The sequence below is a fragment of the Chenopodium quinoa genome, unplaced genomic scaffold (genome assembly GCF_001683475.1).
Source record: "Chenopodium quinoa cultivar QQ74 unplaced genomic scaffold, ASM168347v1, whole genome shotgun sequence".
In the NCBI taxonomy this organism is placed as follows: domain Eukaryota; kingdom Viridiplantae; phylum Streptophyta; class Magnoliopsida; order Caryophyllales; family Amaranthaceae; genus Chenopodium; species Chenopodium quinoa.
Genome location: NW_018745410.1, coordinates 1,382,097 through 1,454,185, shown reverse-complemented (window position 1 = coordinate 1,454,185; position 72,089 = coordinate 1,382,097). Strand labels below are relative to the sequence as shown.

At 36.2% G+C, this 72,089-nt stretch overlaps 2 protein-coding genes and 1 long non-coding RNA gene across 4 annotated transcripts; 2 read left to right on the top strand and 1 right to left on the bottom strand.

Moving 5' to 3' along the window:
• The first annotated feature begins 30,930 nt into the window (after window positions 1-30,930).
• LOC110713222 lies at window positions 30,931-33,282 on the top strand. Its single transcript, XR_002509820.1, has 4 exons — window positions 30,931-31,137; window positions 32,221-32,285; window positions 32,388-32,883; window positions 32,998-33,282. It is a non-coding gene; the product is annotated as an uncharacterized LOC110713222 (long non-coding RNA).
• A 5,831-nt stretch (window positions 33,283-39,113) lies between these two features.
• LOC110713112 (probable folate-biopterin transporter 3) lies at window positions 39,114-47,169 on the top strand. 2 transcript variants are annotated; one of them, XM_021891573.1, is made up of 5 exons: window positions 39,114-41,019; window positions 42,644-42,903; window positions 44,168-44,263; window positions 44,368-44,538; window positions 46,147-47,169. In XM_021891573.1, the coding sequence occupies exons 1-5, from the start codon at window positions 40,551-40,553 to the stop codon at window positions 46,621-46,623; spliced, it is 1,473 nt and encodes a 490-aa protein (XP_021747265.1). In that variant the 5' UTR covers window positions 39,114-40,550; the 3' UTR covers window positions 46,624-47,169. The 2 variants fall into 2 exon arrangements, with proteins under 2 accessions (XP_021747265.1, XP_021747264.1); XM_021891572.1 differs by having other exon boundaries at window positions 39,116-41,019; window positions 46,033-47,169.
• A 2,755-nt stretch (window positions 47,170-49,924) lies between these two features.
• On the bottom strand, window positions 49,925-51,547 carry LOC110713243 (putative F-box protein At5g62660). Its single transcript, XM_021891705.1, has 2 exons — window positions 50,372-51,547; window positions 49,925-50,215 (listed from the first exon to the last, which is right to left on the bottom strand). Exon 1 carries the CDS (start codon window positions 51,532-51,534, stop codon window positions 50,791-50,793), a length of 744 nt encoding a protein of 247 aa, XP_021747397.1. The 5' UTR covers window positions 51,535-51,547; the 3' UTR covers window positions 49,925-50,215; window positions 50,372-50,790.
• Window positions 51,548-72,089: the final 20,542 nt, after the last annotated feature.

Below are 72,089 nucleotides of genomic sequence, written 5' to 3'. Positions count from 1 at the left end.
GGACTATCAAAAGGGGACGGAGGGAGTACCAAGTAGTATTGTATCAACAACTCGAGATGAGTAATTATTTTAGAGAATATACTCCCTCCGTCCCATAATATAGCTGTTGTTTGTGTTTTTTCACGGTATTTAAGAAATAGATGGAGAAAGTAGATCAATTACATTATTAAAAGTGAAAAGTACCATCATTAACAAAAGTTAGCGAGAGAAAGTGAAAAAAAGTACTCCGTACCAAGCATGTGCAAAGTACAAGGGTAAATTAGGAAGCACAATGACTCTCTAACCCTTTAAAAAGAGGGAAGTTGCCCAACAGAAAAGGAATAGTGATATAAGTGTGAAGTCAATGAAATTCACTATTCATAACTTGCAAAATTGTGAGAGTTTGACAATTTTGCATTTGGGTGCAATTAGGGATGGCAGGTGGGTATAAAAATGCGAGCCCCGTGCAACACCTGCTTTAGTTGGTGCGTGTATGGGTACAAGCTTGGTGGGTATGTAGGCGGGTATGGGTATAAAAGTCATACCCGACGTGGATAGTGGGTAGGTAGTGGATTTTGAGCAATACCCGCCCAACACCCTCTTGACCCGCCCAATACCCGCCTACTCGCTTAATTAGCCGTATACCTGCCTAATACCCACCAACGTAAGACCTAACCAATTATTATTATTTTAATTTTAGTTTTTATTTTTAGGAAATAAGACTATAAGAGCCAAGTCAGCCAACCACTTATAATTATTATCAAAACCCTAATTCATATTTATTTCCTCCTTAGCCGTCTTCTATAGTTCTACTCATCTCACCCATTTTTGGTTTTTCACTACTCATTCCACTCTTTTCCACTCATAATTCACTAACAAAGTTATTGAATCTAACAACAACGAAGTTGAATTGGACAAACAATTCAAAAGCATCGAAGTTCTCTCTAGATTTTGAGGTAATTCATACTAATTTTTCACTTTTGCTTTAAATCTTGACGAATTTTTATTAATTCCAGTAGAATTTATTAATTCGTACTTAGATCATTTTGTAATGCATGTAATGAATTATCTTGGCATGATTACTACTAGTTTAGATAATATTCTGCCTTGGTTGTTTAATCTTTTGTGGAGCCTGCTGTGTCACTACTGTGAGCTTGGTTTACTTTGTGTATTTGGATTATCACTTAATATAATTTAGTTTTATCTTCTCCTTATAAAAAACTCCATTGCAATTATTTGTATATGTGTATAATTAATTGTATATCTGTATAATTGCATATAGGAAAAAAATGGAGAACAAAGGTGAAAAAACAAATGGTAATACCAAGTCTTCTTCCAAACCATCGACTACTGCAAGTTGTACACCAAATACAATAGACAATGCAAAAGATAATGCTTAAGGAATGGAAGAGAATCAAGAGCAAACTAATTCGGCGGATCCTTACTAGTAAACATACTTCAAAAGCTTGGGATACTTTTACAAGAAAATGAGTCGGGGATGTAATAAAAGCATAGTGCAACTATTGTTTTAAGCAACTTGCTGGAGGATCAAGGGCGGAACAAGTCATTTGGCAGATCATGAAAGTAAATGTTTGAAGAAAAAATGCAAGGATCTTAAACAAACAAGGTTGTTTGGAACATTAAATAACCTTTTTGATAAGAACGGGACATTGACATTATTCCCATATGAGTTTCGCCAAGAAGATGGGAGACGAGACTTGGCAGAAATGGTATTTTTGCATGAGTACCCCTTGAGTATGGTACATGGTTTTAGGAAGTACTCTAAGACTCTTCAACCACAATTTAAAGTTCCTTGCCGCAACACAACAAAGAAAGACATTTTTCAGAGATATGAAGCTGAAAAAGAGAGTATTAATGCATTGTTAAGGAAGGTCAAAGGAAGGGTTACACTGGCTACTGACATGTGGACAGCAAACCACCAAAAAAAAGGTCACATGGCTGTCACTGCTCACTTTGTCGAAAATACATGGAAACTCCATAGCCGGATCTTGAGGTATTATCTTCTTATGTTCAATTTCTTTCTTGGTTATAGTATTTTTCAACTTCAAATGTGCTTATTGCTTATATATGTTTTTTTAGACAGGGTTTGGGACTTTGGTTTAATTATGCAAGTTCGTGTGTTTTTAATATTTTAATAAGTCTTATGTCTTATGTTGGTGTGGTTATTTGAGTTCATGTAATTTATATATTTTTAGGTTCTTATATGTTCCGGAACCTCACACGACCGATGTGCTTGCTAATTCTTTGAAAGAATGAATTCAATCTTGGAATCTTTATCTTAGATTGTCTTACATTATTGTTAATAACTGCACTACAAATAATGCAATGATGGATATTTTGCTTGGGGAGTTTCCTCATTGCTCATTGATGTTGCATGGACGTTTTCTTCATATGCGTTGTTGTGCACACATACTAAATTTGAATGTGCAAAATGGCTTAGCTTATGTGTTCAAAGAGGGTCTTGTAAGTGTTTCTTTTTAGATTGTCTCTCCTAAGAGAGTTCAAAAATTAGAACAAGTGGCTAAGCAAGTAATTATTAATTGTAAAAAATAATTAGTACTTGATTGTAAAAATCAACGGAATTCAACGTATGAGATGCTTCTAGTTGCTATGAAGTTAAGGGAGGTGTTTGTTGTACTAAGTGCTCGAGATAATTTGTACAAAAATCCACCACTTATGGAAGATTGGGATAAAGTTGTGAAAATATGTGAGATATTACAAGTTTTTATGATATTACACATCAATTCAGCCTCAAAATATCTTACTGCCAACATTTGTTTTCCTAGGATTTATGAGATTATAATTGTTTAACACGTTGGTTGATTTCCCCTACCACTTATATAAGAAATATGGTTGAAGTGATGATGGATAAATACAATAAGTATTGGTTTGATGTTAATGGTCTAATAGGTGTGGCAACTATACATGATCCTAGGTTTAAGATCGATTTTACTTTGCTAAGTTATGATCCTTTTGATGTTAATAATAAGGTCAATAGGATTTATGGTTTTTTGAAGGAATTGGTGGAAGAGTATGATAATAAAAATGAAAGTAGTCAATCTAATAGTCAAATGTATTCATCTAGCTGATATTTCAAGTAATATGGGAAAAGGGTACATGCAAGAGTTTGCACAGTTTGTATCACAAGACAACAGTAAATTTGGATTAAAATCAGATTTGGAGAAATACTTGGAAGTTGAAAATATTCCCCTTGTTGATGATTTTGATATTCTTAATTGGTGGAAGATAAATGGAAATAACTACCCCGTTCTTCAACAAGTAGCAAAGGATATTATGAGCATAACCGTTTTTACTATTCCGTCTGAATCTGCATTCAGCACTAGTGGTCGTGTACTTGATCCTTATCGTAGTCGACTTCTCCCAAAGACCGTAGAGGCATTGATGTGTTCTCAAAATTGGATTTGGGAAAATTATATATAAAGGTAATGTAGTCACTACTCCTATTAAAATTACTTATGTTGTTTTATTAAGATAAAGTTAGAATCTAATCTTTTTTTTACATTAGAATTTAATTTATGTATTTTTCGTTTATGCATGTGCAGGAAGTGCTTAATGTATTATGATGAGTGGAGATAATTGTGATGATGGCTATGATAATGAAATGGATTCGGGACCAAGTGGAGTTGTGCTTATAGATTGAGTTTTGCTTTAAACATTTATGGAGAAATATTTATGTAATTTATTTTGTATTTATTATGATGTCGGACTTCTTTAATTGCTTGTATTACAAATTAACTATATATTTGTAGCAATTTTGAGTGTATAATGACAATTTATATAAGAAATTTATATAAAAAAAACTGATATTTCGTTAGCGGGCAAAAGACGGGTAAATGCGGGTGGTGAATATCCACTTGGGTGGTGGAGCAGTTGTGTGTTTAGGTTTCTACCCGCTTAGGCGGGTGTGGGTGTTGAAAAATTACCCGCCCCGGGTGGTGGGTAGGTAGTGGGTATAAAATAGTTTGGCGGGTGCGGGTATGTGGGAGGGGGTACCCGCACCCGCACTGCCCAATTGCCACCCCTAGGTGCGAAATTTCATTTAATTTGTTAAGTCACCAAATTATACTTTCTCCCTAATTTCCTCCCTTCCATTCATTTCCCTTCTTTTACGCTCTTCCTCGACCTCTTTCATTTGAGTATTCTGCTTTTGATTATAAAAAAAAAAAAAAAAAAAAAAAAGCATTCTCTATCTCTCTCCTCCCACTCTCTATTTCTCCACCATTGAAGCTGTATTCCGAGCCTTCTCTACTCCATTGACGCAGCCCTTTAAAAAGAGGGAAGTTGCCCAACATGAAAGGAATAGTGATATGAGTGTGTAGTCAATGAAATTCACTATTCATAACTTGCAAAATTGTCAGAATTCGACAATTTTGCATTTGGATGCAATTTCATTTAATTTGTTGAGTCACCAAATTATACTTTCTCACTAATTTCCTCCCTTCCATTCATTTCCCTTCTTTCACGCTCTTTATCTTCCTATTTCATTTGAGTATTCTGCTTTTGATTAAAAAAAAAAAAAAGCATTCTCTATCTCTCTCCTCCCACTCTCTATTTCTCCACCATTTGAAGATGTACTATGAGGCTTCTCTACTCCATTGACTTAAATTCTGCAGTAAGATGTTTATCAAGTTATGAAATTATAAGTTTAAGCTATTGAAATGCAACTAAATTAAGATTTGCATTGTAGAATTTCAGCTATTTTTTTTTATCAATCACCAAATATCGATTCTACAATAGAGTTCATTCTTAATTGAATTCAGTATCAATTTAGGGAAGAAATAAAATTAAGAGTTCATTCTTCTTTCCTGGTCTAGGTTTCCTTTCGATGCCCCCGCCCCACTCAATTTTTATTTTTTTTTTTTCCGTTGGGTGTTCTTAAGTTATGTTCCTTCTTTTGGTGGATGAAGATTTTGGTCGGCATTGAAGATTAATCAGAGCTTTCCTCCATTGAATCAACTTTTCTTCCAGGTAGCGTTACTTCTATACAATCCTCGTGTATTAATTTGACAATTTAGGGTTTAATTTCATATAGTGTTTAATTTCCTATATAGTTTAATTTATAGTGCTTATAAAACTATATAATTGGGAAGTGGAATGATGGAGCTTGAGATTGATTTAAAGTCGAGAAATAGCAGGAAATATGACAAACTTTCTAATTAATTGTGAGGTATTTTTGTTTCAATTTTTTTAATTTTAATTTCTGTAATCGTTGTGCAATTCTCGGCATATTTCGCACCTTTTTACATAATATCAAGCTAACTAATGCTCTGTGATTAATTTATGGTTGGAAAAGTAGACAATCATATGTTCAACACATCACACTTGATTAGTGTCGAGCTCCTCACTAATTAAATAGGAAGTATTTAATAGTAGTCATACAAAATTCTGGTTTTGTTAAAAAAAAAAAAAACAAAACAAAATTCTGGTCCTTTGTCCCTCACGAGGCATTCTACCTTGAAATGTTGGCAGAGTTTCTTACTGAGCTCCAAGCTATACATCTGCATCTATTTGATATTCTCCTTTGAATTGATGATGTTTGTGAACATTTTCATTTGACTATTATTGCCCTATGTAGGCTCTTTGTCAAGACCATATTGATCCAAACAACATGACATGTGAGGTTGGGCATCTATCTTCCCCCTTTTCTCTTTTTGTGGAATCTTTGTACATTTCATGCATATTTTAGCTGCTGTGATATCCAGAGTAGACAATCGTAGAACGGTTCCTTTCCCCTATATTTTTCTTCTTCACCGTAAGTAACCCTCTTTATCTCTTCTTTCTCACTAATTATCATTATCAATTTAATTCTTTTACTACATTTCCTATATGATTTTTGAAAATAATTTTATCAATTTCTTCTTAAATTTGAAATTAATTCAAAAAAATTTGTATTTTCCGCCGGTATCAATCAGATGGAGTCCCTGGTGTTTCTCCACTGGCATCAATAAGTAGGTCAGATTTTCCCCCCAATTTCGATAATTAGTTTCATTTAGTTATAGTCTTATTCTAAATTGTTAATCATTGGAAATGAAATTTAGTATTAGTTGAGAAATCATCAATATATGACCCGAGTTGAAATTATTTGAGTGAGTTGATGTAGTTCTTTGTGTGTGTGAATTGGTTAGTTGGCCTTTTCAAAGTTGTATTTATTTGTGCAAAATCATTCATATACATTTTAATATGCAAGAATTAAAAAGATGGATTTATATATATTTTGCTATTGGATAGCTTCATAAGGTATCCAGATTTTAATTGTCTAATATGCATATACCTATATTATCATCTCAAATTCTCAATAGCATAGTTAAGACTGACTTATTCACCTTAATTTCTTAGATTATTTGTGCCTTTACTTATTAAGAAAAGTTATGTTATATAGGAATATGGGTATGTACAAAACTTAAAATCACTACCACGTTATCTACAATTATCAAGCTATTAACAATAAAAAATTTTCAAAGTTAATTGTATTTATTTGTGCAAAATCATTCATATACAGTAAGAAACTTGCTTGTTTGGTTGATCAGATTGAGGGGGAAAAGCGAAATTGACTATAATATTTAGAATTGAGATGATTAACTAGGTTTAGATGATGATGAAGATGATGAGAAATTTGAATATGCTGAATTCTTGATACAAACATAATGATAATGATGTTAGTAATAGTGACTTGGTATGTTGGTTTATAAGAGTGTAAATAAGGAGAATACCCGTTGACTGGAAAACATTTTCTTTGTAGTTAGGCTATGTGTAAATATGTGTTAATTGAGGATGTTTAAACTGATCATTTGATGACCAAAAGATATAGGGGTTGTAGAGAAATACGAAAAGGTAATAAAACCACCCTATTTCCTTAGTGTGTGGTCAGTTAGTGGAGTTGAGAGTGGGAACCAAGTGAGAAAAGGAGGGGGTTAGAGCTAAACTATGTTGTTTTTCTTTCGGTAGTTAGGTCATCAATGACATTCTTTCTTATTTGATGTTATAAACTTTTGAGTTTTCTCCTCTATTAGATAGCATATGTCATTCTGTGGTAAATTTGCTCTCCTCTAAAGCAAGATTATCTTCTTTGGATTGTTAGCTCTTTGCTTAATTTCCTTTTTCCAGTTGCATATTTTCTCCAATTATTTGATTATTGAACCTGAATCTTTGAATCAATTTTATGAAATTTTTATCGACTTATAATTAGTCAAATTAAATTATGATGATACTAAGATTATTTCACTCAAGAAAAGACGTCAAATTGGTTTCCTCCATTGAAGCAACTTTAAGGTAATATGTTTTTATTTATTGTCGATTATCAATTTCACTATCTAGGGTTTTTGACTAGATTTGAGTTTTTTTTTCTGCTTTTTTAAGATTGGATGGTGGTTTTTTATATTTAAGAGTAACCAAAATGAATGAAAGAATTTGTCAGACTTGTGAAGGTTTGGAAATGGGGATATCTATGTGAATATTTGCTTGTGGGAGGTTTTTTTTTCTCACCTTTATCAATGTAACACGTTAGATAAATTGAGAAGTTGTCGTATGAGATGGATGAATTTCAGAAAAAGGCTATTGATAACCAAGTTAGAATCTTAGAAGGTAGAATCCTCCTCTCTTATGTTCAAGCCCTTTTCTGACACTAATTTTTGTTGTTTTGTGATTATGTGAGCAGAAATTGTAAAATTAATGGTCCAAAATCAAGTATAACCCATTTCCTCAATTCTTGCCATTTGAAAAACTAATTTTTTTTTGGTATTGAATTGAAGCATTATTTGTTTGATTAATTGAGGTAAAAATGAAATCTGAACTTTGATGAATTTAGTATCAGGGATTTTATTTTGAATTTAGTGTTGAATTGGGTGTTAATATAATATTTGTTTGTATGATAAGTTATAGGAAAGGAAGTTAGCATGAATTGATATGTGCTTATGTATTAGTTATATTCACTTTTATAGGAATTAGATTTTGAATTTCATAGGATTGTGTTCTTAAGAATGTCTTGGATATATTCACTTTAATTATACTTCCTCCGTTTCTTTTTAGTTGACACGTTTCTTTAGTCACGTTTGCCAATGCACTTATTCAATCATTAATATTTTTAATTATCGATAAACAAAAATTATGAAAAGTTGATACTTTTAATGTATATAACGTGACAAATCTAATAGAATCCCACATGACTATATTTTTCATTACGTATAAAGCACTAAACACGGTCAAAGGGAGGTGTGTGAATACTGCTAAAGTCAAAATGTGTCAAATAAATAAAAACGGAGGTAGTAGTTACTTTTGGAGAAAAGCTCACGAGTTCTCATTGTTTGGATTCTTACTAATTGTAGGGAACAACTCATAGGAGAAGTCATTAACGTGAAGAACTTGGAAGAATTTAGGAGTACATGTCAGTGGTGAGGGCGAGCAAGAAGAGGAGAGAATTTGACCAAGCAAAAGGTTAGCAATTGAGGTATGTAATATTTACTCAGTAGTCCGTACAAATTACAAAGCATGAAATTGGGTGGTTGGTAAACTAATACAAATGCTTTAGTGTATAATTTCCATTGTTCTTTGAGTGAAAAAAAGTAATGTGAAATAATGCTTTATTAAGAGTTCCGGAGATACGAATATAATCATAGGATGGTAAATAAAGCATATGACATCAAGAAGCATATTATGTTGTGGTATGAAGTTACGGTCTTTTCTTATAACCATAATCTCTTAATTAAATTTTAGTTAGCTTCCCATAAAAAAAAAAGTTAGTTATTGTGTTTATAAACAACCCTAGGTCTGGAATTTCTGATAAATAGATTATCATCAAAAAAATTTCAATTAGTTTGATGATAATTTTCTCGAAAGCTTGTATATTTAACAAAAAAAATCTGACGTATAGCTATAAATTATGTTATGGTTGATCTATAAGAGGAGTCGTTATGGTGTGGAACGTGGAAGAATATAGGAGTGTTTTGGTCTTTGTTACATGGTATTTATAGCAAACAAGTGAGAAATGGAGCTTCTTTCCTATTTCTCTCTCGTGCTCTAGTAGGAGTATTAGCTAATCAATCTTGAGAATTGAAACTACTTTTGAGCAAAAAAGCAACAAAATGTGAGAATTTTATCCTATGGGGTCAGTTAATGTTTGTGTTTTTTCCTCATAAGTGATAATATTGACTCTGTAGTTTTTCTATGAGATTTAATTTTTATGACTTTGGATGAAGGAATAAACATGGCTAATCTTTGCGTGTTTGTCAAACGATATTATTGATGCTTTAATGGATGCATTGTGTCTTTATCAATCATGGTCCAATCCCTATCCATACCCATTAAAAAGAGGGAACTTGTCAAAAATGAAGGTTGGAGGAAATAAAAAAGTAGTGTATTTTAGCAGAAGTTTATGCTTTGTCGAATGTGTCGCCTTAGTATAAGTAATTTTCGGATGTTTGGAAAAAAACAATGCTAAGAAATGTGTTTAATTTTAAACTGGGTTTTTCTACAAAATTACAGGGATGCGGTTTTGTTTTGGGTGTTTTTGTCCCTCGGGAGAGTTACAGCTCGAGGACTAATCCGACTACGCATGTACCTGCAAAAGAACGAAGACTTTAGGTGTTTGGAGCTCCACCTCCGACGATCAAGTTAGTACTTAAATATGAGTAGGAGAAGGTGCGAAAAATGAATTGAGATCTTCTCGGATTCCGAGATCAGGTGCTCTCTGATTTGAGAGATTGTAGGGTAGGTGTAATAAATGATTGAATGTGTCCCAAAAATGGGGGATATCTCCCTATTTATAGGGTCATTAGGGAGTGTGCCCCTCTTTTAGGTCATTTGACCTAGATCTGGTGGGTTGTGCCGTTACGCGGCATTCTTGGGAATTGGGCCTTGAAGGCCGCAATTATGGAAAGCATCTGAAGTTGACACTTGTCAACTGGCAATTAGCCCAAATGGTCCTGCCTATGCTTGACACGTGGCCCACTCTAATTTGTCCACATGAACAGGCTATTTTTACCCAAAACATTTTCCCCTCACAGGTGGCACGTGGCTGGCCACGTGGCGCTTGTGACATGCGGCATTCAGGGAATGGTGAACAGTAAAAACTATTCACCTTCTAGGGTATGACTGGGATGCCCCCATTTTTACCCTTCTATAAATAGAAGGTTTTACCCCCTCTCTCCCCTCATTTTACACCAAAGCATTTAACTTTTTAGAGAGAGAAAGAGGTTCCGCTGCCTGAGGCAACGATTGCCTGGGAGGATGATATTGATAATGCCGACAACTATTTCGGCTGCTATGAAGTCGTGATCAAAGCTGGCCTCCACCTTCCCCTTCTCAAAGGGATTAAGAAGATTTTGAAGGGGTATAACTTGGGTGTTTGGAAGCTTACCCCCAATTCGTGGATAAACATTCTAACTTATATCGCCGCCTGCAAGTTTCAGGACATAGAGCCTAGTTGCTCGACGTTTGCTCATATGCATTATGTGAGCCGCACCCCAGGCGGGTATTGGAGAATTTATGTCTTCGTTGTGTGCAATTATTAGATAAATAAATGGATCAAATTATTGAGATGATTAAGTTCGTACATTTAGGTCGTCGTTTTATCATAGCTAGAGGTACTAATGATCTTTGGACTAGTAAAAAATCCTAAAGCCCAATTGGACGGATCCTATAAGGTCACACAAAGGGTCTAGATCGGGCACGAGAGGACGAGGCCCATGATGGGCCTCGTCCCCTAGTATGGCCAGCCATGAGGAGTAAGGTTGAAGGTTTTGGGCTTCCTAACCCTAGTCTAATTATAATGTGATTATAAATAGACTAGGTGCCTAGGATTTGCAGTATGCATTTAACTGATCAGTTTGATCAAACCCTAATTAGCAAACACGATACCAAGCCCTCTCAAACTCTCCTCTCTCTCACGGCTCTCTCCTCCTCCCTTGCACCAGTGTGGTGGTTCGTGGTGGTCGACTTAGTCCAAGAAAGGTGGTGATCGCGGTTTTCCTCAATCACTCGACCAATCTAGTATTGGTGGACGGCTCGTTCAAAGCTTGTGGACTAAGTTGAGGAGCAACTCTTAGGGCTCTATTCTCTCCTTGATTCGTCAATAAATTGCTATGTGGAATTTACGCTTCAAAAGGTATGATTACGTGTCTTGTGTGTTATGCATGTGATCTTGGGATTAGGTACTTGATTGAATATGATTCATGATTTTTCGCCGCGTAGTACCCGCAAACTCCTACAGTGGTGTAGGCGTCGCTCGAAGTGCACCTACGTTAAAGCATGTGTGAATATGCTTGGCACTCATAGGAAGTGGGAATTGACATATACGATTAGGGACAAGGGAAGTAGGGAGCCGCCAACAAGTTTTTAAGGAACTTGTAAACCGTTCACGGATCATTTAAGGCAACCATGAATAAAGGGACAACGATAGGCGACAACGATTGACCCGTGAAGGTTACACCCCATTCATAATCCATGAGATTACTAACTCCATATGGTTCAGAACCACGAAAGGAGGATCGGGGATGATGATACGAAGTGAGTCATGGAGTCACATTCGCCCGTATTGGCCTCTATTCGATTCTTATAGTGAAAAGTGATTCCTGCGATCTCAAAGGCATACAAACAAAGATTCAATATGTTACAAACTATTATTAAGCTAAATTGGTTGAATATTAATGCAACACATAATTCTAAAATATCGTGACCACTTGATTAAACAATAAGATTAAAAAGGAACCTAAACCTGTTGTCCAAATTATCTTATTAGGCGTGATTTTCAATTACATATTCCCTTTAAACATGCAATATGGTGATAAAAAAAATAATAATAGAATAAACATTAATATTGGAAGCAATTTAACAATAATAGCGTTAGTCAAATCAAATATAAATAAACCTAATCATGATACTAGAAATAAGAAAATAATAAGAGTAATTAAGTGAATCAATTACTCACTTTCCGCGTTTCCTTGAATTGCTACATCATGAATAAACCGTTAGTAACTTCAATAAAAATATAAATCAAATGAAAATTAAATTAAATTAAAATTAGAATTGATTTTGTCCAAACCCTCAGTTATTTGTACCTTTCACACCTTGGTTTAAGGACAAAGCCCCGGTTAAGTATGGACTCCTTGGAGTGCTTAAAGGAAGGAATAGTGAAAGAATGGGGAGGCTAGTGTTTAGGATAAACAGGGAGAAGAGAATTATTTTATGATCAAGCTTGTTGATGAATCAAAAAGGGGAGATATGATCTCTATTTATAGAGAAAAAGGAAGGGTTGAAAAAACAAGATAAGATCCGAATTAAATCGGAATAAAACTCGATAGACTACAGTTTTTGCGGTTTTGTTTTTATCATATATTTTGATCCAAAAATTGGAATAAGATAAATAATATATCGTTGAAAATATCTTGAAGTCTACTTTTAACCCAATTAGAATCAGATTAAAATATTTTGTAAAATAAAATCTATGGCCGAAATAGTGAGACGGTGTCAGTTTTGGATAGAGTTTGACATTTTATTCATTTCTTTTCCGTTATAGCTCGGAATTGATATTATAATATATCATTGGAAAGATAATTTCAAGGCCTATACAACCATATGAAATTTGGATAAAAACATATGAGGAAAAAAAATCATATCTGACTATCTTTGCACGTCTTTCAATTCGGATAGAAATAGGATTTTCAAAAAGAAAAGTTTTATTCATTTCAAACTCTTTAATCTTATCTTTTCAAAAATTATAATTAAGATATTTTAGAAACTTATATAAGCTTATAATTAATCCTAATTGTTTTAGGAATGAAATTATATAATTTGGACCCTCCACATGATCATTGGGTCGTAGGTAAGGTGGGCTTAGGTTCAATTTGGGCTCAGTTTAATATTTTTGTCATAACTTATTCGTTATAACTCGGATTTGGGCTTATAATATATCATTGGAAAGTTCTTTTCAAACCCCATCCAACTATTCAATCATTGAACCTATATAATGGACCAAAATAAACTTGATTAAACGTTTTTATAAAAACGACACGAAATGAATGATTTTAAAGGACAGGAAATGAATTATTTTGGGTTTAAAGGCACGAAAAGAGGAAAATAAGTTATGGTTTGGGGAAATGGGCTAGGAATTGGGTTGGTATATATATGGATTTAAGCACTCCAAAGATTAAATACACAACCCGACCAATAATGGTGGTGAAAGGTTGTTCATCATCGGGTTTGGTTTTGGGGAGACATTTTTAGATGTCTACAAGTGGTATCAGTTATCCTATTGCATGAACGCGCTTGATCATATTAATATGATTAATTTAAAATCCATGTTAATTTTATAATCAATTAAGAGGGAGAAAATAATTTAATTATGGCCAATTGTTATATTTAATGTGATTAAAATTTTGAAATTGATTAAATGTGATTTAATTATGCTCAAAATGGCCATGAAGAGGACTGAATTAAGCCCTAGATCATAAAAAAATATTTTGAACCATAGAACCGTAGTTTCGATTTTTCGAAAAACCCTAACCCTTATTTCAAATTATTTCGAAGATTCATAGCCCTAAAATATGATTTTATGCTTGATCTCGATTTAATTCGAATTTTTTGATGATTCATAATTTTAATCGGATTGATTTATGCATATAAATGTTTTGTGTATGATCATAGATTTAATTTTAAGAGTTAGAATAAAACTGGGATTAATTTTATTATGAACCCTAATTTTAAACTTGAATGTTGATTTAATAAATTATGGACTGATTTGTTTTAATTTTTTATAAAAGTTATTTTAATTAAATTGAAAACCAAAAATAAATAAATATAGTTTTAAGGTCAGCAGCCGCGGCTTGGTGGCGCAGCCATGGTGGCTGCCGACCTGGTGGCAGTCCAAGATGGAGGGGAGGGCGCGGTGGCTGGGGCAGCAGTTGTGTAAGCGTTGCGCGTTGTTACCGTTGCTACCACTGCTACGGGGTGCTGCTGCCTTGCGGCAATGGCTAGCCTCAGCTACCACTGCCGTACGATTGAAAAAAAAATTATGTTATTTTGGATAAAATCGGTTTTATTTTGGATAAAATATTTTTTTTTAGGATAAAATCAAATATTCAAAAGTTGTTATATTTGATATTATCCATATATAAAGTTGTTAAATTGGTAATTATCCATAATTAAAGTGGTTAATTTTGGATAAGATTGATTAGGATATTATGAGCATATTGCAAAAGGATAATAATTGATTTAAATAATGTGATTATCCATTAATATATTAGGATATAATAATTAGGATAGAATCTCCTAAAGTTTTTAGGATAATCATAGAAGATTAAATATGATTTTTCACTAGTACAAAAATTGAATTAGACACCCCTAATTTGCCACCTGTTCAACCTAAACCAGGGGGAATAAAAATGGGCGGGGTTTGGGTGAAGGTAATTGGCACTGGTTCAAGCCAATATGGCACCGGTTTAAACCAGTGGCAATTGAATCGGTGCAATTAAAAAAAAGGCCATATCTCTCCCCTTCCTTTCTTCCTTCTTTTTCCTTTTCATTTCTCATCCTTCCCTCCTCTTTCGAAAATGCAAAACCCTCCACGTACTGTGCATTCCCCTTTTACCTTCACCACAGCCTCCACCTTCAACGCCGACCACGTGCATTGCCAGAGGTTCGAAAACCCTCCACTGGTGTCGCATTCTCTTTCCCCTGTCCTTCTTTTTCCCCTTTCTTTCTCTTTCATTTTTGGACAACTCCACCACAGCCGCCTCCACCACTCCACCACTGAGGTTTTGCTGTCCAGCTTCAAGCCACCGCGCTACCACCGAGGGCCATCCTCTGCCCTCAATCTCTCCTCCCCTTCCACCTCCAACTAGGATAAGTTTTAATTGTTTTGTTAAAATTTGAACAATTATTTTAAAATATGTACTTATATTATTTTCAATTGCATTTTGAATAATTTTTAAGAAAATTAAAGTTAAGGTTTAAATATAATTTTACTCTAATTTTTCTGAATTTTTGGTTGTTTTTTGGGAAATTTTGAATAAATTATAAATTCATGCTTTGTTCATTGTAAATTTTAAATGTAGATGCTCATGTATTGGAGGGTGTTGGTGTGAGTTTCGGGGCTGTTGTAAGAGATGCTTTAGGGACCCTGCTGCTGGCTGCTATGAAGAGAATCAAGGCAAGGTGGTATCCAGAGATGGTAGAGCTAATGCCTATGGTGTGTCTTAGGTGAGAAGGTTCTGTTACTCCGATGTGGTTTTAGAATGTGATGCGCTGAGCGTTGTGAATGCAATCACAGACAATTGTGAAGGGCTGCTCCTATTTTCTTGCATTATGATGAAGTAGTGTTGGCTAGTTCTTGTTTTGGTTCTTTTAACTGTATGCATGTTAAGCGTAGTGGGAATGTTCTTGCTCATAGTGTTGCTCGATGGGATACTAATATCTCTTGGAGCGCATTTGTATGTCTCCTTTCCCCAAAGCCTTGTAATTTTGGCGGAGATTGATTTGTGCTAATATAATCCCTCTTTCCTTGTTTTCAAAAAAAAAAAAAAAAAAAAAAAAATGTTAGTAACCTTGTTCCTTTGTTGAAATTTTGTATGTTTTAATGGGTAATTTTAGGTTGATTTAATGAGTAATTTTGAATATATTAGAGATTAGTAAAAGTGTTACTTAATTAGTTGAATTTTGTTATGTGTTAATGGGTAAGTTTAGGTTGTTTTAATGGGTAATTGTGAATATATTAGAGAATTAGTGACCTTACTACTTAGTTGTGAATAAATTAGAGAATTGTGAATACATTAGAGAATTGTGAATAATTTAGAGAATTGTGAATAAATTAGAGAATTGTGAATATATTAGAAATTTAGTGACCTTGCTACTTAGTTGTGAATAAATTAGTGAATTGTGAATACATTAGAGGATTGTGAATAATTTAGAGAATTGTGAATAAATTAGAGAATTAGTGACCTTGCTACTTAGTTGTGAATAAATTAGAGAATTGTGAATACATTAGAGAATTGTGAATAATTTAGAGAATTGTGAATAAATTAGAGAATTGTGAATATATTAAAAATTTAGTGACTTTGTTACTACGGTGGAAGTTCCCCAACAAGAAGGTGTCCATAAGTGTTCTAAATGGAGATCTAGCAAAGAGAAGTGGTAAATTCCCGAGCACTTAGTTAAATCACCTTTATTTTCTTGTTTAAAAGGACTTTAATTGATTAATTAGTGTTGTTTGATCACTTTTAAAATAATTAATTAATCAATTCTACATAGTATCTTGCGTTAAATAAAGACTAGAATTGAATTAAATAATAGTTGGTTGATCACTTAAGCCAAGGCGAATCTTGTTTATTTATTGTTCTTTAACGAATATTATTAAATAAGAATAACGACTTTTGCAATGTAATTCCTACGTGAATTAAGACATGTAAATAAAATCAACTAACATAGTTTTAGGTATCACATTGCATATATTGTTTGGTGATGAAATTGTGAAAAAGGAAGAGCTAGTAGAGGTCGTACTAGGGCTAGGATGACGATTCCCCTCTAAAAAGAACGTTATCTTAGTACCCTCGCTCCCGAACTCATTTCTGGTTTATAGACCAATTTGGGCATGGGTAAACTTATAATTTGTGCTAATTATTCCATGAACTCCACAAGAAAGAAAGGCATGAACGAGGTTTATGAGTTTTTAACCTAAAACTCATTGGCGACTCCTACTTGTTTCTTATAAAAAAAGCGTGATGATAGTTACAATTCTAATTCAAGGTCCCCTAAACAGTCAGGAATTCAAATCCTACTACACCTTAACAAGTGTAAAGTCCTAGGCTTTTAAGTGGCCAAGGGAATTTAAGGAGAGTACCCCTTACGATGGGATCACCCTCTTTACACATACTAAAACTCATAAATTTATAATCTTTTATAATCTAAACATACTATCAAACCATAATAATATAATTTAGAACAAAATTTTAATTAGGTTGAACCTTTACACAATTTAATTGAGATAATAAAGCAATAAAAGAAATAAAGGAAGAGAGAGAGAAGAGGGGCGAACGGCAGCAACAAGGTGGTGTGTCGGGTGGCTGGAGGTGCGGCTGGCGGCAGTAAAGGGGGCATCGGGTTTCGCTGGCAGCAGCTTCAGGTTTCCTCTTTTTTTTGTCGTGTGAATTGAGGGAGGAGAAGGAGTATAAGGGTTTTTATTTTCTTCTGTTTCACGTGACCTTGAAAATGTTAGATGGCTGAGAAGGCTGAGGTAGCTGCCACTGAGCCTCCTGAAACGGCTGAGAAGGTCGAGGCTGCCGCTGAGACTAAGAATGCCGACAAACTCAGGAGATCGTCAGCCGTAACTAGGGTCCCCCTCGTCCTAGCCTTTGTGCCTCGAGCGCGAGCGAGACCTCCGTCACTTCTGAAAAACACAAAACGAAAAGATATCAATAGTGCAAGATAGAAAAAATGGTAAATATGGGGAAAATGATGAATATACCTCGAGAACATCGCCAGAACCGCCCCGAAAACTTGCACCACGTTGAAGCTTGATGATGCAATACTTCAAAGCGTCAACCAGCTTCATGAGTCCCATCATGTCCGAGTGTGTAGCCTGAGAACAAAGCAAAGAAGAATCAGTAACAAGCGGTATTAAAAAGGATGAATAACGTGACAAAGAGCTTACCAGCTCAAACACATCAGGCAGAGACTCCTGTGCCTGTCTGAAACCCTCTGGTGCGTCACCAATATGATCCTCAATAATACCGATCGACCCCGGGTGATGGACAGATTAAGGCGAGACCTCTATCTTCCCCATACGGCGAGCAGTCATCTGAAAATACGATCGAATAATCAGGCTATTTGACGGTTTAAACAGAGCTAGCAACAAAATTCTCAAAAGAAATCATACCTTGGGAAGACGGGGTGGAGGAGCCAAAGAAGGAAGCAAGTCCTGCGAATAATAGCCCTCCATACGCACAAGCTCCTCCAAGGAAAAGTGTAGCGCTCTCCCCTGTTTATCAACTCCCTAAGCAAAAGTGAGTCCAGCATCGACTCCGGCGGAGGAAAAGGCACCACAAAGCGATCAGCGTTGTGCTGACAAACAACGCGCTCCCCAAGATACCAAGCGAAGCGTGTAGTACCAACAAAAACGGTACGGTACGCCGAAAGCTACAAGGCCTCGGGAAGATCAGTCATCCCAGCCCAAGGCCGATACTAGATCTCAACATCAACCTGAAAACCATAAAAAGTTGCAATGAATGCCGAAAAATAACATCAAGGTAGAGAATTTACTGCTGCGAGATCAATTCTTACACCAACAGAAGAGGTGCCTCGGCGCAGCAACCTGCGCAACGTAGAGATGAACTCCACTCGTGACTCGCCTCGGTCACGCCAGCTGGCTCCAACAGGGTAGTCATGGACCGCTCCACGACACCGTCGAGGGGCCAATCCCAGAAAGTACTCATAGAATCACAACTGCGATGAAAGTTAATCTCTAAGCGTATGAGTTAAACTGGTAAAAACAAAACAAGAAGAAGAAAGATCGTCACCTCTACGACTCTCCATAAATCGTAGAGAGTGACAGGGGCCTGGTCATTCAGCTGCCTACAACCATGACGCAGCGACGAGAGTAGATCAACATATCCAAGGCTGGCCCAACTATAGGATCCTATCTCGCTAATCCTAACCAAAGAAGGAAGTAGAAAATGAGCGCACGTGAACTCCTATCAGGTTAAAGAGTCACGAAAATGAGAATCAAAATAAAGATCCGCACTCGCTGCTCACGTGACGTCTCATCCATGTCAAAGCCACAGGTCATAACAGAAGAGAACTTTGAACGCCCGCTCTTAGGACCACCTCAAGGCACCGGCTGAGTCCTGATATGCTGAATGACCAGATCTAATAAATTTGCTACCTCAGTCGCCCCCCAATTGAGGTCGGGAATCTACCGTACGACCCGCTCGGTGAAGCGTAAGCCGCTAATCATGCTAAAATCCAGGGGGGTCACTGTCATCCCCCCCTAAGCAAAGTGAAAAGTGTTGGTAGTATCCCAAAAATACTCCAATCGTCTGGCACTGCACTCTAGTGTGCGGCGAGAGTTATGTTGTTTTGGTGACAGTTCAGTTTATTGCTTGAGTCATCACGGCGAGTCTAATTAAACAGTTTGCTCATAAGTTTTACTGGTTTATTAATGGTAGTATCCATATTTATTCCTTAATTGAGTCTAAGAACTTAGTTCCATGGTCATACATCAGAGTCAAAGCATGTCACTTACACTCACTAATAAAGCACACACTAATATGTATGTACACCATGACCTTCTCTAGGTTCATGCATGAGTTGTTTTCCGTCATTCGAGTGGGGGGTCCAATCTATTCCCATTCTCTTCCACATTCTCTTCCATGTTAAACAGAGCTTGAGTCAAAATAAATTAAAAAAAAAAAAACTTATCCCTAATTTCCCTTTTCACAGTACTTGGTCAAGGAGAGAAAGGCGATTAATCAAGGACAACATTTTTATTCAAGTGCAATTTTTTGAATAATTTTTTGATCTAATAAATTTATCCAAGGTGTTGAAGGCTATAACCCTTCAAATCAATGACCCTGTGATGCAACAACAAATGGACCTCATGCAAGAAAGCTTCAGCAAAATATCTAATGATTATAGATTCCAGGGCAGTATCCCACAAGGGGTCTTAGTGGACAAGGAACTTCTTCCGCAGAAGTTCAATGCCACTGACCTCCCTAAGTTCAAGGCAATAAATAATCCTTACTTCCAGTTAAGGACATTCGAGACCATAATGAACATTAAGGGGATTGATAGGAAAGTCTTTCATTCCTTGTTTTCTTTATCTCTTGAAACCGTTTGTCAACAATGGTTCTTTTCCCTTGACAAAGAGAAAACCTCTACTTGGGATGCCATTGAAAACGCTTTCATTGATAGATATAAGTGTAATATTCAAGTCAAAACCGACTATAGACAACTTGAGATCTTAAGACAAAAAGAGAATGAAGGCTTTACTTCTTTCTTTAACAAGTGGAAGGAAACTTCCGCCAATATGATAGAAGTCCCTATTGAAAAAGAATCGGTGAGGATGTTCATAAAAAATTTACAAGAAAAGTATTAAAAGCACTTAAAATGTTAACATAACTTGAATAATTTCAAGGACGTCTATGACATCATCGAGATCGAAGATGACATCACAAAGAAAAAAGCTACTAACAATAGTAACCACATTCGCTGGAAAGGAAAGAAGAACGACAATCCTTCTTCTTCCAAAAACGCCCACTCTTGTAACAATGTTAGTACCTTTGATCTCATCGAAGTCTTAGCCATGGATAATCAAGGGTCTAAAAAGCAACTAAGGAAAGATTTCACTCCTATTGGGATGAGCTATGATACAGCCATCGATCGACTCCATTCCAAGGGACTCATTACTCCTATTTGACCTATTCAAGATCCCGCATCTGAGAAGAGATTGCCTAGTTGGAACCCAGATGCACATTGCATGTACCATCAAGGTAGGGGCATAACACTGAGAGTTGTTGAAAGCTTAAAGAAGCTGTCCAACATTTGATCGATAATAACAAGCTTCCCATACCTCCAGCTAGCAAGAAGAGCGAGTGATGATAAAGCAAACGATACAAGGCGAGTTTCAACGACAAGATTTCATGACCTCTTTTTCTATTTCTTTTTCATTCTTCCTTTCCCTAATAAGTCTAGCATAGGCACCTTTTATTTCCTTAGATTTACTTTGTAGGACATTTCTTTTTCCCTTTATATAAAATGAGCATTTCTTTCCCTACATATGATCATTGCATTGGAAAAAAAAATAAAAAATAAAAAAAATAATCGTCGACCTGAGTACAAGGTATATCAATGATTTGAGGCACCTCTTGTAGCCATATAATATCTCCTTTCACCTTTCACATATAAATCCTTTCTTGATAAATCACTTTGAGCCTCGTCTAATGATAAACCTCTCTTTCTTTAACCCACATCTATCTAACCTTGGGATGGGATGGTGTGTAATTTATGCAATTTTCAAAGAAACAAAAGCTTGAGTGAATCAAAAGATTAAAATATCAAAAAATAAGTAACAAAAGGGCAAGTGTTCCTATGTCTTTGACATGAACATGTCTTTGATATGAACACGTCTCGGATTGCGTCTCTTATTGAGTGCTCGGTACCGTGCCTGAGAAACATGAATGCCAAGTGAGTGATAGAGCGCATGATCGAGATTGCCCACTCTTATCAAAATAAAAAAAATGCAAAAGCAAAAAAAAAAAAAAAAAAAAAAAGAGAGCAAACTAAAAAAAAAAAAAAAAAGAAAGAGCTCAAAAGTGAGAAACCTCAAGCATAATAATACAAATATTCAAAAATCAAGGTTGCACACCTTGGGGGCTTATCTAGAGTCTTGGGCCTTTATCCCTTTCTTCTCCAACCTTTAGCCTAACCACGTTACAACCCTTCAAAAGACCTTTTTGAAGTATACACACTTGTGCAAGGTTCGGCTAGAGCTACGTTCGGCTTGATTCCTAACGGATACGTAGGCAACCTCACAAAGGGGTGCGGCTGTAATAAACATGCATTCATATTCACATTCACACACTCACACCATGATCTTGTCAAGGGATCCCCTATGCTCATCCCTATTCATTTAAAGCTAGACTTGGTGGCTTGATCCTTACATTATTAGCCAACCCAGCCTAAGAGTCACCACCATTTGACTCTTTTCAATATATTTTTCCACACACTAAGCCCTTGCGGCCTAACCTTAGTGTAATTTTCACACACTGCACAGATACATGACCAAATAGTCCTTCCCTTAGGAACCCTTTGTCATAAAATCTTAACACAACGTTGAAGCATACTTTGTCATATTAAAACCACTCATCACTCATTATTTCATAACAAAGTATGAAGTTCTTAGCCTCCATGCCTAAGTTACCCAAATACTTTCATCATTGAGTCAACAATTGAGATAGCCTAGGATGAATTAATCCTTGCACCTTGAGAGATAGTATCAAAAAACATTTGACTAAGCTCATTCAACATGCACTATCAAAAACTTCTTCCTTTTTGTGTCTTTCTTTTTCAGGAGAAAGTCGGTACGCTAAATTTTTTGCTTTTTTGCATTTTTGAGTCGCACGATCACACTATAATGCACACACTAGTCATGAGCATTGAGCCATGTCATATCATCTTGAATTGAGTCTAACACATGTGTCAAGCACTTTGAGTCGAGTCATGACAAGTCATATAGACACATTAAGTCATAATTGAGCCTTAGGTCAACCCTAAGATAACTAAAAAGATGAGCAAAGTCCTATAGTCCAAAAAATAAATGCAAGTACATCCCAACAAGAAAGAACATTCACGGATTTTTTCAAAAAACCGTAAATATTTACATGGATGAGAGGAGTTTGAGAAAAATTACATGGATCAGTAAATTAGAGATGAAGAGCTTTAATTTTCAAAAGATTTGAGCGGATTTGGTTGAAAGGAAACGACCAAGTTCAAAGTTCGGAGCGAAACCAAGCAACGAACAGCAGTAGTAAGGGAAAAATAGGGAAGACTTGACTCTAGCGCCAGACGACAAGGCTGTCGCCTGGCGACAGAAGCAAAGTGCGGCCACACATTTTCCAGCGGGCGCTGGTACAGCGACACAATGCGTGGCCCCCATATTAAATTATGCGGACCTAGTACAACAATTTCCGGGTTCCTTGGTACGCCAGTTAGCCCCTATAAGCAATTTGACATGATTAAGTAGTCGGCTTGATTACAATCGTAATAAGTGATCGACCTGACAAAAAATCTTCTCACTTAGCTTAAAGCGCCTAAGCATTGGCTCATCGCAAGCACCGAAGTATTGGTTCACAAAGAATTACTAGGATGGGGAGATTTCCACAAATCAATTTGAAACCTTAAAGAATCTTAGATATGGTTCTTAAGTAGGATTTTCCAAAGATAGAAGGGTCGATTTGAAGATACAAGATGAAGAAGTCTTCAACACGGGGACTTTAAGATTAAAGAGTCTCTCGCTTAGCTTTGAGAAGATAGCATGAGATGGGCGGTCTTCGACAGCATTGGCTAAGATTGTGGAGGTTGTCACCAAGATTTGAGAAGATAGCACGAGATGGGCGGTCTTCGACGGCATTTGCTAAGATTGTGGAGGTTGTCACCAAGATTTGAGAAGAGCGGTTCGTGAGGAGGCGGTCTTCGACAACTTTTGCTATGATTGGGAATGTTGTCACAATGATTCAAGAAAAAATCTCGAGATGTAGCAGCAATGATCAACGATGTTCCCTAGGATGTGGAGGATTGTCAAACAACTGGAGATGGCTACAAGCAGAGTTATCTTCGATAGTGTTCCCTAATATGTGGAAGATGGTCACAAGCAGCAGAGGATGACTACAAGCAGAGTTATCTTCGATGGAAATTGGGGGCAGCTATAAGAAGAGCGGTCTTCAAGCGATTGTCACAACAAATGCAGTAAATCGGTTACCTACAGAGACGTGTACTCGACGGTGTAAGATACACATTTTATAACTCTTTTATCTGTTTAAATAACGCTAGTTTGCAGGTATCGGCATTACAAGAATGATTTAGGATTGCAGAACGTTCTGAATCATTCTCCGCCCTATCGCTACTTTGACTTTTGTTATCGAAACATAAGCTTCTCCAAACTCAGTCAAACTGGGGGCTTCTATATACACCCATTTGTGTCTCCCAAAAACCAAACCCATGGATGAATACCTTTCGCGTCGAATCATAATCGGATGAAGTGAAAGTGTGAAAAGTCTAGTGTTGCTGTTAATTTTTATAAAAAATCTTTCTTTCTGTTTTCAAAAACCTGCTCTATTTTATGAAAATAGCCAGTCAATTTCATTTTTTTCCATTACAAGGGTCCAGTAAGTGTGTATTTGTATGGGGTTTGAAAAGAGCTTTCCAACGATATATTATAAGCCCAATTTCGACGTAAAATGAGGAAGTTATGGCCAAAATACTAAAATGGGCCTGATTTGGTTCTTATTTACGGCCCAATGATCTAGAGGAGGGCCTACTATTAATTATCATTCCTAAAACTATTAGGATTGATTATAGTCTTCTAGAATCATCTTGAAAAGAGTTTTACTTGGAATAAAATAAGTGTTGTATATGAAAATACAATTTTACCCCTAACACGGATTTTACGACTCAATTTTATTGAAAAGTGGATTCCGCGTTGATAATGCGTTGAAAAGCACTGCATCGCCTGACAACAGGTTCGTCGCCTGGCTACAAGCCCTGTCGTTGGCGACAGGATGTAGTTTTATTCCTTTTCGAACTCTAACTCTTTTCTCTCAATTCCGGACTATTTTCTTACAAATAGGGTCCTTGGACCTCCGTTTTCAATAACCAGAATTCACTAATTCTTCTCTTACTCTAAGCTAAAGCTTATTCTCTCTCCCTCTTTCTAGCCTAGCCCTTTTACAAACAAAATTTCGCATACAGTAGATCTAGAAACACCTAGCCAAATTCGAAGTTGTCTTCGCCCTAGACTTGAAAGGTTTGATATTTCTGAGGGTTTCACCGTAAATTCTTATTTCAATTATTTAATTTAATTGTTTTGATTTATATTTTCCTTGAAGTTACTGACGCGTGTATTTTGTTATTAGAAAGTGATATGAGGCCTCGAAGTAAGTGCTTTAATTTTTTTTATTGATCTTTTGATATAGAAATCATGTTTAGATTATTATTTTGATTCCTAGTATCATGTTAGGATGTTTTATTGCTTCCTAGTATCATGTTTAGGGTAATAATTAAGTTTCTTATATCAATTATGATTTCTATGATTTTTCCTATTTTCTTTCCTAATATCATGTTAGTATCATGTTAGGACTAAAGCTTTGATATTTGATGTTTAGTGACATGTTAGTATTATGCCTAAGATCTTGCTATGCCTTAACATGATTATTTTAATTATGATTGTTATTTTTATAATTGTTATAATTATTGTCATGATAAATATTATTATGTTGCTTGATATATATTTGTTGTTATTGCTTTATCACACCTTTTATGCATGATTAAAGGGAATTTGTACTTGTAATCACGCTTAATAAGATAATTGATGATTTGGTTTAGGCTAATATGATTATAATTCAAGTGATCGCCAATAATAGTTTTATTTGTGCATTAATATTAAACCAACATAGATTAAACAGGTTTAGGGTTAACCTATTGATTGCATGTTAGTCGGAAAGCGCACATGAATACGAGAAGAATAAAGTAAAGGCCTATTTTTAAAGAGAGTTCTTTCTCTTTTAGATTGGATTCGTACCTTCATCCCCGAACTTCCAGTCATGGTTCCAAACCTATTGGAGTTAACGATCTCCTGGATCGTTAAGGGGTGTAACCTTCATCCTGTGAACGGTTTACAAGTTCCTAAAACTTGTTGGCGACTCTTTTGCTCTTGCTTCTTTCCCTTTTGGACGCCACCATACTTAAGTGTATGATCACAGTGAGGCTCAAGTTTGGGATAATGCTTGAAATATTCCCTACAAAGGTACAAATCCAACCTAAAAGAGATTGAATCTGCCCTAAAAATAGGCCTCTACTTATTCTTCTCGTATTCATGTGCGCTTTCTGACTAACATACAATCAATACATTAACCCTAAACCTGTTTAATATATGTTGGTTGAATATTAATGCTTAAACAAAACTATTATTGGCGATCACTTGAATTATAATCATATTAGCCTAAACAAGATTATTAATTATCTTATTAAGCGTGATTACAAGTACAAATTCCCTTTAAACATGCATAAAAGGTGTGATCAAGCAATAACAACAACAATAGAAATCAAGCAACATAATAATCATCATAACAATCATAATTAAAATAATCATGTTAAAGCATAATATTATTAGCAAGATCCTAGGAATGATACTAACAAGATTAATAACAAACCCTAGAATATCACTAAACAATAAAGACTAATTAGCCCTAACATGATACTAACATGATATTAGGAAAGAAATAGGAAGCATCATAAACATACTTGATATTAGAAATTTTAGTTATTACCCAAAACATGATACTAGGAAGCAATAAAAACATCTTAACATGGCAATAGGAATCAATAAAACAATTAAAGTACTTACTTCGATGCCTCGTACCTCTTTCTAATAACAAAATACACACGTTAGTAACTTCAAGGAAAATAATAAACAATTAGTCAAATTAAAGAATTGAAATAGAGATTTGGGACCAAACCCTCAGAAATATCAAACCTTTCACGTCTAGGGCGAAGAAAACTTCAAACTTGGCTGGTGTGTCTAGGACTAATGAGTGAGGAATTTTGAGAGGGGGAAGGTTTAAAAAAAGAAAAGAGAGAGAGATTTTAGCTTGAGAGAGAGAGAGATGATAGATAATGTAGATTGTAGATGATTTGAAAACAAGGAAGTACGACCCCTATATATAGGAAAATTAGCACGGGATCAAAGAAAATCATATTCGGAATAAAATACCTCTTGTCGCCAACGACTGGAATCAGCGCCATAAGACAAGCTCATCGCCAAACGACGGCTGCAACGCCTGGCGACGACTCTGTCATCTCGCACTGGTTCAAAAGTATAACACGCTTTTACACACGAAATCACCTTTTAAACCGGTTATAGGTGGTTATACGTCCAAGCAGATTTATAATCAGATTTAATATATTTTATTCAAAATAAAACATCTTTTAAAATATAATTATCAATCTTAATCTTATTAGAATTAAAAAGAACCTTCTAGATATTCCTAGAAGATTAAAATCAATCCTAATCACTTTGGAAATAATAATTAATAGGCCCTCCTCTTGATCATTGGGCCAAATTTAAAATCATTGGGTCTAATTTAATTTAATCCATAACTTCCTCATAATTCATCGAAATTGGGCTTATAATATATCATTGAAAAGCTCTTTTCAAGCCCAATCTAACTACACTATTGTTGGACCCTTATCATGGACCAAACCAAATTTGACCGGCTATTTTTGATAAATAAGGTAAGAAAAGAAATATTTTTAAAAACAGAAAGAGAAATAGTTTAATGAAACATCCTCATCACTAGACTTTCCACACTTTCACTTTGTTCGATAATCAAATGACGTGAAAGGTATTCATCACTGGGTTTGGTTTTAGGGAGGCACATTTGGGTGTCTACACTACTTCTCTTTTCTCCAAAATTTTCTAACTCTTTTTCTTCAAACCTATACAAAAACTCAATAAACTCATAAAACTCCCTCCTCTCTCCTTTTACAAAAGAAAGAAAGAAATCTAGACTAAAAATCATGAAAAATAGTACGGGTTGTCTCCCGTAATATGCTGGTTTATCTAGGTTCCACATGACCCTCTTACCACAAGATGAGAAGTCGGGTGGTTCCTCACTCAGTCGAGCAGTTTTTAGACCACGACGTGGCTTCTTGACATGCCCTGTGGGACGCCAATTGAGCTTATCGGGTGAATCCTCCTTCGCGTGAACTGGTGGTTCTTCGCTACTACTCATAAGAAACCCCTTTTGACCTTTGGTTGCCTCAAGTTGACATTAGATTGAGTGATTGCAACTCGATTCGGTGGAACTCTCACTATAGGCTCAGTTTCCGCAGCTTGCTTACCTGTCTCCACCTTCTCATCTTCAAAGCCAAGACCGACACAATAAAGGGTTTTTTATTGCATCAACTTCCTTTTGCCATTTGTCTATTTCTCCTGTAGAAGATGCAACATAAGATACCGCTTCCAATGGATATTTTACAAGAGCTTGGGGCTTATTAGAACAATTATCAACCACATCAATACTAAAACACTTCTCCTCTTTCATGGGGCTTTTAGGGGTATTATTCGAATGAAAAACAATTTTATCATCCCCTACTGATAGTGTCAATTTACCACATTTCACATCTATAATTGCTCCTGCAGTTTTAAGGAATGGTCTACTCAAAATAATTGGAGTTTGCAAATCCTCAGCCATATCAAGAACAACAAAATCAACTGGTATATAAATTTACCTACTCTAACAAGAACATCCTCTAAAATACCTAGGGGCTATTTAAAAGAACGGTTGGCCATTTGCAGAGTAATATTAGTAATTTTTAATTTACCCATATTTAGCTTGGAACACACAGACAACGGCATGACACTAACGCTAGCACCCAGATCACACAATGCATTTTCAATCATCATATTGCCAATATGACAAGGGATAGAAAAACTACCCAGATCTTTCAGTTTAGCTGGAGATTCATTTTGTAGTACGACACTATATTCTGTAGTAAAAGCGACAGTCTCTACCTTACTAATAGACCTTTTTCTAGTCAATATTTACTTCATGAATTTAGCATATACAAGAATTTGTGTAATTAGTTCGGTAAAAGGGACCGTTACATGCAAATCTTTCACCATCTCCGAAAACTTACCAAACTGCTTATCCAAATTTGTTTTTAAATGTCTATTGGGGAATGGAAGTTTGATAATTGGCTTTGGAGTATTACTGCTCTTGTTTGGAGCTGCTACCTTCCCTGGAGTTGTACCCTGCAATGTATTATCAGAAATATTAGTACTACTCTTGAGCCCTATAGGACTATTAGCAACATTGTTTAGTTTAACAGAATCAAGATTAGCATTTTTCATTAAAATATGTTCATCCTCTCTGGGCATAGGGGGCTCATTATAGTGTGAACCACTCCTCAGAGTAATTGCAAAGGATTGAACTGTAGGCCTGCTTGGCTGCGATGGTAGGGCTCCTATTGACGGGATTGTAGAGTAGAGGAAATCTACGCAATTTGATTGTCTACAAATTTATTATGGGCTATGATCGAATCAATTTGAGCATCTCTACTCTCCATGTGCTTTTGCATACTAGCTAGCATCGCTCTAATTTCTATCAAAGTAGGGTCAGAAGATGAGGAAGGTTGTTGTGGTTGGTTTTTCTGGCCAGCATTGGGATGGTAATATTTCTGCTGTGGTTGTTGTGGCGTCTGTGATTATTGTGGAGGTGACGGGTTTTGAACATTGGTGCTCCGGTAGGAAAGATATGGATGATTCCAAAACCCAGGATTATAGGTGTTGGAGTATAGGTCATTCTGCCTATAAGCTTGAAAGGCATTAACTTGCTCCATGGAACTCCTGCAATCTAGTTCCTAATCACCTACAATTCCACTATTTTCACAGAAAGCCTCATTAGAATTATTATTAATTGCAGAAACATTAGCTTTATTTGCAGTGCTAAGATTATCTAATTTCTAACAAATAGAGGTTAATTGAGCTTGCAAAAAGGATACAAAGTTAACATGATGTTTCCCTTTGTTAGCAAAGCCTCTAGGATTCCCATATTGGGAATTATGGATTGCCATATCTTCGATAACTTGACCTGCATCATCAACATTAAGGTTCATAAACCTCCCACTAGCTGCAGAATCTAATATTGTTCTAGATGAATTTCCAATCCCATTATAGAAGGCTTGGATCAACTGCCACTGTGCTAAATTATGGTGGGGACACTCTCTCTACAGATCCTTGAATCTTTCCCAAGCCTCATATAAAGTTTCATTTGGCTCTTGGGCAAAGTTCTGAATTGCGCTTCTTAGCAAAGCTGTCCTCTCTACAGGGTAATATTTATTATAGAAATTCAAAAAAAGAGTCTCTTAGTTAGTTATACCAAGTGCAGTTCTATTCAATCCATTATACCATAATTTAGCTTTTCCACATAAAGAAAAAGGAAAAAGAATCTCCTTGATTTAGTCATACGTGACCCCAGCTTGCCTGATGGTATTACAATATTGACAACACTCTACAATATGAAGATTTTGGGTCTTCACCCTTAGCTCCACTGAATTGCTTCCTTTCTATCATCGTGATAAATTGGGGTTTAATCTCGAATTGCACTCCATCAAAAGCCGGAATGGGAGTGAGATGTGGAAAATCGGTCAGCGACGGCTGCAAATAATCGCTGAGCTTCTTAGGTGCTGTCATCTTTGATTCTAAATCTGAAGGAACTTCTGAATCACTAGAATCAGTTTGAGGGTCTCTGTGATTATCGTTATCCCCAGAACCCGCCAAGATTTGCTTGTAAAGATTCTTTTGTCTATGAAAAGAGCAATCAATCTCGGGATCGAATGGGATATAACCTGATCTGGAACACTTGGCATAAACAAAGAACTAAAAAGCAAATATGAGACTTGCCTCAAAGAACTGATGTTCTCTGAAAAAAGAGGAAATAATCTAGACTATAGGAAACAATCAGAAATAAAAATAAAATTGTTTCCTCGGCAACGACGCCAAATTTTGACAGGCTAAAGTCGTATCACCTAATAAAAAGTAATTCCTAAAACCACTAACTAAAATAAATAGGGAAGTAGGTTCAAATCCACAGGAAAACTGGTCTTTCTATTCCTCGTTAATTAAGGCAATCTAAATTATTAAGTAACAAATTATTATTATCGAAGGGAAACTAAATTACGAAGATTTAGGGGTAAAGAGAAACCAATGAATAAAATACCTAGGGCATAGGTTTACCAATAAATAACATTCCAGGATAAAACATAATAATCAATCACCAATGCAACAATTAACCATATCATAAAGGGCTTTCGCTACGAATTACAATCACAGAAGTAATCTACCGCACTACACCAAAAACTAGATTAGAGATCGCAAAATATAGAACGGTTATCAAAGGTAGGCGTCCTCCGGAAGAATATAGATTGTATTTATATAAGAGACGTTCTGTATGTTAATACATATGAAACGGTTAGGATAGAATCCGTTCTCTATTTCTTTTTGCTCAAATAATTAAAAAATAATAATTATTTATTATAGATGATATACAACGGTGTTCATGACAACCTTTTGTATTATATTAATTAATTTTTTTTAATTTTTTTTTAATTTAGGAGGAAATTATATACATACGGAGTAATAATTTACCCAAATCATCAAAGGCAACTCAGAGGGGACAGTTTCACTCTCAGTAGAATACTTCATCAAATTAAAGTGAAACCTCTTTCTCATTGACTCATTCATGAGCCCAAAAAAAAAATGAAACCTCCATTAAACCTCCATAGCAATACCTTCATCAGCCGCTTACCGTGCCGCTCCACCGTCGCTCCACGTTTTCAGCACTGCACCAGTAAATTAAGGTAGGCTCGATTTTTTTTTTTTTGTTTGTTTGAAATTTTCTTCTCAAAAGAGTAATTGGATTCTGATAATTGTCAATCTAATTGCATGAATCATTCAAATTATGAAGGAAACAGAAGTGAATTCGTAGTCTTCATATATTAAAGTAATTTGCAATTCGAAGTTTAGGTGATTGAAAAAACTTCACAGTTCTAGTTTTAGGGATAAATTTCGAATTATTGCAATAAGTTCAATCAAATTACCCTTAATTTTGTCGAATTTACTTTAATTTTAACTGTAATCAAAATTATTTTAACCAAATTAATCTTATCTAAGTTCAATTTAGAACCCTAATCAAATTTTAAAAAAAATAGGAACAAAGAGAGAGGACTTAAAACAGTGAGATAAACAAACGATTTTTTGGTTTGGTTTAGTGGTGGTAATATATGTTGTTGGTAGAATTGATGAGGATATGGCTGAGCCGGGTTCAGTTAAAAACAAAATGTTTGGGTTTTTGTGTTTACATCTGCTTTTGAATAAGATTTAGAGCCTACATAGACTTGCTATTTTGCCTCTTCTTTGGCTGAATATTCATCTACATTTAAGGTCAGAAAACATTAGATATAGAGTTGATAAAGTGTAATCGAAGGGCCAGCAGCATATGATGTGCTTAAAAACTTTGAGCAGCGATGGAGAAAAGCCACAAAATCGTCTCTTTGACGTAAAATCAAGAGCATCTCTCACTGGCATGATGATGCCTTACTGAAAATAAAGCGTATATCTTGTATACTTAGCCTTGTTAATTGTACATCCCCTAACGACCCGTTACTTTGGGCTTGTGATGAGAATGATCCAGAGGGTTGGCAAGTTCAGATAGCAAATATAACATGTTAGATTATAATCTTAGTGTATGGGTTGCTATAACTCTATCCTAGCTTATTTCTTGTTGTGCTAATAAGTCAAATATGTGTATTGTTAGGCATGATTATTCGATATTTTGCTAATCTTTTTCAAGAAAAATTCAAGTAGGAATATTTAGAAGAATGGATGTAGTACCTAGAAGTGCTACTAATTTTAACTTCTTATCTAAAAATGTGTTGATGCAGTTCGGTCTATAAATTCAGGTTCTGTACAACGATTTCCAAAGGATGTTTAGGAGACTGAGTCTCAGGTTCGTTGACACGATGTTTTGCTTTTGCACTAACTGTACTGTTAGCTATGTATTTTCGATAATGAAGCCAATTTGGACTCAATGTACCTGTATTCATTGCAGAACCTAGTTTGTGCGAAGAATTTGGTGATAGACAAGAGCATCCAAACAACATACATTGAAGCAATCAGATCTGCTCAAAATTTCTTTTTTTTTTTTTGACATGAAACAGTAGCAAAATATTTAGAAAACTCAAAGCATGACAGTGTCATGAGTTACAGAAGAAAGGGCGCAAGGAGTAATTTCTGAAGGCAGGACCTCATTTGCCTTCTCATACTCACCCACGATCCCAACAGCTCTGCAGACAACATCTTCAATCAATATCTCACGTCGCTCAAAGGTGGCTGCGTTGCGCTTGAGCCAAACCTCCCATAGGAGACTCCAAAAAATATCCCACCATCTCTTTTCCTTGAAATTGTTCGCTAGGTAACCCATCCACTCCCACATTGTCATTACGATACATTGCATTTTTTGACATCCTAACGCAGAGGGGAACAAGCCCAAATGATGGCAGCAGCAGGACACTTGAAAAATGCTTGGCCAAATTACAAAAAAGCAGGTATGAAAACTTTTGTTTCCCTTTCTTATAATCTTGTTGTTGAGGTTGTTAAGAAAATGTGAATGTTCCCGTTGGATTCGATAGCTAGTTTGCTTAATGATTTTGTACTGGCAGGTGCTGATCATTTGATACCAATGGAGTTGGCCTTGAAGATTGTTAGCAAAATCCGAGCCAAAGAGAGATTTGTTGTCTAAGTTGTCATCCCTATGTGAATTATAGATCAATATGGTATTGGTATATCTAAGCATTATTTTTTTAAAATCAACATTAACGAGAAAGGTGTTTTGATATTAAACTCAAGTATTTATTTGTATAGAACAAATTTTGTATGGATGATTCAATTTAATTGTGGTTGGATGTTTTAAATTATATATATGAAGTATATTTTGATTGCTTTCATCGTATCTGGAAATATTTTTGTTATTTTTATTATAAAGAAATTTATATTGCACGTATACAGGATCATGGATTTATTTTTACATAGGAAATGTGAAAATTTTCTTACAGGACAAATTTACAAGATAAAAAACAGGAATATAACAAATACAGGTCTAAAATGAAATACAAAAATAATACAGATTATTAAAATACAGGAATAGTACAATATAAAATATGTACAGGGGTAATTCGAAATACATATGGCTGGATATTTTTTTTTTTAAAAAAAAAAAAACCATTAGAGAACTGTTATCTAACTTAACCATTTTCTATTGTAATGCAATATAGAACGGTTAAGTGGCCTAAACCGTTCTTTATTCCTTTCTTAGGGTACGAATTTAAGAAGGGAAAAGAGAACGGTTGTGAGTAACAACCGTTCTCTATATGTGATTATATAAAACGCCTAAACAACCCGTTCTCTATACTTTATACATAGCTTAGCAGAAGAACGCCCCTAAGGCGATCTATAAAGCCTATTATAACAGTTCTCTAAGGCCTCTTTTGTAGTAGTGCAGTATTAAATCTCATCTCACGAATCTCGACTTAACCATTTATAAATTAACTTACCTATCGAAACTAAGCCTAAATATCAATTCTCATCTCTCGAATCTCGAATTAATATTGCTAAACTCATGCATGAAAGATCTGCGCAAATCTAGTTGCATAGCATTAAATCAATCAATAGGAAATTAATCAAGCATTGACAATCAACAACAATAAATTACCCCTTCATATTATTTATGGATCCCCATAAACCCTAGAAAGAAAACTACTAACACATAATTAAATCTAAACCAATCAAAGCAATTAAAGAAGACATGATGAATAAAAGAAATAAAATTACTGAAATTAATAGAGAAGAAATTGTTACCAAAATTAACGTAAACAATGAGTTGAATCAAGAACAAAGTATAGAGTTGTAGAGAGAAAATAAAACTAAGTAGAGAGAGAAAGTATAAGAGAAGAGGCAAAAAGAGATAAAAAGAGATCCTAAACTTGCGTAACGAAATCGTATTTATATTAAGCAAGTTAATCCTAAACTTAGACAAACTAAACAACGTCCAAAATCCTTATCAGAGACATGCGCTCGGTCGGGCGCCACACCACCCGATCGGGCCCGCCTTTTTGCGTCAATAGTCTTCTCTCGCGCCCGGCCGTGCACGAGATCGGGCAAAGGACTCTTTTCTTTTTCTGCCCGCCCGGCCGGGCGCGCCTTTGGGCAGAACCATACTTGGCCGGGCAAGGCCACTTGGGCTATCTTGGACTTCGATTGGGCTCGTAACTTGGCCCAATCTGGATTTCCTCTTCAGTTCTTGAATACTCGGTCCAAATGCCTCGGTATATCCTATGTCGAGCCCTTAATCACCGGTTTTATGACTCTAACCGGCTCTGGGCTACGAAAACTGGTCGTGCTTCTCTAATACTCGTAGTTGCTCCATAAAATCCCGGAAAAATGCTCCAAAAGTGCAATTCCCTACAAAACTCAACCAAAACTACAAAAACACTAGAAAACACAAATTAGTAATAAAGTGGCTCTAAAGAGCCAAAAATAATACCAATTATGACCAAGGGACGGGGGTAAACTACTATATAAAATAGACATATCAATAGTTTCTATTGAATTTGACCCTAATGGTTTTTCTCTGAAGGACCTTCGCACGGGGATGTAATAACAAAATTTAATAGTATCGGGGACCTTTATCCAGCTACCACACCTTCACCAAGCACATGCCTTGCCACATCTCTCACAAGAGTTGCTCCATCTCAATGGCACGACCGGTTGGGTCACCCTATCGTCCTCTCTTTAAAGTTTCCTAGGAAAAACAATTTAATTCATTATAATAAGGAGCTTGACTCTAATTTATGCTATTTTTGTTAATTAGGGAAACATGTCAGACTTCCTTTTTATGATTCAAATACTTATACTTCTTTTGTTTTTGACATTGCTCACGCCGAATTTTGGACTTCCCCTATTAGTAGTAGTGATTGTCATAAATATTATTTGGTGCTTTAAGTTGATTTTACTCACTTGAGGGGCTTCTCTCTGGTCTTGAGACTTTTACCCTTTTTCTTCTATAAACCATCAGGTTAACCACATTACAACCCTTAAAAGACTACTTTGAGGTGTACATACACTTGTGCAAAGTTTAGTTAGAGCTATGTTCGACCTGATTCCTAACGTATACGTACGCAACCATACATCGAGGTGCGGCTACATTCACATTCATTCATACATGATCGTGTCAAAGCATCTTCAATACTCATCCCTATTCATTAAGAGCTAGACTTGGGGGCTTGAACTCACATCACTTAGCTTACCTATCCGAAAGAGTCATCATCTTTGACTCTTCTCACATCTATATCCAACAACATAGCCTTTGCAGCAAGCCTTAGTATCACGTTTACACACTTTATTCGCACATAGTCATACCTTATTCCCTTAGGAACGAACCCCATATCATGAAATCTTGTTCCCACACCACGCATAATTCAAGACAACATCAATCAAAATCATCATCATCATTCGATAAAATTAACACAAATGTACTTAGCTTCCTAACCTAGGTACATTCATCAAGATTTGTTGTTACACTTGCTTATCTCCCTGAACTAAGAAATACTCAACAATCACCATTGTATACGTACTTAGCTTTAAGACCTAAGTAACTTTCAAGTTGTTTTTTTTTTCACACACTATATATGATGCTTAGCTTCCAGACCTAAGCAACATACTTTGTCAACAAACTACCATGCTTACCTTCACAGCCTAAATGCATTCATTGATCTTGTCACATGATGTAATTGTCCTTAGCCTCCTGGCCTACGAACATTCGTCATGCATACAATATTTTAGAGGTGATTTATCTCGCTTTTCTCTTATTTTAGAGGTTATCAAAATTCGGGCCGGGCCAGGCCTTAACACAATTCCTAGTGCTCAAACTCGTAAAAAAGTAGCGGGCTTTTCGGGCTTTTTCGGGGTAGGTTCGGGCTTTTTAACTAAAAATGCGTTTTTAAGCTTGCCCAAACCTGCCCTATTTTCAGGCCGGGCCAATGTTTATGACCTCTATCTGGTTTGTGTTTTATGTTTTTTTTTTTGGAAAAAAATTATAAAAATATGGAAAAGTAATTTTTTTTTGTTAACAAAGATTGATACTTAAATAAAAAGTCATACGACATTTATAAAAAGATTTATATCAAGAAAATACATGATAATTAAATCAAATAAAAAACCCTTTCAGCAAAACTACGATAATTGTCGCAAATCATACATTCTTTATCCCATTCTTCACAACGTTGTGATATACAACCCTCTTCGACGCGGGGCCGAGTCTATTGATTTATTGTATCCTTGATAAAAATTTCCGCCTAATTCATCTAGTTGTAATCGAAATATTAACCTTTATTCAAAGTATTTCGTAGAACAAATCTCGAGTCACATACTCGTACTAATCATTAAAAAAAGTATCAATCAAATCAAAACCTGTGACACACACTAAATTATTAAATGAATTTTTCACCATATACCATTCAGTTTTAACTTAATTCCCCATATACCACCAAAAACTCTCTAACTACAATGTACCACTAAGTTTAACATAAATGTCACAAGATTCCCTTAATGACTAACGCCCGTTAACTCCGTTAGTCATTTAGATTAATTGTGCCATGTGGCTGTCACTTATTGGCTCTTATTAATATTATTTAATTAATTCCTAAAATAAAGAATTAAAAAAAGTTTAAAAATAAATAAAAAAACCACCACTGCCCCCCAACTTAGCCCTGATCGGCGCCCACCCAGTCAGCGACCATCACCCTTCCCCCACCGGCGACAACCCCCGCCCCCAACCCTCTCCTTTCCCCCTATCCTTTCCCCAATTTCCACAACCCACCACTAATTATCCTACTAGCCACCCTCTCACTTACCACTAGCCCCTTCCCCACCCCGACAACCGGCCATACTGGCCCTCCATCGCTGGTCGACCCACCCTCTACCATTAATCCTTACTTTGACCCTCTCCCTTCCCCCGTCGTGCCACCAGCCAAACCCTAATCCACGAAATCTCACTCCCTAGCTCCACAAAAAAACTCGATTTTTTTTAACTTTTCACTCCTCCAACCTGGCCGATTCTTCTCATGGGTGTGTTTCGATGTGGCTGAATGGTTTCGGGGGTTGGCAGTAGATTTTCGGGAGTGGTGGTTAGTTTAAGAGGTTTGTGGGTGGTTTTCAATTGTTGTGGTAGGGGGTTGTGCATGGATTTTCGGGAGTAGTGGTGGTTTTCAAGGGTCGTGGCTAGGGTTGGGGGCGGCGCCGACGCAAGGGAAGGGGAGTTTGGGCGCCGACGACAGGGTGGAAGGCAAGCTGGGGGCGGTTGGGAGGATGGCTGAGTGGTTGGATTGGGGTGGTGGGATTTTTTTTTATTTTATGGTTTTTTATAAATATTTTTAATTAATTTATTAATTTAAATATGAATCACTCAAATGCTACCACATGGCACAATTAACGATAATAACAGAACTAATAGAAAATGGCATGTTGTGAACTTGTGACATTCTCGTTAAACTCAATGGTACATGTTGAATTAGAAAGTTTTTTGTGGTATATGATGAATTAAGTTAAAATATCATTGAAAAATGGTGAAAAGTCCGATTATTAAAATGAAAATTTTGTCAGAAAAAACCATTTATAACAACTATTTTGTCAGGAAAAAACTTATAAAAAATTTTTGGCAAGGAGAAACCAGATTGCAAAATACTTTTTGTTAAAGACAACCAAAGGTGAGAATTCGGCATTGACTGAGTGTTTTCCAGCATTGACCTTACATGTGCCGGTCACATGTCTTATTTTTCTTAATTTTTTACTAATATCACCCAATTTCTTCTAATTGCCCCCACTAATTTCACTCTTAATCTCTCTTTTTGATTTTCTCCCTTTTTCATCTTATTTCCCTTCTTCTCTCTTCTCTATCCTCTCTCTTGATCATTAATCCTTGTAACGCAATCTGCCATGGTGTCACCCCTTAAATTAGAAATCAATCAAACAAATTAATTTCCACCCACCCTAAACAGTAAGTTTACTTAATGCTTTGTATTTAATTCACGTGGGTTTCCTTTTTTTGGGTAAGTTTATTCTGAATAATTTTATTTTTTAATATGCTCTGCAATGGGGAAGAACAAAGCAAGGAAGGAACTGTCAGACTTAGTTGTGTTCGAAGAAGCTAAAAGGAAGGTTAACTTTTTTATTCTGAAATTTTGATTAAGAGAAAAGAAGAAGAAGAAGAAGAAGAAGAAGAAGAAAAGGGGGGGGGGGAATTAAAAGAAATATTAAGAGGGAAATTAGTGGGGGGAATTAGAAGAAATTGGGTGGAATTAGTAAAAATTAAGACATGTGACCGGCACATGTAGTGTCAACATCGGAAAACACCCAGTCAATGCTGGATTCTCACCTTTGGTTGTGTAAAAAAAAAAAAAATTTATAATCTGGTTTCTCCTTACCAAAATTTTTTTATAAGGTTTTTCTTAGCAAAATAGTTGTTATAAATGATTTTTTCTGACAAAATTTCCTATTAAAATTGTGCATTGATGGAAGTGATAAAAGAAAGGAAATTTTAGAAAATAACACCACAAAAATTTCACAATTTTGATAACATCACAAATTTTAAAACTTTTAGGGTTTTTTTAAGTTATGCCCCTAAACTTCCTCGGTTTCTAAGCTGTGCCCATGCTTTTTCAAACGTCTAAGATGTGCCCTCAACCTAACTAATTTTTATTAACAATAAACTGTGACGCTAGCAATAACTTTTTTTTAATTTTATTTTCTGATTTTAAATTTTTTTTTAAAGCGTTAAACCAATAAGAACGGGACACGTGCCAAAGTAATAATGCCACGACACCATTGTTGATAAAATAACTTAACTTTTGTTAACGAAAATGGCGGTCAAAGGGTATTGTTGATAAAATATTATGAGGTGGAGGACACAACTTATAACTTTAAATAAGTTTGGGTACAGCTTAGAAATTCGATAATTTGGGGGGCAAAGCTTAGAAAAACCCAAACTTTTATTATAACACCACCATAAACCAAAAAATTTGATTTCATCACCACTTAACTTTGCCATGCAAAAAAACCGTTAGTGGGCCCACTTTGTACACGTATTAATTATTTATTGGATAAAAAATATGAAAAATTAAAAAAAAAAAAGAGAAATTGTAAAAAAAAAAAAAACTAAATCTAAACCTAGCCACCATCGACGTCGGTTCCCACCACCAGTGCCAGCTCTACTGCCGTCACCCCAACCCAGCCCCCACCTTCCGTTACCCAACCCCAGCAAACCACCGTTGGCCGACGAAACCAACCCACCCAATCTCGTACTCTAACCTCAACCTAAACCAGCCGTCACCCACAAACCAGGCCCAATTTTGGTTTTCGGGGTTGGGTCTAGTTGAGGGTGAGTAGGACGGTTTGTGGGTTTGGGTATGGGTGTGGGTTTGTTGGGGTTTCAGTAGTTCAGCGACAGAGTTAAGGGTAGGGCAGAGGAGTTCGACAAATATTGTGGTCGGCGATGTTACGGTGGTTAGGCGACGGCTGGGGTTTCGGCTGGTTTAGGTTGGGGTTATGATGGTTTGGTGACGGTTTCGGAGGTTCTGGGGCTGGGTATGGGTGACGACGGTGGTTCAACGCAAGGTTTCGGTGGCGGCAGTGGAAAACCACCGGCGGTGGTGGCTGTTGAGCATCTTAGGATTTATTTTTTAATTTTTCTTTTTTTTTTCAAAATTTTTTTTATCCAATATGGTTTTTTTTGGTGTTCTACCCGTTCACCCTTTTTATCCAATATGTGATTGACACGTGTATCATATGAGACTCACTTAATGTTTTTTTTGGATGACAAAGTTATGTGATGGTGAAACCAGTTTTTTGGTTTTTTTTTTTTATTATTTTTTTATGTTATAATAAAAGTTTTAAAATTTGTGGTGTTATAATCAGAATTGTGAGATTTTTGTGGTGTTATTTTATAAAATTTCATATAAGAAAGGCGTGATTGTTTCAAGAGTCAAGACTGTCAACTAAATAACGGAAGAAATAATTTGGAGAGAGTAGTGGGATTAGGTACTTTAGGTAGTGTTTTATACCAAACCCGTTACATACTCAGATTATTCATCTTCCCTTTTGCCTGCAACAATCAACATTACACTTCAATTTAACATCTAATGACAAAATTACTACATACCCAATGCACAAAACTCTAATTCCTCAACTGAGTATCACCTTTCTTCCCCAAATTTCACCCTCAAAAATCGAAGATCAATCAATTCAATTCAATCCTATGGAAGAAGGAGAAGAAGGGGTGAGTTACCCACTTGAAAACGAACAAACCCAGAAAAATAAGAGCAAAGAAAGAGGAATTTGGGGCATAATCATGTCAGCTATAAATTGGGTGATCATGTTATGTGATGAATTACACTGGAGTTTTGTGATGGGTGTGATTGCAGTTTATGGAATTAGTCAAGGGTTAAGTATGGGTTTAAGCCGTGTTACTATGCAGTATTATATGAAAGATGAACAAAAGATTCAACCCTCTGAAGCTCAGATTTCAATGGGGGTTATTAGATTTCCTTGGGTTGTTAAGCCTTTGTGGGGTCTTCTTACCGATGTTGTTCCTCTTTCTGGGTATAGAAGAAGGCCATACTTTATATTTGCTGGTATGATCCCCTCTTTTATTTTATTTATTTATTTTTTCATTTTCGGTTTTAATTTTCGCAAAATGGTGCTTCGTGTTATAATTTAGGAACGTATGACAAAATCATGTGTTGATACTTGATAAGTGTTATTGGTGTTTTGTTAATTGTCGTAAAGTTGCATACATGGAGTATCATTTTTGTTTATTTGGTGGGTCAGTGGGTGTGCAATTCTTGTAAGTTCATAGTAATGTAATCTCAACTCAATCATGTTTGACTGTGTTGAATGTCTAGTTATGACAACTGCTGTTGTGAAAAAATTAAGAGGAGATTATTAGACTAGCTTATTCAATTGCTGAATTGGAATATGTTAACTCAGTATAGTAATTAAATGAAGCAAATCAACTTTATTGATGAACAAGATGATAAATTTGTTTAAAGTTATTTGTTGAGAAAATTTATGTATGATTTTGATTACTGAAATGGGATTTTTGAGTTGTATGAGTTGTCAGCAAGCAAGGATTATTGTCGATGATCCATTAGCTGCTCCATCAACATAGAAATGGATAAAATTTTGCATGGTCTTTTTGGTAAAACATTGTAAGTACAAAGTACAAATTCTTGTGACATATGAAGTAGGAATATTGTGAGCGCTATTATGTATGATTTTATTACTGAAATGGGATTTTTGAGTTGTATGAGCTGTCAGCAATCAAGGATTATTGTCGATGATCCATTAGATGCTCCATAAACATAAAAATGGATAAATTTTGCATGGTCTTTTTGGTAAACAATGCAAGTACAAAGTTCAAACTCTTGTGAAATACGAAGTAGAATATTGTAAGCTCTATTAACAACTTACTACAAAATGTAGGAGTATCTTTCTTAACCCCACATAAACCTAGTAATAACATTATTTTGATAGGAAGTTCAATTTCCTGTAGTGAAGATCTCAAGAGAACAAGTTTAATGATTTCTTGGATGTGCAATTATCCACAGTGGTCAATTCTGACGAAAACAGATGAATAGTGTAAAGTGTAATCGAGAGATGGTGAAAGAGAGGGGTTTGGGGTGGGTGGGTGAAGTGCTAAAAAAGCTAATATATTCTTTGTCTTTAACCGTGAAAATATACATAAAGAAGTAAAGGAGTATATGCATTCTTGGGGGTCTCAGAGGTAAGTACCTGTTAAATATTGGGGAAAATATTTCTCTGTGTTTTCTCATTGTATTTTCCAATTCATCATTGGCCACATTACATTATGTATAGACAATAAAAATATCTAACCCTAATATTCCATGATATCTCAACTTCCTAAAATCTATCACAATATAACACATATATCTTTTCACAATGAAGAAACTAGCTAACAAAATCATTTGCAGCTGGTAGAAAGCATCAACTAATTTTATAAGATCATATTAAGAATAACCAAGGTAGCAAATCTAATATTGCGTTTAAAATGTAATAGCAAATCTCAATACAAATTATTTAGTAATTACAATTTTATGCTTCCAAGTTCCAACCAAAAGGACAACTAAGTTTGTTATCATATTGCACTGGTAGCAGACAATTCATGCTATCATATTCCCCTGGTAGCCAAACATCTGTGAAATCAATTAATACTTGATTTAATCTTTGACCTTCCAGGGTTTCTTGGAGTTACGTCAATGCTTGTCCTGTCTATTGTCGATGGTCTGCATTTGGTGCCTGCTGTTCTGTCTCTCATGGCTGGAAGTGCTGGGGTAGCTATAGCAGATGTGACAATAGATGCTTGTATCACTGAGAATAGTAGCACTCATCCTACACTTGCTAGTGACATGCAAAGTTTGTCTGGATTAAGCTCTTCAATCGGAGCTCTAGCAGGGTTCATAATAAGTGGATTTCTTGTTCATCTAGTTGGGTCCAAGGTTTGTTTCTTCTTATATTTGTTACTGATGTGTCTTAAGATAGGTGAAAGATCATTATTGAAACCTCATATTATACGTGTACAGTATACACATGTCTGTAGAGTGTTTGACTACTTTGTTAGCTTAGGAGGTTTCTCGGTTTTGGATGGAACTATGCACCATATTAATAAGAGACCAGACCCCATTTCTAATTATAAGAATGTTATAGGTGCCAAAGCCAAGGGTGGTCTGTTTAAGGTTTTTTCGTATCTCTTGTGTATGTATCCCTGAGATGATAAAACATATGTTCTCACACATTTTTGTTTGGAGGGGGGGGGGTATTTGAACCCCATGTTTTATGTATATTTATTTGTGTATGCATTTGTGAATTGTCTCACATAGGAAAAGAGATTAGGGCATAGTAACTTTTTGGGATTCAAACCTCACCTGAGCTTGTAAGTGGCTTGAAACCCTTCACTTTTTTACCCTCATTTATGGGCAGCCAAAGCCAATTTTACAATTATTGTAAAAGTTCAGTCATTTGCATGGACTGCAAAGAAGTTTAGATTGTCCAAATCATTTTTCAGTAACTAAACTTCTTTTAATTCTTTTAAAATGCGTTAAATAAGTTAAATGGAAGTTAAGTCTGATGGATCATAATGCAGTTTCTTAATTTGAGATGTATGAGAGAAGTTAAAGGTTTCTGTTTCATTCTTATTAAAAAAAGCTGTGAACTATTTAATAACATTGCCTTTTTAATTTATTCTTATACATGCACTGAAAATAACCGTGTAGTTTGGGACTTATGGCTGGAAACTGTCATTGGCCTAGAGAATTTAGCAGTTCTATGAAAATTTTAATCTCAGGATTGATCTGGAGTAGAAGAGTGTGGTAGGTGAATCTTTTCAAGTGTAAGAAAGTCAGTGGTCATTGATTGTGTGAGCTATGAAGTCATCAAATGTTTACTATTTTTCTCATACTATTCTTGTTCAAGTCAAAAAGGAAAGTTAATTAATTCTAATTTCCTTCACCAAACAAATATCATTTGCTGGCTCCTTTGTGTTTGTTTGTTTACTTTTTTGTTTTTATATATCCCGATATCATGTTAGCTGTATGCACTACTATGTTTCTTTTTATTACCTTATTTATTCATTTTCCTCTTTTTATTCTATGAATCAATACCATCTCTCTCATCCCTAACAGTTTCATACTTCTAATATTAGATTATTGCTCTCCATAATTTGGTTGTAATAGCAGGTATTTTCTATTTTTCTTTTACTCATAGGGTGTGTTTGGCCTGCTGACACTTCCACCTGCACTGGTTGTTTTGGTTGGATTGACAATTAAGGACGCTCCTGTGCGAAATCACTCCTACAGTAGGGTAATTCTCTACGGTCATTCTCCTTGAGCTTGGAAGATAACCTCTTCCTTTATAAGAGTTTTGTTGTATTGATCAAATTGATACATGACTACTGATTTAAACAGGTTAATGAGAAGTTTGGTGATGCTGTAAGAGCTATGTGGACCACATTAAAGTCCCAGCATGTCTGGAAGCCATGTCTTTATATGTTTTCGTCACTTGCTCTTAACATAAACATCCATGAAGGACTGTTTTATTGGTATACAGATGGGAAGGGAGGTCCATTATTCTCAAAGGTAATGCCTTTCTCAGTGTATATGTGTGCTATATTTTAGCAATATCTGCTTGTCTATGTTGTTGAAGTGTGGCGTTCTTATATTGTACCTATAAGTAGTTAATATTCCTTTTAAATGCATAAAATAATTCTAAGCAACTACAAAGTGACACCTGTGCCACAGTTGTTTGCTTGTCAAAATAATGTTTACCCGAGACATAATTCATCGCAGCATCGTTTGCCCCAAAAAAAATTTAATTGTTGCATAAATTTTTGTGGTCTGTTTGGTTTTGTGGTGGAAACTCTTTTTCTCATGGCAGTTTCAAGAAATTGGAATTCCGTGGCATAATTCGTGGCACAAGTGATGATTATTTTCATTGAATGGTAGCTGCTTACTATATCCTTATAGCCCAAGTATCCCCTTAAACACTGCTTAAGACTTTTTCATTAGGCCTATATTTTCTCTCTGAGGCTTGAACGGAAATGTCAGCTTTACTTTTGGAATTTTGTTGCTATGGATTCTAAAGCTCTCTTAGATTTTAATCATGAAACATTTTGAACTGTTATAGAATCTCAAGTATTGAAAACTAATGGGTTAATTTGTCAAAAATCAGTTTAATATTAAAAGTGTGAGATATATATTTATTATTTTCTGAAAATTATTGGAGCCTGTCATGGCTGTCTTTTACGAGTAAGCTTTAGCAATACTGAAACTTGTAAGCTTTTTCAATGGGTATTATGACGAATGATTGATTTGCTTGCAATTTAAGTTCCCCTTTAACATGCTTACTGGTGATACAGAACTTAGGATGTTGATTAATAGGAAATGTGACACTATGAAGATAGTAATTTTCTATTCAGTTGTGAGTCCTTGTGATAAAAGTTTGCTGACAATTCAATAATTATTATATGCAAACCGATCCATCCAATGAAGAATACTAATTTTTCCAAAGATAAGATTTTTAAATCTTTGACGGAATAACAGATTTTGCTGTACCTGAGCAAACTCTTGAAACAGAGGTGTGTCTAAAGATTACAGTAGGCTAGAGAAGAAAGCAAAGATCTTTATAATCTAGATAATATCATCCTCTTCCTTTTAGCTGGCCTTCTTAACACAAATCCAATAATTGTCCCTGAATTTTATAATTCTCTGCCAAGAATATGTTAGTATAACTTGGTATAATTAATCTAATTGTTTTTATCAACGTTGCAATTTTCTATTGCTAATCCCATTTTATGACAAGAGATTTGGGCATTGAGAACACTAGATATGCTTGGTCATGACTCATGAGGGTACAATAGCATAGTGTATAGTTGTCAATATAGCTTAAGTCTTGAGAAGAATATTTATTTGGTTTCGTTACTTGTCTTAATCAATTCCTATAGTATACTATAATGTAATGACAGAGTGCTAGAATTATATATTATAGTGCTAGAATTATATATTATGCTATTGTGGACTGTGGAATATTGCTCTCACTTTTCAAATATCTAACATCATGTTTACTTTATGCAGGAGATTGTGGGATCCATATATTCCATAGGGGCACTAGGCTCTCTTTGTGGGGTTCTTCTCTATCAAAATATGTTGAAAAATCGCCCTTACCATGACTTACTTTTCTGGACGCAGTTGCTGCATTGTGCTTCAGGAATGCTGGATCTAATATTGGTGCTTCGTCTAAATCTGAATCTTTACATTCCAGATTACCTCTTCATTGTAATTGATGAAGGGGTTTCGCATATGATAGGACGTCTTAAGTGGATGCCTTTGCTTGTACTTAGTTCCAAGCTTTGCCCTTCTGGGATAGAAGGAACGTTCTTTGCACTATTGATGTCCATCGACCAAGTGGGAATGCTAACCTCGACATGGGCAGGAGGTTTTGTTTTACATTATTTACATGTAACACGGTCAGAATTTGAGAACCTCTGGCTTGCAGTTCTACTTCGTAATCTTTTAAGGTTGACACCAATTTTTTTGTTGTTTCTGGTGCCGAGAACTGATCCGAACTTGCCAGTGCTCCCTTCAGAAATATCAAAGACTAAAAGGGATACTGAGATGCTGACGACTGATAATCTTGAAATGGCATCTCTTCTTGATACCAGCTGATCAAAATGTTATATCTCACTGTTGTTCAGATGCCAGAGGTAATGATCAATGTAGATCACTGTGTTTTTTGGCTGTTTACTACTGTAAACTGAACTGGCAGCAGGCCAGTATGATCGCGATGGAGCCTAAATTTCTACTGTGTGGAGTAATCATATCTTGATGATCAAGTATGGTGAAATGAAGTCGACATTATCAGTTTTCATGATGGCTGAAGAACTCAAGAACCAATTAATGGTTAGAAACTTCTCTGCTGACCTGTTGTAATTCTCCTAGCTAATTGTTGTATGATACATTGATACCTCATTACAGTGATAATTGTCTCCCTTTTTTTTTTTTTTTTTTTTTTTTTTTTTTTTTTTTTTTTTTGGTTTTGGGTAATGAATAATAACTTCTCTGTAAAAGATAGCAAAGAATAGAAAGGCCAGTTTTAGGCTTAGAAAATAATATAGTATACTTGCAGACTAAGGGTAAAAGGTGCCCATTATTTTAATCTGACAAACTTGCAGATTAAAGAATGTATATGTTGAGATTGAACAGTTAACTTTAGCCTCTCCCTACAATATATAACCCTATTTAAAAGAATCACTTATTATGTAGCCGACTCTACTTATGGGATTAAGGCTTTGATTGATTGATTGAAAAGAATCACTTATCATACAAGTCTACCGTAATAATTTTCCCCAGTTTGATTGACGATAAGTTCCTTTTAACATGGCTCCACTAGATGGGATGCTTCGAACTGTGATCTTCAGTTCATAGACCCACATTTTTTTGTGGACTTAATTATGTCATGTTCCACCGTAAAATTGGAGCATGATGAGATATCATGCAGAATTTGACAAAAATTCAGAAGGCTTCAAATATATAGTAACTGGTTTGCCTATGATATCATTTACAATTTGGGGAAGAAAATTGAAGCATGGTTAAACACGGGCAGCAGGTAAAGAGTATCCAACAAACTCATCCTTGGCTATTTGGTGATGTAATCATCGATCCTTTTATGATTTAGTATCGTTACTGTGTATTTTTGGACCACTTTACATACTACTCAGTATATAACATATTTAAGCATTTTGTTTAATTATCGTACATTGATACTCATTTGCATACGTTCGTTACTGAACATTCCTATCACGTATGACTATTAATTGCGGCTATTCGTAAGTTATAACATCGCACTCGTGACATTTTTACGTATTATATAACATATTTAAACATGCATTTTGTTAAATCTCGTGCATTTGATACTAGTTTGTGTATATTCGTTGCTAAATATTCCTTTCACTTATATCTATTAACTGCGGCTATTCGTAAGGTATAACAACGTGAGACACGGTGGGGCACACTTGTTACTTGCTCGCTTCTTTAGAGGGAAGTGAGAGATTATAAAGGCGATTAATTTACATACACCAAAGCAAAGGCAAAATCAGATGAGTCAACGCATGATTCTGGACTTTTTCGTCGAAATTCACTAATCTGGTACCATATAACAAAACATTAGTCTGGTACTTCCCACAAAAAAAAATTAGTAAGGTACTTTCCCACAAAATGCCCTAATACCTTGGCACTTACCCACAAAAAACTTGCAAAAACCAGAAATATAGTAGCAAGTATCTGAGGGATCTCATTCATCTTTTTACATGTTCTAAGAAAATCAACAACTAAACGAAAACAGATTTGTACATGCAACCCACAGCAATCTTAATAGGGTGGATATATGCAACCCTGGAGCAGGCTTACAGTACTTATAATACTTATCGATTGTATAACTAATATCAGTTTCATACCCGACTGACATAAGGTCAGTATCCAGAGAATCTGCACCCAAAAACATCTTAGTTACAGATAGTATCTCTAAATTATCCACTCTAAGTCTTGAGACCATCAACTATGCCATTAATGCACCATATGTTCAAATGATCAAGCACTGTCCTTAAGATCTATCTGATCAAGCTATAAATTCTAAGAATTACTGAATACTGATAGACTAGCCTGACAGTAAATTATATAATTTCTAGCAAGCAACTCAACCTTAGAAGTCTTAATGGTGTAAATTAGGAAATTCTTTTTTTTTGGTAAATATAAGTTAGGAAATTCTATGAATCATCAACCAAATAGAAAGCCAGTCTTCAAACCTTGAGATATGATGCATGAAAAAAATTCATTTCGACCAACAGGTTTGCATGCCTCCACCTTCCAGCAAACCAGCAGTCCCCTCTTCCTTGTTTGTATCACTTCTAACTTCAAACACGGTAAAAAGGATCCTACATAAGTGTGTAAGATATTCATGGTACACAACAAGTCAACAATGAACAACAACAAAATATACTTTCTATTCAAAATTAAAAGCGCAAAACAAAATGATCATTAATTATGCAAGGTTCATTCTATAAAAAGTGTTGTTCCACAGTGTTCTTTCTATAATTAAGAAAAAAGTCATTCTAGGCCTTTTTTATTAGTAAAAAGACATTTTTTTTTAGCTTTGTGTATGAACTATGAAGTGAACCATACACAATTGTGTATTGTCTAGTAATTGCGCAAACAGATTGATCTCAGAACGACTAAAAAGGTAATATAGAAGGCAGCATACACAGCCACACATTATACAATGAGGTAGAAAATAAGGTATTTACATAGTATGAAGGGACTTGCTTCTTTAAAAGATAAAACCCACTTACCATATGGCATAGGAGCCAATATCTCTCATGTAACCAGAGAAAAGACTCAGCCTTCACTTCTTAGCAGCATCAGAACCAGGGTTCGAAAACATCCCAGTAATGAGCCTGCGCCAGTAAATATGGATGACTTTGAGGAAGCTTTGTCTCCATTTATCAGGTTTTGCAATTTCAATTCTGAGTTGATTTTGCAGTCGTCTACATTTTTCTGTACATTTTAAGAAGAGTCTCATCTGACATACATACACCTATCTAATCAATCAATCAAAGCCTTAGTTCCATAATTGGGGTTGGCTACATACACCTATCTAATCAAGCAAAATATAACCAGTCTTGCAGTATATAATGCTTATCTCCAGATTTAATGATATTTCACGACAGAATGAAGCCTGTAGAACTTGAGTCTGCTCTATATCAGCCTCAAACCTGTTCCTAATCTCCTATCAGACTGCGGGATTAGGCTACTGCACAAAGTTTGTCTAAATCACACTATGTTCATAAGATTATTTACTAAATACTTCGCACACTACCGTAAAAGGGTAGTGTCTATGATCTAATCCAAATCATAACCTACTTTCACTCAAACAACAAGCAACCTATAATAAAGATTGAATGGAAAACCGAATCAATAAGATCAAAATTTATAAATCAAAGCACATCACTACATTGACAATTTTGATTTGTAATTACACAACGTAATTGCAAAACAGAAAGCTTAAATATATTTATTCAGCAGCAACGAATTTAAGAAAGGGTGAATGGCAATTAAGTTTAAAGCAAATAGAATCTCCTACATTACTTGCAATGATCTTGATTTGCTGGCTTAAGACAATTGAATGATGCGAAGCATGGTGCATACATGAAGTGAGCTCCCACCAAAGGCACTTCTCCTTCATTCAGCTCAACAATCTTCTCAACTGTATCATTCAATAGATGGATTGCAAAAATGAACCGATGCACAGAAAAGAAAACAACAGGTGCCTCAGGATGCATGATTATTGGAAATGTATCTACATCATCAGCCACACATTGCCGTATAAAAGTGTCAACATTTGGTGGGAATAAAGATATACCCGATTTCTTGAATATAAGTTGTGGGATCCAAGCATCAGAGCGTGTTGAACTTCCTGTGTGTTTCCAAATCCATAGATTAGGAGACTTATTGTAGGAAATATAGAGACATCCCTGAGATCCACACAAGTTCGATTCACAAAAGCCCCTTTTAATACGCCTTGGCAGGCGTAAAGAGTAAACCCTGCTTACTTGCCCGCTTGAATGGAATTGCACTCCCACAGCATGCCTCTTGTTCGTCAAGAAAAATAAAGTGTTGTTAACAAACACGCCACTAGACACGGCCCATTTTTCAAAAATGACCGCCTTTTTGAGGCGGAACTTGGACACACACCATTCACGCTTGTTAGAAGAATAAACCTCAACAAATACCATCCCTTTTGTCTCATAACAAACCCTAAAAAACCGGAGAACCCTAAAATTACATTCCGTTGAGAGAGGACAATCCGAAAGATTGATGATGAATACGTGCGGAGAGCCCTTTAGAAGCAGGTTTAGAGAGGTAAAAGGACTCTTTGGTGGCAGGGTTATATACTACAAAAGTATGAGGGTCAAGGACGCCAAGGAATAAGCCCCTGTGCACATTCCAATAGCATCCATCTCCAACTTTCGAGATCACGCTCATCATGGTGCCAAATTCTAAAGTTAAGTTCCCCAACAACCACCCACTACCACTACCACTACCATGATCATATTGGGTATTCTCGTGGTCACCGATAGTCACGATAGCACTTTCAGTTTCAAAATCGGTAAGGGACCATTTAGTTAACTTGTAGTCACCAACAAGGGACAAAAAAGCCAAGTAAAACGTACGATTTCGGTCATGAAAATCATCATCATCATCATCAATAGATGTGTCATGCAAAATCGTGAAAAAAAGACCATAAGGAGGAAGGTCTATTCCTTTTTGGGTAGTCAAAACGTGAGAAACATGGGAGTGCCATGCCTTGGAGACACATTTAAAACCATAAAGAGACTTAATTGGCAATTTCCCCATTATCTCAACCCAAATATCACTTGGCAGTTCGGGCAATTGCAACTCATGTTTCACCAACAAATTTTCTCTTTTTCTTCTTGATCCCCCATATAATTTATTGTTATCATTATCATTATCATCGATCAAAGATGGGCAATTCTCATGTTGTTGTTTTATTTCACAACTCATAGTCAATGGCGGACCCACGATTTTGAAACTGGAGGGATGAAATACGAACGTCACAATCACAACGTTGGGATAATTATTGTTAAACAAAAAAATTATAACACTGGAGTTGAATCTTTCCTGCGCATTGGTTAACTCGCAAGGCTAGGTGTAGAGATTTTCTTTTTTTTTGGTCTTTCTAGTTTTTTATCTTTTTTTTTTTAGTGCTCACTGTAAAAAAAAAAAAATATAAAAAAAAAAAACAATTATAAAAAAAAAAATTAAAAAAAAAAAATTATAACACTGAAGTTGTTTAATATTACAATTTTACAATTTAAAATCCAAAATGCATAAAGTGATACAATAAAAACAAACCTAATCAATTACCAACCATATGTCCACTAATCCAGCTTTCACTAATGATAAGCAATCATGCAAGAGCAGTAACCCAAATATTTCATCTGTTTTTTTTAATTGACCAGTTGTTTTTATCACGCTTGTCAATGCAAAACTTTAACGATAAATTCTGCATAAGAAAAAATTATAAAAATTATATATTATGATAGTAGTTATTGAGACGAATCCAAAAAATTATTCAAAAAAGACGGTCAAAAGAGGAGTGGTGAATAGTGTAAAAGTCAAAGCGGGTCAAGTAATAAAGAACCGAGAAATTACGTGTTAGAAGCATGATTTGACCACTCTTATGCAGCCCGTCCCTGGCAGGGAGAAAGGTCCATATTTTCATAGTTTATTTCTATCATTAAAGGTTTATAACTTATAAGGACTAATGCAATTTGACTCAAACTTCATATTAGGCTCGAAAAATCACATAAATTTCTTTTCAATATTTACACAAAAATGCACATAGCAAAATTCTAGCTATACCATCGCTCATGAATTAAGTAATTAAAGCCAATAGTTCAATAATCAACATTAGAAGAAGCGAAGAACCCTAAATTGACTATACTGACAATCAAATCAACAATATGCGAAACCAAACCCTAGGTTGTGAAGTTGATATTCAATTATTTAAAAATACTCTTACCTCATAAGCTGCTTCAATGTTGGGGAGAAAGCTTAAAAGCCGCTTCAATGGAGAATTCTGAGTATGTTTCAATGCAGGAGAGAAAAGGGGGTGCAGCGTAAAATTAAAATTTCCCAAGGAAAAAATAAATCACTGGAGGAAGATTATTTAGATAATCAGAATAGGCCCTATAGACATGTATTTCTGACCTTTTTTTCTTTATTCAATTTAAGGGCTTGTTTGGCATCATTTTTGGTTTTTAGTTTCCTGTTTTTTTAAAAACTAAAAACCAAAAACAGGAAACAAGAAAAATGTGTTTCCACTTTTTTGTTGTTAGTTTTCAAAATTATTATGATTATAATAACTTTAAATAATTTTTGATTCATTATGTGACATATATCATATACTTTTATACAACAAAAAACCAAAAAACTAAAAACCACAGCAATGCCAAACGAACCCTAAGTTTTTTGTTTTATTTTACGTTCTGGGTTATTTGTTTTGTTTTGTTCTCTTCATCTGTGAGAGTTTGTCCCAATTTTCTGGGTTTTTCCCAATTTTATGGGATTTTGATTCTCGTCTATGGATGGAAATTTTATTTTTTGGGTTCTTATAATAATTGGGAAGGTGATTTGGATTCCTATGGGTCTGGGATTTGTCATCAAACGATCGATCAAAACATCAGCGCAGATTGCGGAGGTCTCAACTTGGAAAGATGCACAGACATCGAAAATCATTGTTCGCGTCAAGTTTGAAGTGGTGGAGTATGAGCTATGCCAAATATGCAAATTAGTTATGATTTGATTGTAAAAGTTATGATATTTTCTCTAAATTTGTGGTTTACAGATCCTTATTATTGCAGATGCCGTATGACCATTATTTAATGATATTATTCATCCCGTTCAAAAAAAAAAGACATGTAGAGTGTCACATCATCTTTTTAATTTTTCATTTATATTTATTCTTTTTATTTTTTTTAAAAAAAACTATTTCAATCTTTCATATTTACATGATTGCTAAATGCAACCTCTAGTTAATTACTACTATACACCCCTCCTAAATACCATAAATACCCTTCTAAGCTAAAATCATTTCCACGACATTTTTGCCTGCTTTCCTTTCCACCTTCTTCCACACCTAATTTCCAGAAATTTATACCTTTGTTTATTCGAATTACTTACATAATCAATTGGCGAACAATATTCCGAGATCTAATGAATATGAACACAACTCGGATGAAGTTGGGTGACACACGAAATAGACTCAATCATTTTATACAATTTGAACGAAATATAAAAAGTGTTTTTTTTTTTTTTTAAGGATGAAAAGTGGTTGTATTGATTCTACACATAATAGATTCGTATGATTCTTATCAAATTTGAAGAGGCTAATGTAAAAATCATTACCCATTGCAAATTCAGTGTATTTTAAGTTAAATTAATGCACTTTTGTTATTGGAGATTACTTGAGAGGAAAAAATATAAATGATTATTTTTTCCCTACATCTAATAAATGAGTGGAATAGAGGTTGCGCTAAGTAAAGTCAGGTTGCGTTTAGCACTCTTGAATTACTCATTAATTTTCCTTTCAATGATAACACGCTTGTTCAAGTTCTACTCTTCGATAAACCAATCCAGCATAGAAGAAAGTTTGTGATCATGGCCACTCAAGAAGAAGTTGATAAGATGAGACAAAACATAGCCAATCTTATGGAGATTATGAAGACTCTTGCTCTTCAAGTCAATGACCCTACTAGGCAACTTCAACTTGAACACATGAAAGAAAGCCTTAACAAAATTTCCAACGACTACAAGTTTCTTGGAATTAGTTCACAAAGGGGGTCTTAGTGGACAAGGAACTTTTTCCGCAGAAGTTCAATGCCAATGATGTCCCTAATTAGGTTTAATCCAACTGATAATCCCTACTTTCACTTGAGAGCCTTCGAGACCATAATAAGTATCAAGGTATTTGACAAGAAGATCTTTCCTTCGCTTTTTTCACTATCACTAGAAACCGTTTGTCAACAATGATTTTTATCTCTAGCCAAGGAGAATACTTTTCTTGAGAAGCCATTACAAACACTTTCATATATAGATACAAGTGTAACATATAAGTCGAGATCAGGCTGACCATAGAGAACTTGAGATGCTGAAACAGAAGGAAAACAAGGGGTTCACTTCCTTCTTCAACAAGTGGAGGGAAATTTTCGCTAAAATGGCAGAGGTCCCTACTAAAAAGGAATCTGTGAGGATGCTCATCAAGAACCTCCAAAAAAGTATTCAAAGCACTTAAAATACCAAAGTGACTTGAATACTTTCAAGGTCGTCTACAATATAGGTATCGATATCGAAGACAACCTTGCAAAACAAAAAGCTAAAACAATAGTAACAGTGGCTGGAAAGGAAAGAAAAATGACAATCCTTTTTCTTCCAAAACCACCCACTCAAATAATGTTAGCACCTTTGACTTGAATAAGGTCCTTGCATGAATAATCAAGGACAAAAGAAGCCATTAAGGAGAAACTTCACACCTATTGGCATTCGCTATGATATGGCATTCGATCGCCTTCATGCAAAAGGATTCATAACCCCTATTGGACCTATGGGCGATCCACCAGTCGAAAGAAGGACGACTAATTGGAACCCCAACGCACATTGTAAGTATCACCAAGGTAGGGGCCATCCTACTAAAAATTGTTGGAAATTGAAAGAAGGCATTCAAGCTTGATTAATAGTACTAAACTTCCACTACCTCCTGCTAGCAAGAAGCCAAGTATCAATAATGCTCCACTTTCAAACTCCTTGGTGATTTCTGATGAGGAAGACCATGTTGACCCATCACTCCTCATTAAACCAATTGAAGAAACTCATGCTATTCAGGAAGAGGAGGAAACTTTCTTCAACGCCATGAGTGACTTTCCTAAACTGAGGAGCTTGTCTCTAGAGATAAGTATATATCCTCATGCATATGGTAGGGGAGTTAATGAAGCAACTCCACGATACCCAAGCAAATAAAATTAGCTGAAAATAAGCGTATCGTTAAAGAGTTGATGCCTACTATCACCACTAAAAGAAAACCATTCACTTTCAATGTAGTTACACCTCCTAAAAGGAATGACAAAGTCTACACCTATTGGGACCTCATACAAAAAGATGTTCAAAATTCTCTTCGAGAATGGAAAGATTAAACCTCTCGAGCCAAGACCATTTGAATCACTGAAAAGGACAGACATATTCTACTGTCCATACCATCAATATGGAGGATATAATATAGAACATTGTTTTAAATTAAAGGATTTCATCTAAGGATTCATCGACAGTGGAAGGCTTGTTCAAGATAACCAAGAAAAGGATATGAACATTAATGGAGTTTGGGAAAGTGATGATGACGAAGATGGCTACCTTAAAGATATAGAAGAAACCCCACTCTCCACAATATATCCTGTCGATGACATTTGGGATGAGGAAGATTCATCCATAGACGTTCTCACAAGATTGGGAAGAATGTAACCTCCCATCACAAATCAACCTATCCCACCCCTCAACAAGTCCCAATACCACTTATAGAAGAAAATGATGTTGTCAAACAACTTGAATAAACTAAGGTTGAGATGAACATATGGAAGCTATCAGCCACATCCCATAAGCATAGGCTCGCAGTAATGTACGCTTTAGATAAAGTAGGGATAGATTCATATTCCACTTCTGATAAATTAACTAACTTTCTCACTAGTAATCTTCCTAGTCTTATCAACTTGATCACCTTTTCTGACAAGGAGGATTTACATTCTGAAGGTGACAAACATAACATGGCCTTGAACCTCATTATGATATATAAAAGGATGAATGTCCCAATGACTCTAGTAGATAATGGGTCGGTGATCAATGTTTTCCCACTCTGGACTGCAAGAATGTTGGGAATAAAAGATGAAGACTTGTCTTCATCAACAAAATCATAAGATCCTACCACAACACTCGTCGTCAAGCCTATCACTATGAATGTTACAGCAAGAGTCATTAAACATACTACCACTTTTCAAGTAGTAGATATCAAGCCTTATTCAACCTATTGTTTGGACGACCTTGGCTTCATGACCTTAAGGCTGTCCCTTCATCTTACCATCAACAAGTCAAGGCTATAGTTGGAGGAATTCATGTCACAATTGATGCTCCCCCTATGAGAATCAAAGCGGTAGATAAACCGATTATAAACGTGGAGCATGATGTAAACGATGAAGAGTTATAGGGCTTTAATGCTGAAGAGGTCTCTTTAATCGAGAAAGATGAAAAGACCCCTTTTCACTATGAGCTCCATTTAAATATGACAGTTAACGCTATTCCTAGGAGATAAGGACACTTTCCTTGATTTCCTTGAATGACTCTAGGAAAGAAGAAAGGAATAGAAAAGCAAATGGAACTACCCGGCCTTCCTAAGTTAGATAATTTTGGACTTGCTTTCGAACCAACTGTAAAGGATCTTAAGAGAGCCCGGGAAAAGTTCAATGAACAAAGAAACACTCGTACCCAAAAAAGGGAATTCCTAATGGATCACTACCCCCTTACCCTAAATGGACAATTTATAAAAGAAGGGAAAGATTATCCATGCCACGAATTCCCTTAACCCTTTATCAAGGACGGGATAAGACAATAAGGGTTCAAATATTTTTGGATTGCTACTTCATAGATGAGATCCTAACTCCTATCCACAAGGAGCAAGCACCTCCATGCTTTGACTTTAATGTCATGGGTCTCCTCTTTGTCTACGAGAAAAATGAGCCTAAGCGTGTTGATGACAACTCCGCGCTTATCCAAATGGTTTTCCAAAGTGAAAACTTTGACCCCTCAAAGCTCATTATTCTGGTAGAAGGATTAGTTCAAGGATGGAAAAAGACCATGAAGGTGACTACACCAATTGGAAGAAGAATCTCCATCACCACAGGACAAGGACCAATGTTCGATGAGTTTGGATCGTCTGAGTCAGAATTCGAGTCTTCTGTTATCGAGTCTTCTAAGTCTCTTATAATGGAATCTCCTTCCATTTCTCCTAGTTTAGAACCTACTCCTACGATAGTCGGTAATCAAGTCCCAACGGACATTTATCTCTTTGATGTAATGGTATAAGAATTTAATAACATGTTTTCTTCCGCTTACTCCTCGTGTCATTCTCTTGCCCAAGATGACAAGCATTTCTTTGCTAACAACAAAAATGACAAAGAAATAAGTAAATCAGTGGAAATACTTGAAAATAAAATGCCGATAATTGAGGATACTGAAACGGTTAACATCTTAAAAGATCCAACTATTAAAAGTGAAGTGAAAATTTGTTTAACTCTTAATAAAGAAGAAAGAACCGATTTAATTGACCTATTAAAGGAATGTATTTATGTTTTTTCTTGGTCATACAAAGATTTGCCAGGAATAAATAGAGAAATTTCTTAACACACTATACCATTAATTCTAGGAATGAAAACTGTAAAATAAAAGTTACATCAAATGAAACCTGACGTAACTCTTAAAAAAAAGGGGAAATTCAAAAACAAATAAGTGCAGGTTTTATTAAGGTACCATTTCCTAAGAAAGATGGTAGGGTAAGAATGTGTGTTGACTATAAAGATCTAAATAAGGCAAGTCGAAAGGATGACTTCCCTTTACCACACATCGATATTCTATTAGATAACATAGCCAATCACGCACTTCTTTCATTTATGGATGGGTACACAGGTTATAACTAGATCCTCATGGTCGAAGAAGATATGGAAAAGACAACCTTTATAACACCTTGGGGCACTTACTGTTACATGGCGATTCCATTCGGATTAAAAAATGCGGGTGCCACTTACCAAAGAGCAGCAATTGCCTTACTCCATGACATAATGCATAAAGAGGTTGAATTATATGTGGACGAAATGTTTGTGAAATCAAAATATTGTCCTAGACATCAAGTGAAATCAAAAGATTGTCCTGGACATCAAGTAGCCTTGAGAAGTTTCTTCGAAAGGTTAAGTAAATATAACATGAGGCTAAACCCATCCAAGTGTGCTTTTGGACTGACCTCAGGAAAACTCTTAGGATATGTCATTAGCTCTAGAGGAATAGAGATAGATCCAACCAAGATAAGTCAATCATGTTAATGCCATCGCCTAAGATCGAGAAGCAAATCCGAGGGTTTATTGGCCGGTTGCAATACATAAATAGGTTAATTGGCTTAACAATCACAATGAGGTGAAGGTAACGAAACAAACTCTTCTTTTTTTCTCAATTGGCAAGCTATATAAGGATGAGGTGCTTTGTGATGTATTGTCTATGGATGCTTGTCATGTATTGCTTGGTAGACCTTGACAATTTGATAGAGATGTAATGCATGATGGAAGAAAGAACACTTTTCATTCATGATGGATAAGAAGAAGATTGTACTCAACCCCTTGTCCCCCACCATCAAACACAAAGAACCCTTGGGTACGGGAAACACAATCAAAGAGAACCTTCTCATTGGGGAAAATGAGATGGGAAAGGAGATAATCAAGGACACCTTGTCTTTATTTGTCTTCTTAGGGAAACACAAGAGAGTGAGCGAGAGAACCCAATCCACCCACTTGTCAAGGATGTATTGGTTGAGTACCATGATATTTTTCCCGATGATCTCCCCCCCCGGTTTGCCACCCATTAATGGAATTGAGCATCAAATCGATCTTATTCCCGGATCACAACTCTCTAATAGACCGACTTATAGGTGTACCCATGTAGACATCTAAAAATGTCTCTCCAAAACCAAACCCGATGATGAACAACCTTTCACCGCCATTATTGGGCGTGTTCAGTATTTAATCCCGAGAGTGCTTAAAAATCGTATTTAATTAAATTCAATTTTTGAATAGTCCATGGATCAGTCTTAATGTTTAGTTAAAGTATAATTTATTTTTTTAATTTCAGCCCAAATCTTTTTAAAAGTATTTTATTATTTTGGCCCAAACCTTTTATTTTATTTTATTTTTATTTTTATTTATTATTTTAGCCCAATTAACAATAACAAATAAAAAATGGCCCGAAATTATCAATCGACACTTAAAAATGCTGAACGAAATTAGGGTTAAAAATGAATTTAGCTGGAAAACCGGACTACAGGCTCCCGCATCACGGCATTTGTCCACCTTGTCACGGGAATATGCCCCGTTTGATGGTGGGATTCCCCATGACACGGTGCCTCTGCTGTGACACGGGGCAATTCCGTGTCCTTTCCGCGTAAACCCTTCACGCGTTTTATTCCCCGTACCCTAAATATTTCCGCGTCACACAGCTGTCCACCGTGTCACGGGAATGTTCCCCGTCTAACGGTGCCAGGAACCGTGTCACAGTTCCCTCTATCGTGTTGCGGTGTAATTTTTTAGGGTTTTTTTTATCTTTTTAGGGTTCCGTGTGTTCCCTCAGCACATTTTTTCAATAAATACCCCCTCATTTCTGATGTACGGGGCATCAATTAATTAACTATTTTTCTCTCCTCCATGCTCTAGCCTAAAACACTAGCCTACCCTTCTTTTTCAAAATTCCCTCTTCAAGCACTCCAAGGAGTCCATACTTTACTCGTGGTTCTGTCCTTAAGCCAAGGCATGAAAGGTAGAACTGTTTGAAGGTTTGGCCCCAAATCAACTCTATTTAATTTAATTATTGTTTTATTATTTTTCCTTGAAGTTACTAACTCGTTTATTATTTTATAGTTGCAAGCAAACAGAATCAAAGTAAGAATTATGTTCCTTTTAATTCTATTATTTTTCTAACGATTTTATATTGTTGGATTTATTGTTAAATTGCTTCCAATATTAATGTTTATTTTATTATATTTATTGATCACCATATTTCATGTTTAAAGGGAATATGTAATTGAAAATCACGCCTAATAAGATAATTTGGACAACCGATTTATGATCCTTTTTAATCTTATTATTTAATCAAGTGATAACTAATATTTTAGAATTATGTGTTGCATTAATATTAAACCAATTTAGCTTAATAATAGTTTGGAGCAAATTGAATATTCCGTTTGTATGCCTTTGAGATCACAGGAATCACTTTTCACTATAAGAATCGAGTAGAGGCCAATCCGAGCGAATGTGACTCCATGACTCACTTCGTACCATCATCCCCGATCCTCCTTTCGTGGTTCCGAACCATATGGAGTTAGTAATCTCATGGATTATGAATGGGGTGTAACCTTCACGGGTCAGTCGTTGTTGCCTATCGTTGTCCTTTTATCGTGGTTGCCTTTTATGATCCATGAACGGTTTACAAATTCCTTAAAAAATTGTTGGCGGTTCCCTACTTTCCTTGTCCGTAATCGTAATGTCAATTCCCACTTCCTATGAGTTCCAAGCATATTCACACATGCTCTAACGTAGGCGCACATCAAACGACGCCTACAATTTAGCGACTCCACTAGGGAGGATTCTTGATTATTTATCGATTTGAGTGATCGATATTTAATTAAGATGAGTGAATGAGACTTGAAAGATTCTCGAAAAACATTCCTGTGATTAATTTGGCATTTTTTCATAAGCATAGACATTTTACGTCGCATTTAGGTCTGTCCCGTAGGAAAAATTGAATAACTTGATTGCGTACGAAGGAAAACAGGGCACCAGTTAGTTTTTTTTACTACCGTGCCACGGCAGTATCTGCCGTGTCATGGTGCAGTACACCGTCTGACGGTGTGCAGCATCGTGGAATGGTGCTCTCTGCCGTGTCACGGCAATCCTAAAATCAGTCTGGTGGCTTGTTTTCTCTTCTCACAGTCAACTTCCTTCGATTTTTATAAAAAAACGTGTGTGGTCTACATGCGTCTTAGCCCCGTGGGATTTAAGCTCTATCAACCCAAAAAACGCTCATGGCAATATGGGTTCATCCAAGTTATTAAATCCATCTAAACCATGGATTCGAGTTCGGTTTCATCACGAACTCGCGGAGCCGCCCGTTGGCATAGACCCTCAAGGGAGACTGCCTTGCTAACGTGTCCAAACTCTTAACCATGGTACCCTTTTTGACACCGAGGGTTTTTATTTCCACATAGTAGTTAGTACGGACTAAAAATTGATTAAAACTTGGAATTTAAGCGAATTTAGGTCTAGAATTCCGCACCCTGTCACGGCAGGTCTGCCGCGCCACGGTGTGCAATGCCGTGACACGGTGCTTTGTCCCGTCTGACAATGCACTGTACCATGTCACGACAGTCAGCACCGTGAAACGATGCCCAGGAGGATTTTCCAGTCAGCTTTTTTGGTCTCTGTGCATGCTTATTTGGTTCGTATGTCTGGTTTGGTGTCCTGTCTAGCTGTACGGTCGTAACACGTGTCCATAACCTTCACTTAATCACTCACATGTCGTGTTTACACACTTTTCCGTTAGTCGTGCACCATTTCATGACCGTGCTTTAGGGTGGTCTTGTGTCGTCTTTTTTTTTTGTTTTGTTTTTTTTTCCGGAGTAAGTCGGATGGTATCCTCCCATACTCTTTTTTTTTTGAAAAAAGCAAATTTCAAAAAAAAAAAAAAAGCAAATTTCAATTTTTTTTTCCGGATGAGTTAAGGTTAATATTGGTCATTAAAGGTGTGTTTGTTTCGGTGTCACAACAATTGGTTAAGAAGCAGAGGTAGATTGTTACGGTTCGAGTCAATATCTCAACAACCTCTTATACCAAAGAGGCGTACAAGGAAACCACCACAATCATCTCCACAAGATCAATATCTAGTCTACTTTCAACCAATGGCTACTAAGGAAGATATCGAGAACATTAACAAGACCATTGAGATGTTGTCCAACATGATGCAAACACTCACCACTAGAGTCAACACGGTAAATCAAGACAATCAAAACAATGTCACTGCCGCTGCAATTGACAAGATCAAGGAACAGATGAGTAAAATCTCTGAAGAGTTCACTTATGTGGAGCAACCTGTCACCTCTTTGTCCATAAGGGACAAACTTCCTGAGAAGTTTTCCACTGCTGACATTCCCAAGTTCAAGCTTACTGATAATCCGCTTTTCCACTTGAAGGCCTTTTCTGCGACAATGGATCTTAAGGGATTAGATGTGACACTCTTCCCTACTATGTTCCCTCTTTCCTTGGAGCATGCCTGTCAACAGTGGTTCTACTCTCTGGAATCCAAACATGTTGCGACCTGGGAGGACGTTAATGAAATCTTTATGAATCGTTACAAGTGTAACATCCAAGCCAAGACTTTTGAACGTGTCAAACAAAAGGAGAATGAAGGCTTCACTACTTATCTATGCAGGTGGAGGGAAACAGCTGCGCTCTTGGTGGATCCTCCCAAGGAGAAAGAGATGATTCACCTGTTTATTGCAAATTTGACTCATAAGTACAAGCAACACTTGAAGTTTCTGCCTTTGAGTACCTTTGAAGCTGTATCGAAGATGAACTGATGAAGATTGCTGGTAGCAACAATAATAACAACACTTGGAAATACAAGAAGAACGACACTCCTTATTCTTCGTCTTCCAAGCCCAATAATGCTACCAATAATGTCAATATCAATGATGTGTTGGCTCTTAATGCTCCCCCTCAAATATTCCAAAGGCAAAGGAGGGTTTACACACCTTTGGGAATGACTTATGATGCTGCTTTTGATCGCTTGCATAGTCAAGGACTGATTATGCCAATTGGACCTTTTCCAGAACCTCGACAAGAGAACAGAACTCCTAGCTATGAACCCAATGCTCATTGCAAGTTTCATCAAGGCAAAGGTCATACTACTAAGAAGTGTTTGAGGTTGAAGGAAGTGATCCAAGACCTGATTGATGCTAATCAACGTCATGTCCCTCCAGGAGGCAAGAAGCCTAATATTCAAATAGGTCCTCTTTCTGATGCTTTGGCTATCATGGGAGATGAAGTCTACTTTGATCCGTCAATACTCATTCAACCTGTGAATGAACCACTGTCAGAAGTTGTATTTGTCTCAAACTATGAAGAAGTAAATGGAATTTGGGATAGTGACGACGAAGACATCTATCTCAAAGATATAGCCTGTTCGTCTCTTGGCACAAGTGAAGATGTTTGGGGAGACCTTGAGGTCAAGGTTCTCACCAGAAATGGACGGTTGCAACAGCCTAGTCCACCTCCACCTCCACCGCAATCACAACCAATAGTTGATCCCATCGACCTTGTGAATAACGATGTGGTCAAACAATTACAAAAGACCAAGGTGGAAATGAATGTATGGAAGCTTTTGGCTACCTCTCACGAGCATCGAAAGGCTGTGATGAATGCTCTGGTGAAAATAGGAGTTGATGATGATATGAATCCTCAAGGACTAGTCAACTTTCTTACTACTAAATTTCCAAGTACCAACAATCTGATTTCTTTCTCTGACAAGGATCTTCCCCCAGAAGAGGACCAACATAACAAAGCCTTACACCTCACTGTGGTGTGTTGGCAGATGAATGTCCCCATGAGCCTGGTTGATAATGGCTCTGCAATCAATATAGTCCCACTCCGCACTACAAAGAAGTTGGGCATAAATAATGAAGAATTGACTCCCTCTACACAAAGGATTCGTGCTTATGATAATACTCGTCGTCAAGCCGTGGGTACTATCATGCTAAACATAACTACTAGAGCCATTGAACGTCGCACCAAATTTCAGGTGATGGACATTAAGGCTTCTTTCAATCTGCTGTTAGGTCGTCCTTGGCTTCATGAGCTAAAGGCGATCTCATCGTCGTTGCTCCAAAAAGTGAAAGCCATAGTTGGAGGGGTTCCAATTACCATTGATGCCTCCCATATGCGCATTCAAGTTATCGATACTCCCATCGTCCACGTCGAACATGACATGGAAGATGAATATCTCTGGGGGTTTTTCGTTGGATGATGTTCTCATGATCGAAGAAGAGGAGAAGTGTCACCTTGAATTTGATCTTTATTCAAACACCAATGTTAATTCCATTATGAAAAAAGCAAGGGCATTTCCCTGGAAGGACCCTTGGACTCAAAAAGAAAATGGCTGAACTTTGGGGCCATCCCGGTGCACTTAAGAAGGATACCTTTGGCTTGGGATTCAAGCCAACAAAAGAAGATGTGAAACAAGCTCTCCTGAAAATGAAGGCTCGCAATAATGCTCGAATCATGAAGACGGAAATGGTCATGGACCCATATCCATTCACTCTCAATGGCCATTATATCAAAGAAGGGAAAACTTCCCATGCTATGAATTCCCTGAGCCTTTCGTCCACGATGGGAAGCGTGAACCAGGGTTTGAGATGTTTCTTGATTGTGACTTCGTCGATGAAGGCGATGAACTCTTCACAATGGAGAAACCAGCTAGTCCAAGCTCTGATGATTTGAACATTAATCTTCTTTTTGGACTAGAAAAGAATGAATCCAAGCCTGTCTGCAATGATCATTCCGAGCTCATTCAAGCTGTTATATCAAGCAAGGATTCTAACCCCTCTAAGTTAATCGTCCAGGCTGATAATGTTTCAAAGGGATGGCGCAAGACGGTGAAGATCACTACGCCAAGTGGAGAGAAGTTGGAAGTAACCGCTGGCGAAGGTCCTATATTTGATGAATCTGAGTCGTCTTGGTGACAGGGTAAAGTCGTATCCCCAAATCAAAAGTAATACCTAAATCCTCTAACTAATGTAGATAGGGAAGTAGGGTCAAACTCCATAGGGAAACAAGTCTTTCTATTCCTAATTAACTAATATAATCTAGATTATGAGGTAACCAATATTTATATTTGAATAATAAACTAAACTACGGAGATCAAGAATAAGGAGAAAATAATATGTAAAAGGATCTAGGGCATAGGTTCACCAATAAAGAATATTCCAGGGTAGAATATAATAATCATTCATCAATGCATACATTAATCGGATTATAAAGGGCTTTCGCTACGTATTATAATCACACAATTAATTTACCGGTATTAAATCTCATTTTTTGAATCTCGACTTCACCATTTATAAATTAACCTGCCTATTGAAACTAGACCTAAATGTTAATTCTCATCCGTCGAATCTCGAATCAATATTGTCAAACTCATGCATAAAATATCAGGCCTAAACTAGTCACAGAGCATTAAATCAATCAATAGGAAATTAATCTAGCATTGATAATTAACAACAATAAATTACCCCTTCATATTATTATGGATCCCCATAAACCCTAGAAAGAAAACTACTCACACATAATAGAAACTAAACTAATCAAAGCAATAAATCAAAACATGATTAAAGGAATGAAATAGACAACTAAGATTAAAAGAAGAGAAATCGTTACCAAAATAAATCTGGAATTAAGAGTGGATTAAGAACAAGGGTTTAAGAGAGAGAAAATCTAAGAGAACAATTAAGAGAGTAAAGAAAAAGTAAAAGGAGAGAGAGAGACAGCTAAAATCGTATTACGGAGGAGTATTTATACTGCGTACAAATCCTAAATTAAAACAAACTAAAACGACGCTAATCGTCCCCTAATAAATACACGCGCCCGATTGGGCGAGGCACCGCCCGATCGGGCACGCCTTTTTGCTTCCTCAATAATAATCTCGCGCCCGGCCGGACGCGTCACCGGGTGCCGACCTTAGCTTCTCCCGCCCGGGCGGGCGCGCCCTTTGGGCGCCAACCTCTTTGGCCGGGAGGCTCATTTGGGCCACTATTTGGACTACGATTGGGCTCCAATTCTTCGGGCCAATCTGGGTTTCCTCTTCCGGTCTTGAATACTCGGTCCAAATGCCCCGGTATCACCTATACCGAGCCCTTAATCACCGGTTCGATGTCTCTAACCGGCTCTAGGCTATAAAATCAGGTCGTGCTTCTCCAATGTTCGTGATTGCTCCAAAATATCTCAGGAAAATACTCCAAAAGCATAAATCCCTGCAAAAAGTCAACCAAATCTAAGTCTAAGTCTAAGTATGTAGACGAGTCTTTGGGATCTGAGGCCGACCCTCTTTATGCTATATAGTCCAATCCTGAGTCTCTTATTGAGTCTCCTTTTTCTATCCCAAATAATTCTGGCGAGGTCGCAGCTGACCTTTCCCTCCTTGATATAATGACCAATGAATTCAATGAAATGAGTACCTTTGCTTACGATGCGTGTCATTCCCCTAACCCTGATCAATATTGCTTGGCTAATGATAAAAATGACAAAGAAATAATAAAAGCAATGGAAGAACACGAAAATAAAACAGTAATCATTGAAGATACAGAAAACAGTTACTATTTCTAATGATACGACTATCAAAGAAGTAAAAATTGGATTAACACTAAGTCAAGACGAACGCAATGAGCAAATTAAATTGCTTAGTGAATTTGTTGATGTATTTGCTTGGTCATACCAAGATATGCCAGGAATTGATGGGGATATAGCTCAGCAAACAATACCACTCATTCTAGGAATGAAGCTTGTCAAACAAAAGTTGCACCGTATGAAACCGGATGTGGCTCTCAAAATCAAGGAAGAAATCATAAAACAATTGGCTGCAGGTTTCATCAAAGTATCCAATTATCCAAAATGGATAGCAAATGTGGTTCCGGTTCCGAAGAAGGATGGAAGGGTCAGAATGTGTGTTGATTACAGGGACCTCAATAAGGCAAGCCCCAAAGATGGGTTCCCTCTACCTCACATTGACATTCTGGTCGATAACACAGCAAACCATGCACTCCTATCATTCATGGACGGCTGCACCGGATATAATCAAGTATTAATGGCCGAAGAAGACATGGAGAAAACCACATTCTTCACACAATGGGTACATATTGCTATACGGTAATGCCATTCGGGTTGAAAAACACGGGTTCCACCTACCAAAGAGCAGCCACAACATTGTTACATGATATGATGCACAAAGAGGTGGAGGTCTATGTTGATAATATGATCGTCAAGTCAAAAGATCGCCCAGGCCACATCATTGCACTTCGCAAGTTCTTTGAAAGACTTCGCAAGTACAACATGAGATTAAATCCAGCAAAGTGTGCATTTGGAGTCATGTCAGGCAAACTACTTGGATATGTGATCAGTTCCTGAGGTATTTAAATAGATCCCAGAAAAGTCAAAGCGATCATGGCCATGCCACCACCGAAGAATGAGAAAGAAATTCGAGGCTTCATTGGAAGGGTGCAATATATAAGTAGGTTCATATCAAAACTCACAGCGATATGTGAACCTATATTCAAGAAGCTTAAGAAAAATGTCCCTGTCACATGGGATGATGATTGCCCAAAAGCTTTCGACAAAATCAAAGAGTACCTGGCAAACCCACCCGTGCTAGCACCAGCAATGCCTGACTTTCCTCTTCGACTCTACCTTACGGTCACAAGAGAAACGATGGGGGAAATGCTAGCACAAGAGATCAAAAGCAAGGAAAATGCAATTTACTATTTGAGCAAGAAGCTTCAAGGATATGAGACACGACACACATCACTTGAAAGGTTGTGTCTCGCACTTGTGTGGGCCGCACAGAAATTAAGACATTACATGCTCACTCATACAGTGCATGTCGTGTCCAAGATGGATCCTCTTAAGTACTTGTTCGAAAAAGCAACACTCAATGGCAGATTATCAAGGTGGATAGTCAACCTTGCTCAGTTTGACTTAAAATTTGTACCACAAAAAGCCATCAAAGGTTCTGCGGTTTCTGACTTCCTAGCAGATTTTCCACTAGAAGAAGTTTAGAAAGAAGAACATGAGTATGATTTCCCTGACGAAGATCTACTCATGACCGAAGATGATAGCTACACGCTCTATTTCGACAAAGCTTCGAACCAAAAGGGTTGTGGAATAGGGGTCTTGCTCGTATCACCCAATGAAGAGCATATCCCAATTTCCATGAAGCTTGACTTTGATGTCACCAACAATGCCGCAGAGTACGAGGCATGCATCTTGGGATTAGAAACAGTTGTGGCCTTGGGAATTAAGAAGCTCAGAATCTACGGTGATTCATTTCTAATCATTAACAAGATCCCCAAGAGATGGAAAGTGAGAAGTGAAAGTCTCGCTACGTATCAAGCTCATCTAGAAACTCTCACGGAGCAACTAGATGAAGTGGAATATACGTACTTGCCCAGAGAAGAAAACCAGTTTGCCGATGCACTAGCTAAATTAGCATCAATGGTGCGAATTCCAATAGACACAAGCAGAATGCCATTGACCATAGAAAGAAGATATGAGTCGGCTTATGTTCACGCACTTGATGATGAACAAGAAACACAAGAAGAAGATGAAGAACCATGGTATACAAATATCCTTAATTATGTGACGAAGGGAGAATACCCTCCTAATACTGATAAAAGGGCATGCCGTGCTTTTAGGCTCTTGGCCTCACAGTATGTGCTCATTAGGGGAAAACTCCACAAGAGGACTGCACTAGGGAAAAATCTCTTATGCATAGCCAAGAAAGAAGCACACAGACCCATGGAAAACCTTCATGCCGGCATATGTGGAACGCATATGAATGTTAAGATGTTAGTCCAAAAGATTCAACGACAAGGTTATTATTAGACTACTATGGAGAGAGATTGTCACGAATACGTCAAGAAATGTATGAAGTGTCAAGTCTACCCAAATTTACAGCACGTTCCACCTTCGCTTCTCTACACATATACTTCTCCATGGCCTTTCTCTACTTGGGATATCGACATCATTGGAAAGATAACGCCACCAGGACAAGGGGGGCATGAATTCATCCTCGTAGCAATCGACTATTTCACCAAATGGATCGAAGCTGCCTCATATGCTAAGCTAACAGCAAAACATGTAGCTCAATTCATTGAGAAAAATATCATATGCCGATATGGGGTACCTCATGAGATGATCAGCGATAATGGGACGCATTTCCAAGCCGAGTGCGCAGAACTATTAAAGAAATATCATATCAAGCATCATAGATCATCACCCTAAAGAACACAAATAAATGGTGCGATCGAATCGGTCAACAAAAATGTGAAAACTATCATCGAAAAGATGATGGAAAATTACAAAGATTGGCCAAGTAAGCTACATTTCGCCCTTTGGGGTTATCGAACCTCTGTTCGTACATCAACCGCGGCTGTCCCTTTCTCTTTGGTCTATGGAGTTGAATCTATACAACCAATAGAGCTCGAAATCCCTTTTCTCCGAATCGCGTTGGAAAGCCAACTAGATGAAGTTGACTGAATTAGAGCAAGATATGATGAACTAGTCTTACTTGACGAAAAACGCTTGGCAGCTTTGCATCATGTCCAAACCTACCAACAGCGTATGGCGCGAAATTTCAATAAAAAAGTCAAGACTAGGAACATCAAGGAAGGTGACTTGGTGCTTAAGGCACTTCGCAAAAATGTGTAATCCCCCATATTTTTTAAAATATATTATAAATGAAATTATATTTTATTTATAATATTTATTTGTATTTTTCCGGAATTTAATTTCAAAAGTTTCAATTTTTAATTTTGGGTCGAAAATTATTTTGGTACAAATTTTTATACAAACCTTCATTCTATATTTATGTCCAAACAATCAAAGTCAATCTCACTTTACATACTTGATTGGCCCATTAATTTTATGAGGCCCAATCTTACAACTTGCCCTACACCACTCTCTCTCCTATAAATACCTCATACATCCCCAAATTTTTCCCCACACAAAAAGGTTAGTCTTATTTTTACTCCTCTTTATTTTATTTTCTTATTTTCCTTTTATTTTTCTTTTTCCTCTTATTTTTCTTTTTCCTTTTATTTTCTTTTCTTTTCCCTTTTTCTTTTCTTTTTCTTTATTTCTTTTTTTTTTCCTCCTCTTTACGTGAGTTTTAACTCACCACCATTGTTGCCACCCTTATGCCACCCAGCCACCACCGGCAACCCACCGTGGCCCACTCCCCTTTCCTCCTCCTTTGTTTTTTTTTTTTTTTTTTTTTTTTTTTTTTTTTTTTTATTTTTAGTTTTGCTTAGAATTGATTTAATTAGTTCTGGGTTTTGATTTTTATTATATAAAGTTTATATTTTTAGTATCAAAATCATGTCTTTGATGTTTTAAACTAATAATTTCAGATTATAATTGTGTTATAAATTTTCAAATTTTATGAATTATAAACCTAGGGTTTCAATTTAATAAAATTGGGATTTTAGGGTTCTTATGACTAATTAAATTGGGGCTTTTGTTCCTATTGGATTTTTATTGATTAATTAAGCATAAAAACATGTTTTTAATGAAGTTTTAAGAACTTTTAATCAAATTTATATTGCTGGAAATTTGGTTAAGTATTAATTTATTGTTGTTGCTTGTTTTCTAGGAAGTGATTATTTCTTAGGAGACTTTTAAGTGATTAAAAGTGGCACAAAGGATTGTTTACACGAGGTACGTACATGTCTACTTCGTTGTAAGTAGTATCATGTTTAGGTATCAAAGAAAAGAACTTAGTTTCATGATTAGAGAACACTTGGATGAAAATTGTTTGGTTATACATTTAATTAATTCATGTGCTTATGTTTATGAGACATGTTTTGGTGAATTGATTATGTTTGTATGGAATTATGGATGCAAACATGTTGAATTACATTGGAGTAATTGTTTGTATGGAATGTTGATACAAGCATAATTTTATTGGATTGGTTTGTTAACCACATTTGGATTATTAAAGGATTGGAATTGAATGGTTTAAGTGGAATGAATTTATTAATTATTCCACAAGGTTGTTATTTATTTTATTTATTAATCAAGCATGACTTGTTAGTATGTTGAGTAAAAGTGGATTGAGCCGAAATGGCTAGGTGGGTTGACTATGTTCAACAATTTGGATAATTTGGAAGTTTAATGAAATTAAAGGTCAATTTGTGATGTGATCACCATTGTCCTAAATAAGATTAAAAGTAAATTGATGTATGATTTTTATGTATGGTCTATTTGATTAAGTCGGCTATTAATTAAAATTTTAATCACGTAAAGTGAAACATGGATGAGCAATAAAACTCTGGAAAGCGTGCACTTCTAGAGTATTGACAATTATGGGTTAAGGTACACGGTGGTAGCCCGTGGCTTTTCGAGGCTTGTTTGATCAACATGTCCTTTTTCCTTTGGTATTTACATTTTTATTTTATAATGAAAGTTAGATGGGATCCTAGACTAACTTTGTGAGAATGGAGTCGTGCCCATTCTTGCATCGTGCTAAACTTTTATTTTTAAATGGTCATTTGGGACCAAAATGATTTGGTGGATTGGACAACCTCGTCTATTGCTTACTTCAAACTAAATTAATTAAATTAAATATAAAGAGTCAAGTGATTGGAATTGATTAGAAAGTAAGTTGAGTCGATTGAATTGTTTAAGTGTGGAGTCTTGATTAATGAATTCGTGTTGTATGTTTATTTACTTTAATTAGTTGAGCATGCTAGGTTTGGTACGTTGTAGCTTGTATGTACTCAGCTTTGCTGATTGCGTGCTTTTGTGTGTTTTCTTTTGGTCATGGCCTTCGCCTTTCAATGACCCTGTGATGATCCAATTATTACACTTTTATTATTGGGGAGCAGTATTGCACAGGTTAGCTTGATGATGTGAAGTTTGGTGATTTGACATACGCATTGTCAA

Bases quoted from the DNA above. Each gene is read 5' to 3' on its own strand.
- LOC110713112 (XM_021891572.1), top strand. From the start codon at position 40,551: ATGCACAAAACTCTAATTCCTCAACTGAGTATCACCTTTCTTCCCCAA. The intron at 44,264-44,367 runs GTAATTCTCTAC...TGATTTAAACAG, and splicing joins GAAATCACTCCTACAGTAGG to GTTAATGAGAAGTTTGGTGA. The intron at 44,539-46,032 runs GTAATGCCTTTC...TACTTTATGCAG, and splicing joins GAGGTCCATTATTCTCAAAG to GAGATTGTGGGATCCATATA.
- LOC110713243 (XM_021891705.1), bottom strand. From the start codon at position 51,534: ATGAGTTGTGAAATAAAACAACAACATGAGAATTGCCCATCTTTGATC.